Here is a 72,089-nt window from a genome sequence, read left to right on the forward strand (position 1 = left end):
GTTCATACAGCCATGCCACCAGCTCTTGTGCAACCAATTGTTTGTGCAACCAATTGTCAATCATCCTGCACAGATCATCCCTTGAGGTGAAGAGAGGTTAAGAAGCAGAGGCTCGTACAAGCCTGCACTACTAGGGCTCCTAAGCTAAAATCACAACATGATAAATTGAGTCCCATGGCCTAAATTCAATAAAATCTATTAGTGAAACTAATATCTTGTGGAAAACATGCAACATCGCTATTTGAAAATTAAGCATTCCTCATCCCGTTCTCTAATTGCCAGTAGCTTTCCGTTATAATGAAAGGAGCAGTATTTATCTTGTAACTGTCCCTCTCGGATTATAAAATTAATTCAACTTTGAAGAACACTGGCCTCACAAAAACACCTTCAAAACCTACAGAAGATAAAACACCCTCTATAAAACATGACTTAAAAAAAACAAAGAAATAAAGAGACAACCTTGTCAGCTTTGAAATAACAAGACATGATCACAAAAAAAATTCATGATGAGTGAGCAGTGGACATATATACAATAAAACTGCAATGAAATAGCACTTTGAATTTGAAATGAGCAGTGGAATATTTTCTGACAAATGTCAATGTTAAATGATCATGATACCCAAAGGTTGAAACACCTGAAATTGATGTAGCATAGCTGTAAAAAGCTGACTAGGAAATATCACCTGAACATCTCTATGTAAAAAAGGAAGATATTTTAGCTCAAAATGTCCTAAGTATTCACACCCCATTGCAAAGGACTTTAAGCAGTAAATCAGTATGCCTGTCCTGGGATAGGCAAGTTAGTGAGTCTCATGCATTCTCATGTTATTTCCATATTAAGTTTAAGAAAGTTTACTATGAAATCTCATGAGAGTTAAGTGAAATCTCATACTATTACAGTAAAAGAGTTCATGACCTCAGCATTGTTGATGCTGATTGGCTGCTGTTCAATTTTTCCTTTTTTTTTTCCCTCAGCTGGACAGCAGCTGAAGTGTAAATGTTCACACAGCCCTTACTTTGGTGAGCTGAAGAAGTTCAAGTGATTTAGCATATTATGTCCCATTAATCCAATTTTACCTCCCCCTCTGTTATGTGACAGCCATGAGTCAAACACAAAATGCATACACATATAAACTGTACACTTTTGCACATGCTCAATAGGAGCTAGAGCCTCAGAAAGTGTGCACATAAAAATAATTGCACATTATCTTAAATGAAAGTATATTGGAAAGTTGTTTTAATGTTCATGTACTATCTGAAGCATGAAAACTAAATTTTTAACTTAAGTGCTCCATTAATGGTCTTGCACAGACTTAGTTCATGTTGATTACCAAAAATGAAAGAAAAGTTAAAAAGTTCAAATTACATTTTTAAAATTATGAAAACATGTAAATGTAGTTATCTAAATATGCAAATATAAGTTGTATACATAAGGGAAGAAAAAAAACAAATTCACCCATAATTGACAGTTATCATCAATCTCAAAATAAATAGCTGCCATATTTTAATTTTATTTGACTGCCTATGCTTTCCTTTGAAGCTCTCTTAAAATCTTTGTGGTAAATTACTTATGATATTACTCTTTTACGTGTTTAAACATTTTTGCTTAATCAGGATAAAAAAAAAAAAACTTAAAAAAAAACTACAAAAGTATTGTGTTTTTCAAATTAATTTTGTGGTGTCACAGATTGTCTAAAATTTGAAGTTTCTGATTAAATTTGAATTTAAATTTTCAAAGTTGCATAACTTTTATACAAAAAAATAAATAGATTTCATTGTAAAGAAATATATGTTTTGTTAAAAGTGATGTTTTCAGAAAATGTCCATTAACTAATCATTTGGATTTGTGGCTAGTTTTACGGATTAATATTTTTTTTCATATTTAACCCCTCCCCACCATTAGGATGTTTCATGACATCCTAACTGTGCTGGGCTTTAGCACCGTTAGGAAAGCATGGAACGTCTTAGCCGTTTGGTTGTCCTTAAGCTTGGTAAATGGGATCCTGAGCCCTCCCCCCTGACCCGATCTCATCACTGAAATCACTCAACCACATGAACAATTGTGTGATTTAAACTTTGTTCCGATGTAGACAAATAAGTCCCTGCAGGAAAGGGTTAAATAAATGTGATGATAAAATTGATTAAAATAGTTTAACACAAACAAAAAATGAATTTAAATGTACCCCTCCTTTATTTACCCTCATGATTCAGTATTTTGTTTTTAATAAAATACTTTTGTTTGTCTCTTTAAAGGAGTTATTCTTTAATACATTTCGGAGTGAATAAATAAATATTTAAAATTAGCTAATTTTTTAATTTGTTTGAAAACTCATACACATGTCTACTGTGGAATATGGCAGTGCTTTAAAAATGAATGATAATATTTGTAAAATCTTATTATAATTTATTATTTTTTTCCATCTAAAATAAAGCATTTTTAAAGTATTGTTTCAGTTTTAATTATTTTTTTTAAATGAATCCTGTCCTGCATAAACACTTTACAGACTTGAAGAGGCTTGTTCATTTCCACCAGTTAAGTGAAGACAGTTAACCTAATCAACCATCAAGGATTAGTAGAAAGCACAAAAACAATACTTACGTATCAGCTACAATTTATATTTATATTTTATTTACCATTTCAACTCAATTTTAAATAAAACATAACATTTATTGCAGTCAAAGACTGAAAATTGATGATGTTTCTGTATCACTTTTGTCAAATGCCCAGCCTTTTATTAAAAACAAACAAAACATTTACAACACAGAATTATGGAGTATATACTATAACTCTTATATGACTGTACAATAACGCCAACCACATACCCCACGGTGTGTGCGTGTGGGAACATGCCCCCCCATACATTACATCTCTCATAGCAGCTGCCAGGAATAATCTTAAGGAGTCATATACCACTAACAAATATGTTCTCTTCATGGCTACAAGTAACATTCAATAAAATAATAGATAAATTAAACATCAACATCACTAACTATATACCATACATAGTCATAAACACAACATACATTATATGTTTCAGTGCCTCCCGTAATAAGACAGAACTTAATAGGTATCACCACATTGTCAAACATTCCAGGATCACAAAAATCACAGTTGCATAATTATATAAAAATCACAATCATGGTCAATAATGAATCGGTTACAAAGCATGATTTCTGTATACATATGGAGGGGTAGGAAGCCGAGGATTTCTAGCGGCAGTCTGCAAGAACTATTAGACAAGGGGGCCTGTCATTACCAAGTATACTAGCGTACCACGACGCAGCCAGGTTATCTCATATTATGGGATGGAGTACTGCAGACTCCAGTCTCAGATGGCAAGAAGTCGAGAGTGACATGCTGCCTTTGATTATGAAATTGACGGATTTAGTTTGGATTCAAGCGCATTGCCGGGATAAACTGGGAATAACTCAGCCAATTATATGTGACGCCCTTAGATTTTGGGATAAAAACAGACATAGAAACCATATAGCTCCACGCCCGTCGCCTATCCACCCTGTCGTGAGTGTGGCTTGGTGCCTACAGGAATTGCATATTAATATATGGTTAGAACTCAGAGACATGTTAGTAGTAGACATACACGAGGGAATTGACCGCTTCACGTTCAACTCCTTTATGACAAAGCATCATATTCCCAGAAAATTTAGTTTTGAGACATTCAGGCTGCTAGGTTTCTTGAGAAATTGGGGATTACAAAATAGTGAGTGGAGGGAAAAAACCAAATGGGAAACTTGTTGGATATCAGAACATAAACCCAAGGGCATGAAGTCTTTTCTTTACTCCTTGTTAATTGAAGAACAGACATTAACCAAAACCTAAACTCAATTGGCCTGGGAGAAAGACTTACATGAGACCTATGACTTAGGAAACTGGCACAATGCAATGGTGTTTGCTAGAAGGTACCTACATTGTTCAACCCTTTGGGAAGTTCATTATAAAATTGTATGTAGATGGCATTTAGTGCCTACGCGCTTACACCAATTCTATCCTACTTTCTCCCCAGTTTGCTGGAGAAATTGTAGTCAGATACCTGGATGCATGTGTGGTAGGAGTGCCCACAGATTAGGCCATTTTGGCGTACTTGTATGAAATTGTTGGGAGACTTACACTATAATCTTCCTTTTTATCCTTCACTCAGTCTATTGCATTTAAACTTTCCCAGAATGCCCTTGCCGAGAAAGATTTTTTTAATTTACTTTCTTACGGCCGCCAAATTAATAATTGCCAGAAAATGGAGTCAGGTCTCACCTCCCTCCATCCAAAATGTAGTAGAACAACTCACATATATGAAACAAATGGAAAAATACGTTTATAACCTAACGGGGAAGCTTGATTTACACATCAAGATATGGGAGAGTTTGTCAGAATTCCATGGCGAATAAGTACTGGAAGATAGAGAGCGGTGGAGAATAGAGACTACCATGGTGTTCTCACTAGTCAAAGTGGAACACTTTAATGCTCATACCTCCACCCATATCCCCCCTCATCCTCATTTCTACTCTATATACTCTCTCTCCCCTCTCCCTCCCCCCCCCTTTTTTTTTTTTTTGGTCCATGGGTGAGTGAAGTTCATAACTCCCTCTGATTGGTCTTCGTATTATATACTCTCAACGGGAATTACTTGTTTTGACTTCCTTTATTATGTAAAGATTTGGATAACGAATACATTCTTATTATATTTAAAGTATCACTCTATAGGACGTATCAGTTTTAATGGATGTTCAAGTAACAGAAAGTTTACTATGTTTCAACATAGGAAATTAAATGAAAAAGAGGTGACAATGGTTTACAAATCAAACACTTAGCATCTATATAAAATGTCATTAGATCTTCCTCTGTATTGTGTATCGGGGGAGAGTTGAAATTGTGACGTGGTTTATATCTCATATAGATAAATAATGTAAAACAAGTAAATGTTTGTTGTATAGTCACAAAATATCTACTTTGTTTAAGTATTTTATTCTGTTGTAACACCTCAATAAAAAAATCTTGATTTAAAAAAAAAATCATAATCATGGAAATATATAATCTGCATACATCCTCCATTGTTGAACCATATCCAGCATAACAGTTAAAGGGACATTAAAGGGTCATAAAACCCACATTTTTTATTTCATGATTTAGAAAGAGCATTTTATTTTAAAAACCTTTTTAATTTACTTCTATTATCCAATTTGCTTCATTCTCGTGCTATCCTTTGATGAAAAGCATATCTGGATAAGACTCAGTAGCTGTTGACTGGTGGCTGCACACAGATGCCTTGTGTGATTGCTATTACTTCAACAAAGGATAGCTAAAGAATAACGCAAATTAGATAATAGAAGTAAATTGGAATATTGTTTAAAATTGTATTCTCTACCTGAAGCATAATAGAAAAATTTGGGGTTTAGTGCCCCTTTAACATTGCAATGTCCAAAAAAATTATCATTATCCATCATAGTATTAAGTCCTTTAGGCACAACTGTATTCGAAAAATAAATCCCTTTGGTCTCCACTTGAAGGCATTTCTTGCCAAGGAGTGGGGGTAAATAATCAATGATGATCATTTTATGACTGGAAACTGTGTTATGCAGAATTTGCATGCCACAGAGATGCCACTTCCTTTATCTAAAACATGTGGTTTGAACTCCTTTCTCTGAATGACCTCACTGTCTGTCCTCTCATTATAGAACAGAGAAAACGGGCAAATAAGAATATAGATCACACATTCACTAGTGCATGTTAGCCTGTTCCAAATCATATAATGCTATTTCTGATGGGGACACTAAAATGTTGCTCCAGTCAACTGTACTGTACAATCTCTACATTTAAAGCACGTCATCTTCAGTGGTTTTAACCACATGTTTTGTTGGCAGCAATTAATGAGATCCATTTGAACCAATTAAGTCCCTTAGGCCTAGATTTGGAGTTCGGCGGTAAAAGGGCTGTTAACGCTCCGCGGGTTTTTTGCTGGCCGCACCATAAATTTAACTCTGGTATCGAGAGTTCAAACAAATGCTGCGTTAGGCTCCAAAAAAGGAGCGTAGAGCATATTTACCGCAAATGCAACTCTCGATACCAGAGTTGCTTACGGACGCGGCCGGCATCAAAAACGTGCTCGTGCACGATTCTCCCATAGGAAACAATGGGGCAGTTTGAGCTGAAAAAAAACCTAACACCTGCAAAAAAGCAGCGTTCAGCTCTTAACGCAGCCCCATTGTTTCCTATGGGGAAACACTTCCTACGTCTGCACCTAACACTCTAACATGTACCCCGAGTCTAAACACCCCTAGCCTTACACTTATTAACCCCTAATCTGCCGCCCCCGCTATCGCTGACCCCTGCATTACACTTTTAACCCCTAATCTTCCGATCCGTAAACCGCCGCCACCTACGTTATCCCTATGTACCCCTAATCTGCTGCCCTAACATCGCCGACCCCTATGTTATATTTATTAACCCCTAATCTGCCCCCCACAACGTCGCCGACACCTGCCTACACTTATTAACCCCTAATCTGCCGAGCGGACCTGAGCGCTACTATAATAAAGTTATTAACCCCTAATCCGCCTCACTAACCCTATCATAAATAGTATTAACCCCTAATCTGCCCTCCCTAACATCGCCGACACCTACCTTCAATTATTAACCCCTAATCTGCCGACCGGAGCTCACCGCTATTCTAATAAATGTATTAACCCCTAAAGCTAAGTCTAACCCTAACACTAACACCCCCCTAAGTTAAATATAATTTTTATCTAACGAAATAAATTAACTCTTATTAAATAACTTATTCCTATTTAAAGCTAAATACTTACCTGTAAAATAAATCCTAATATAGCTACAATATAAATTATAATTATATTATAGCTATTTTAGGATTAATATTTATTTTACAGGCAACTTTGTAATTATTTTAACCAGGTACAATAGCTATTAAATAGTTAAGAACTATTTAATAGTTACCTAGTTAAAATAATAACAAATTTACCTGTAAAATAAATCCTAACCTAAGATATAATTAAACCTAACACTACCCTATCAATAAAATAATTAAATAAACTACCTACAATTACCTACAATTAACCTAACACTACACTATCAATAAATTAATTAAACACAATTGCTACAAATAAATACAATTAAATAAACTATCTAAAGTACAAAAAATAAAAAAGAACTAAGTTACAGAAAATAATAAAATATTTACAAACATAAGAAAAATATTACAACAATTTTAAACTAATTACACCTACTCTAAGCCCCCTAATAAAATAACAAAGCCCCCCAAAATAAAAAATTCCCTACCCTATTCTAAAATACAAATATTACAAGCTCTTTTACCTTACCAGCCCTGAACAGGGCCCTTTGCGGGGCATGCCCCAAGAATTTCAGCTCTTTTGCCTGTAAAAAAAAACATACAATACCCCCCCCCAACATTACAACCCACCACCCACATACCCCTAATCTAACCCAAACCCCCCTTAAATAAACCTAACACTAATCCCCTGAAGATCTTCCTACCTTGTCTTCACCATACCAGGTTCACCGATCCGTCCTGGCTCCAAGATCTTCATCCAACCCAAGCGGGGGTTGGCGATCCATAATCCGGTGCTCCAAAGTCTTCCTCCTATCCGGCAAGAAGAGGACATCCGGACCGGCAAACATCTTCTCCAAGCGGCATCTTCTATCTTCTTCCATCCGATGACGACCGGCTCCATCTTGAAGACCTCCAGCGCGGATCCATCCTCTTCTTCCGACGACTAGACGACGAATGACGGTTCCTTTAAGGGACGTCATCCAAGATGGCGTCCCTCGAATTCCGATTGGCTGATAGGATTCTATCAGCCAATCGGAATTAAGGTAGGAATTTTCTGATTGGCTGATGGAATCAGCCAATCAGAATATAGTTCAATCCGATTGGCTGATCCAATCAGCCAATCAGATTGAGCTCGCATTCTATTGGCTGATCGGAACAGCCAATAGAATGCGAGCTCAATCTGATTGGCTGATTGGATCAGCCAATCGGATTGAACTATATTCTGATTGGCTGATTCCATCAGCCAATCAGAAAATTCCTACCTTAATTCCGATTGGCTGATAGAATCCTATCAGCCAATCGGAATTCGAGGGACGCCATCTTGGATGACGTCCCTTAAAGGAACCGTCATTCGTCGTCTAGTCGTCGGAAGAAGAGGATGGATCCGCGCTGGAGGTCTTCAAGATGGAGCCGGTCGTCATCGGATGGAAGAAGATAGAAGATGCCGCTTGGAGAAGATGTTTGCCGGTCCGGATGTCCTCTTCTTGCCGGATAGGAGGAAGACTTTGGAGCACCGGATTATGGATCGCCAACCCCCGCTTGGGTTGGATGAAGATCTTGGAGCCAGGACGGATCGGTGAACCTGGTATGGTGAAGACAAGGTAGGAAGATCTTCAGGGGATTAGTGTTAGGTTTATTTAAGGGGGGTTTGGGTTAGATTAGGGGTATGTGGGTGGTGGGTTGTAATGTTGGGGGGGGGGTATTGTATGTTTTTTTTTACAGGCAAAAGAGCTGAAATTCTTGGGGCATGCCCCGCAAAGGGCCCTGTTCAGGGCTGGTAAGGTAAAAGAGCTTGTAATATTTGTATTTTAGAATAGGGTAGGGAATTTTTTATTTTGGGGGGCTTTGTTATTTTATTAGGGGGCTTAGAGTAGGTGTAATTAGTTTAAAATTGTTGTAATATTTTTCTTATGTTTGTAAATATTTTATTATTTTCTGTAACTTAGTTCTTTTTTATTTTTTGTACTTTAGATAGTTTATTTAATTGTATTTATTTGTAGCAATTGTGTTTAATTAATTTATTGATAGTGTAGTGTTAGGTTAATTGTAGGTAATTGTAGGTAGTTTATTTAATTATTTTATTGATAGGGTAGTGTTAGGTTTAATTATATCTTAGGTTAGGATTTATTTTACAGGTAAATTTGTTATTATTTTAACTAGGTAACTATTAAATAGTTCTTAACTATTTAATAGCTATTGTACCTGGTTAAAATAATTACAAAGTTGCCTGTAAAATAAATATTAATCCTAAAATAGCTATAATATAATTATAATTTATATTGTAGCTATATTAGGATTTATTTTACAGGTAAGTATTTAGCTTTAAATAGGAATCATTTATTTAATAAGAGTTAATTTATTTCGTTAGATAAAAATTATATTTAACTTAGGGGGGTGTTAGTGTTAGGGTTAGACTTAGCTTTAGGGGTTAATACATTTATTAGAATAGCGGTGAGCTCCGGTCGGCAGATTAGGGGTTAATAATTGAAGGTAGGTGTCGGCGATGTTAGGGAGGGCAGATTAGGGGTTAATACTATTTATGATAGGGTTAGTGAGGCGGATTAGGGGTTAATAACTTTATTATAGTAGCGCTCAGGTCCGCTCGGCAGATTAGGGGTTAATAAGTGTAGGTAGGTGTCGGCGACGTTGAGGGGGGCAGATTAGGGGTTAATAAATATAACATAGGGGTCGGCGATGTTAGGGGTAGCAGATTAGGGGTACATAGGGATAACGTAGGTGGCGGCGATTTGCGGTCGGAAGATTAGGGGTTAATTATTTTAAGTAGCTTGCGGCGACGTTGTGGGGGGCAAGTTAGGGGTTAATAGATATAATACAGGGGTCGGCGGTGTTAGGGGCAGCAGATTAGGGGTACATAAGTATAACGTAGGTGGCGGTCGGCAGATTAGGGGTTAAAAATTTTAATCGAGTGGCGGCGATGTGGGGGGACCTCGGTTTAGGGGTACATAGGTAGTTTATGGGTGTTAGTGTACTTTAGGGTACAGTAGTTAAGAGCTTTATAAACCGGCGTTAGCCAGAAAGCTCTTAACTCCTGCTATTTTCAGGCGGCTGGAATCTTGTCGTTAGAGCTCTAATGCTCACTGCAGAAACGACTCTAAATACCGGCGTTAGGAAGATCCCATTGAAAAGATAGGCTACGCAAATGGCGTAGGGGGATCTGCGGTATGGAAAAGTCGCGGCTGAAAAGTGAGCGTTAGACCCTTTAATCACTGACTCCAAATACCAGCGGGCGGCCAAAACCAGCGTTAGGAGCCTCTAACGCTGGTTTTGACGGCTACCGCCGAACTCTAAATCTAGGCCTTAGATTGCTGGAAAGGGGATACACTACATGTGGAGGTCTTGTATGACCAAAGGTTTAGGATTTATCCATACTGATGATATCCCAGTTCTTAAGTGTGGAATAGTTCAACATTTCATGCAGAGGAATATAATGAAATGAATCCAGTCATTACTTATTTCAACCTTCTCATGTAATAATGAATTCTGGTCCTATCCACTTGTTCACTCAATCTCTGTATTGTATGGTTAATGTCCTTAGCACTGTAGCCATGCATCAATAACTTGTCCTTCATCTCCAGGAGTTGTATGTTCATGGTAGATACTTCTGTGTTATTACGCCCTACTCAGGTAAGCACACCTATGCACCTATTTTTTTTTCTTCATGATATGCAATTTAGCTCTTTAATTTTCATTTTTTTTTTTAAGAATGTCCCTTTAACTGTGTTTAAGAACTGTAAAAAAGCTTTCTCGTGTGTTCTTTTTAAATTTAGATTGTATTTATGATAATTCTAGTCTAAATAAGTAAAACAATATAGACTTTTCTGAGACACGTGCATACATTTTTGAATTAATAATAATAAAAAAAAACAATTTTGCTGTGTTTTTTGCATTTGTTTCAAAATGAGAAATGAGCAGCCCTTTAATAAAAAATGAAGAAAAACATTGTTTCTTTGTTCATGTTGTTAAAACTGTTATTTCTGTAGACAGGGAATGTTACAGAAATTCACATTTACACTTAATAACTATATCCTTAATTTCATTGTCAGTTTATTTATCCCTGTGTCAAGTATCTAAGATTCACTTTTGCCCTTGGCCATTAAAAAAAAAAATATATTTTTTTTTTTTGCTGATGCTGGATTGTAGCGGTAGCACTAGCTTCAACTTTAACTTTATTAAAGGGTCACAAACCTAAAAACTTTCTTTCATGATTGGGATAGAAAATACTATTTCTTTCATGTAATTGGCAAGAGTCCATGAGCTAGTGACGTATGGGATATACATTCCTACCAGGAGGGGCAAAGTTTCCTCAAAATGACTATAAATACACCCCCCACCACATGCACAATTCAGTTTTACAAACTTTGCCTCCTATGGAGGTGTTGAAGTAAGTTCGTGCTAGATTTCTACATTGATATGCGCTTCTCAGCATGCTGAAGCCTGGTTCCTCTCAGAGTGCAGTGAATGACAGAGGGATGTGAAGGGAGTATTACCTATTGAATACAATGGTCATCCTAACAGAGATCTATTTCATAGGTTCTCTGTTATCGGTCGTAGAGATTCATCTCCTACCTCCCTTTTCAGATTGACGATATACTCTTATATACCATTACCTCTACTGATTCTCGTTTCAGTACTGGTTTGGCTATCTACTTTATGTAGATGAGTGTCTTTTGGTAAGTATGTTTTATTTTATTTAAGACACTCTCAGCTATGGTTTGGCACTTTATATGTAAAGTTCTAAATATATGTTTTGTACTTATATTTGCCATGATTCAGGTTAATCAGTATATTTCCTTTTTGCAGACTGTCAGTTTCATTTTGGGAAATGCATATTAAAAAAAAAAAAAAAATTACCTGAAATGTTCAAATTGACTCTCTTTTTTAAATTGCGGGCTGTTAGGCTCGCGGGAGCGCAAAATGCTATAATTTATTGCGTCATTCTTGGTGCGAGAATTACTATGTTGACATAGTTTCATCATTTCTGGCGTTTTAGTTGGCGCCGAGAATTTTCACATAGTTGCGTCATCTATGACGCTTGTGTTTGTTGCCGACATTCTTGACGCCAAAAAATATTCTGTCAGTTGTGGGCATCATACTTGGCGCCAGATTTCTGACATTATTTAAGTCTTTATTTAATTTTGCTTCTGGTTTCCAGAGGCTTTTATTGTTTGCATTTTTTCCCATTCCTGAAACTGTCATATAAGGAAATTGATATTTTGCTTTATATGTTTTTTCTCTTACATTTGCAAGATATCTCAAAACTGTTCCTGTATCAGAAAACACTGTTGGATTCCTGCTGACTGATATCAGTCCTGCCAAAGCTAAGTTCATTTATTTTAATGTTATGAATTTTTATCTTTAGCTATGGTTTGTAATAAGTTATCATGATAAACTTTTACATGCAGAAAAAATGTCCATAAGTATTAATGCATTGTCTATTGCTATTCTTTTAACATCTAGGGCCCGATCCGATATGCAGCGTTGCCCTCAAAAGCCGGCAATGCCAAATTTTGCGCTGGTTTGGTATCCTATATACGGTGTAACCTAGAAGTTACGCTCGTATATTTCTGCCTTCGCCCGTAGTTTTTTGGGCCATAGACAGGTATACCAAACCCGGGCAGTTTGGTATCCAATATAGAGCGTAAGGACTTACGTGGCGAAAATGGAGAAATCTTACTCCATTTTCACCTCGCCCCAAAATACAGCCGTAGTAAGCCTTACGCTGTGTATTGGAGCCCCGTAACTCCCTAAACTACCTGCCAAATAAAAACCTAACACCTAACACATGCGCAATGTCTATCTACCTGTCAACCGCGATCCCCCGCCGCAATCCCTAATAAAGTATTTAACCCCTAAACCACTGCTCCCGGACCCCGCCGCCACCTACATTAAATGTATAACCCCCTAATATGATCCCCCTACACAGTCGCCACCTACATTACATGCCCCCTAATGTGAGCCCCTTACACCACCGCCATCTACATTACATACCCCCTAATGTGAGCTCCTACCCCGCCGCCAGCTATATTAAATTATTAACCCCTAATCTAATCCCCCTACACTGCCGCCAGCTATATTAAAATTATTAACCCCTTATTTAATCCCCCTATACTGCCGCCAGCTATCTTAAAATTATTAACCCCTAATTTAATCCCCCTAGACCGCCGCCAGCTATATTAAAATTATTAACCCTTAATCTAATCCCCCTACACCACCGCCAGCTAAATTAAAATTATTAACCCCAATCTAATCCCCCTACACCACCGCCAGCTATATTAAAATTATTAACCCCTAATTTAATACCCCTATACCGCCGGCAGCTATATTAAATACATTAACCCCTAATCTAATCCCCCAAAAGTAATCACCTCTATTACCAGCCCTTAAAAGGGCCTTTTGCGTGACATTGCCCCAAAGTAACAGCTCTATTGCCAGCCCTTAAAAGGGCTTTTTGCGGGGCATTTCCCCAAAGTAATCAGCTCTTTTACCAGCCCTTAAAAGCGCTTTTTGCGGGGCATTGTCACAAAGTAATCAGCTCTTTTGCATCTAATCTAAATCCCTCTACACCGCCGCCACCTATAATAAATGTATTACCCCTAATCTAATCCCCCTACACGGCCGCCACCTATATTAAATAGATTAACCCCTAATCTAATCCCCCTACACCGCTGCCACCTATATTAAATAGATTAACCCCTAATCTAATCCCCCTACACCGCCACCACCTATATTAAATAGATTAACCCCTAATCTAATCCCCCTACAACGCCGCCAGCTATATTAACTATATTAACCCTAATTGAAGATGCCGCTTGGAAGAAAACTTCGCCCCGATGGAGGACCTCTTCTTTGCCACTTAGATGAAGACATTGCCGGATGGAAGACTTCTTCTTTGCCGCTTGGATGAAGACATCGCCGTATGGAAGATTTCTTCTTTGCCGCTTGGATGAAGACATCGCCTGGATTGGATGAAGAGTTCGGCCCGGCTGGGTGCAGACGATTCAAGGTAGGGAGACCTTCTGGGGCTTAGTGTTAGGTTTTTTTAAGGGGAGTTTGGGTGGGTTTAGAGTAGGGGTATGTGGGTGGTGGGTTGTAATGTTGGGGGGTGGTATTGTGTTTTTTTTTACAGGCAAAAGAGCTGATTACTTTGGGGCATGCCCCGCAAAAAGCCCTTTTAAGGGCTGGTAATAGAGCTGTTAACTTTTGTAATTTAGTTTAGGGTAGGTAATTTTTTTTATTTTGGGGGGCTTTGTTATTTTATTAGGGGGCTTAGAATAGGTGTAATTAGCTTAAAATTCTTGTAATCTTTTTTTATTTTTTGTAATTTATTGTTTGTTTTTTGTAATTTAGTTTAGTTTATTTAATTGTATTTTAGTTTAGATATTTGTAGTTTATTTAATTTATTGATAGTGTAGGTGTATTTGTAACTTAGGTTAGGATTTATTTTACAGGTAAATTGGTAATTATTTTAACAAGGTAGCTATTAAATAGTTATTAACTATTTAATATCTATTGTACCTAGTTAAAATAAATACCAAGTTACCTGTAAAATAAATATAATCCCTAAAATCGCTACAATGTAATTATTAATTACATTGTAGCTATCTTAGGGTTTATTTTATAGGTAAGTATTTAGATTTAAATAGGAATATTTTAATTAATAATATTAATATTAATTAGATTTATTTTAATAAGAATTTATTTAGGGGTGTTAGAGTTAGATAGGGTTATTATACGTATGACATATATATATATAATATAATAACAATGTTAACTATATTAACCCTAATATAATTAGGGTTAATATAGTTAATATATATAATATAATAACAATATTAACTATATTAACCCTTATATAATTATAATATAGGTGGCAGCGGTGTAGGGGGGTCAGATTAGGGGTTTATCTATTTAATATAGGTGGCGGCGGTGTAGGGGGATTAGATTAGTGGGTAATACATTTATTATAGGTGGCGGCGGTATAGGGGGATTTAGATTATAGGCAAAAGAGCTGATTTCTTTGTGACAATGCCCCGCCAAAAGCTCTTTTAAGGGCTGGCAATAGAGCTGTTTACTTTGGGGTAATGCCACGCAAATAGCCCTTTTCAGGACTATTTGTAGGGTTAGACTTAGGTTTAGTGGTAGGGATAGTTTAGTATTTTAGGGGTTAATTAATTTAATATAGGTGGCGGCGGTGTAGGGGGATTAGATTAGGGGTTAATTAATTTAATATAGGTGGCGGCGGTATAGGGGGATTAGATTAGGGGTTAATTAATTTAATATAGCTGGCAGCGGTGTAGAGGGATTAAATTAGGGGTTAATAATTTTAATATAGCTGGCGGCGGGGTAGGATCTCACATTAGGGGGTAGTTAATGTAGCTGGCGGCGGGGTAGGATCTCACATTAGGGGGTAGTTAATGTAGCTGGCGGCGGGGTAGGAGCTCACATTAGGGGGTAGTTAATGTAGGTGGCGGCGGGGTCCTGGAGCGGCGGTTTAGGGGTTAATAACTTTATTAGGTGCGGCGGGGTCCGGGAGCAGCGGTTTAGGGGTTAATACATTTTTTATTATTAGAGTGAGGGGGGATAGCGGATAGAAGGTTAGACGTGTCGGGCTATGTTTGGGAGGCGTGTTAGACAGTATGGGGGATTTTATAACTTAGTCAGGTTTTGTAGGCGCTGGCAGTTTCTAAAGTGCTGTAAGTCACTGGCGACTCCAGAAATTTGTACTTACGCAGATTTCTGGACATCACTGGTTTATCCGACTTACGGCACTTTAGCATCTGACGGCGCCGTTATTGGATAGCTCGAGTTGCAAGCTGAAACAACGAAGGACGGGGGTTCCCTCGCTTGCGCCGCAAACTACGATCTATATCGGATCGCGCCCCTAATGTACAATATATACCTGGGAATTTATAAGAATATTTTTCTGATTCTATTCTGAAGGCTTTGTCTGCCATCCCGCCTTCTAATAAAATGTAAAGTTCTTTTTTAAACTTCTCATTTAGTTGTTTAATTTTCAAATGACTGACAACATACTTAATTATTCTTCTCTGATGATGATTTATCTCATTCAGAATATCCTTCATAAGATATTGACACTACAAATCTACTTTTTTACTTTTAGATAGAGTACATTTGTTCCTTGTTGAAAAGGTGTTGATTATTATGGATATTGAGGAGATTAGTCCTCTTGATTTTAAGGCTAGCTAACATTTAAATTCTGCTTATTATCCTCCTGTGGTTACTTCAGAGTTTTTTTTTCTAGTTCCTAATACTGGGGAATGGAATAGGCCTGGAACTTCTTTTATTACTTCTTTAAGGTTTTAAAATTGTATCCTTTGCCAGCAGTTAGTTTAGAGTTTTGGGAAAAGATCCCCAAAGTTAATGGGGCTATCTCTACTCTTGCTAATCGTACTACTATTCCTATGGAAAATAGTATTTATTTTAAAGATTCTTTAGATGGGAAACTTGTATATTTTCTAAGGAAAATTTATTTATTTTCAGGTCCTTTTCTTAGGCCTGCAATTTCTTTGGCTGATGTTGCAGCTGTTTCATCTTTTTTGGTTGGAAACTTTAGCGCAACATGTATTGGATTATGATTTGTTTAGCATTGTTAAGATTCAACATGCTAATAATTTCATTTGTGATGCCATTTTTTTTATATTATCAAAATTTTAGTCTTTAGCTTTTTTAGCTAGAAGAACTTTGTGACTTAAATCTTGGAATGCTGATTTGATTTCTAAAATCCAGATTTCTATTTTCTTTCCTTCCAAGGTAATAAATTATTTGGGTTACAGTTGGATTCAATACTTTCAACTTTTACTCTGGGGAAGGGAGTTTTTTTGCTTCAAAATTAAGTTCTAAGCTTATATTATTTTTTGTTCTTAATAAGGAACAGAAACCTAATTCTTCCCCAAATAACATGTTTCTAATTGGAAGCTTTCTTCTAAATAGAATGAATTCAAGCCATTTAAGAGATCAAAGCCAGCCCCCAAATTCGCATGAAGGTGCGGCCCTTATTCCAGCTTAGCTGGTAGGGGCAGGTTAAGATTTTTCTAAAGTTGTTTGGTTCAATTTGGTCCAAACTTCTTAGATTGGGGTACAGAATAAGATTAAGAGTAAGACCGCCTGTGAGAAGTCTTTTTCCCTCTCACATATTCTAGCTATTCCAATAAAGGCTCAGACTTTCCTGAAGTGTGTTTCAGACCTGGAGTTATCTGGGGTATTCATACCAGTTCTGTTTCAGGAACGGGGTCTGGGGTTTTGTTCAGAACTATTCATTGTCGCAAAGAAAGAAAATCTTTTTGATTTGTCATGTTAGAGTACCATCTTTCAGAATGGTGATTATAAGGTATATTCTGTCTTTTGTTCAGCAAGTGCATTATTTGCCTACAATAGACTTACAGGATGCATATCTTCATATTCTGTTTATATTCAGATTATTTTCATTTTCTGAGATTCTCTTTGTTTGACAAGCATTACCAATTTGTTGCTTTTCCTTTCTGGCCTAGTGACAGCTCTAGGAATCTTTCAAAGGTTCTTGATGTTTTCTTATTTGGACAATATTGTGGTGCTTGCTCAGTCTTTTCATTCTGCAGAATCTCATACGATTCAAATTCTGTTGTTTCTTCAAAGACATGGTTGGAGGATCATTTTATCAAAAGTTCATTGATTCCTCAGACAAGGCTCACCTTTTTTAGGTTTCCAGATAGATTGTGTCAATGTCTTTGTCTCTAACAGACAAGAGATAATTTATATTGGGTTCAGTTTGTCGAAACCTTCAGTCTCTATTATTTCCTTCAATTGCTATATGCATTGAAGTTTTAGGTCTCATAACTGCAGCATTGGATTCGATTCCCTTTGCTCATTTTTATATGAAACCTTTCCCGTTTTTAATGCTGAATTAATAGTGCAGGGATTATTCTAGGATATCACATTTAATATCCTTGAATCCCAATATTCAACTATCTCTGACTTGGTGGTTAGAACTCCATCATATAGTTCTACGGGTCTCTTCGGTTCATCCGACCTGGACATTGATCACAACAGATGTGAGTCTTTTAGGTTGGGAAGCTGTCTGGGGATCTCTGACAGCACAAGGGGTTTGGAAATCTCAAGAGGCGAGATTACCATTCAATATTTTGGAACTCCATGCGATTCTCAGAGTTCTTCAGTTTTGGCTTCTATTTGAAGAGAGAGATGTTTATTGGTTTTCAGACAGACAATGTGACAACTATGGCATATGTCAATCATCAGGGTGGTACTCTCAGTCCTCAGGCTATGAAAGAAAAATCTTGGATACTTGCTTGGGCAAAATCCAGCTCCTGTCTAATTTCTGCGGTCCATATCCCAGGTATAGACAATTGGGAAGCGGATTATCTCTGTCATCAAGCTTTACATCCGGGAGAATGGTCTCTTAGCCCAGATGTGTTTTTTCAAATTGTTCAGATGTGGGGCTTCCAGAAATAGATCTGATGGCATCTCATCTAAACAAGAAACTTCCCAGGTACCTATCCAGGTCCAGGGATCCTCAGGCGGAAGCAGTGTATGCATTGACACTTCCTTGGAGTTATCAACCTGCCTATATTTTTCCGCCTCTAGTTCTTCCAAGAGTGATTTTCAAAATCATCATGGAGTAATCATTTGTGCTGCTGGTGGCTCCAGCATGGCCGCTCAGGTTTTGGTATGTGGATCTTGTTTTGTTGTCCAGTTGCCAACCTTGGCCACTTCCATTAAGGCCAGACCTTGTATCTCAAGGTTCGTTTTTCCATCAGGATCTCAAATCATTAAATTTGATGGTATGGAAATTGTACGCTTAGTCATAGAGGTTTCTCTGACTCAGTGATTAATACTATGTTGCTGGCTCGTAAATCTGTTTCTAGAAAGATTTTTTATCGAGTTTGAAAGACTTACATTTCATGGTGCTCTTCTCATAAAATTCTCTTGGCATTCTTTTAGAATTCCTAGAATTTTACAGTTTCTTCAGGATGGTTTAGATAAGGGTTTGTCTGCAAGTTCTTTGAAAGGACAAATCTCTGCTCTTTCTGTTCTGCTCCACAGAAAAATTGCTAAACTTCCTGATATTCATTGTTTTGTACAGGCGTTGGTTCATATCAAGCCTGCCATTAAATCAATTTCTCCTCCTTGGAGTCTTAATTTGGTTTTGAAGGCTTTACAGGCTCCTCCGTTTGAGCCTATGCATTCTCTGGACATTAAATTACTTTCTTGGAAAGTGTTCCTTTTGGCCATCTCTTCTGCTAGAAGAGTTTCTGATTTATCTGCTCTTTCTTTTGTGTCTCCTTTTCTGATTTTTCAACATTAGTAGAGAAATTGGTGTCCCTTCTTTGTGTCCTAATCCTAAGAATTCTCTGGAGAGATCCTTACATTCTTTGGATGTGGTAAGAGCTTCAAATATTATGTTGAAGCTACTAAAGATTTCAGAAAGACTTCTAGTCTATTTTTTATCTTTTCTGGTTCTAGGAAAGGTCAGAAGGCTTCTGCCATTTCTTTGGCATCTTGGTTTAGCTTTTCATTCATCATGCTTATTTGGAGTTGGGTAAATCCCCGCCTCAGAGGATTACGGCTCATTCTACTAGGTCAGTTTCCACTTCCTGGGCTTTTAAGAATGAAGCTTCTGTTGATCAGATTTGCAAAGCAGCAAATTGGTCTTCTTTGCTTATTTTTACTAAATTCTACCATTTTGATGTTTTCTCTTCTTCAGAAGCAGTTTTTTATAGAAAAGTTCTTCAGGCAGCTGTTTCAGTTGATTCTTCTGCTTATATTTTCAGTTTTTGTAATTATAAGATTAAAACTTTTGATTTGGGTTGTGGATTAATTTTTCAGCGGAATTGGCTATGTTTATTTTTATCCCTCCCTCTCTAGTGACTCTTGCATGGAGTTCCACATCTTGGGTATTTGCTATCCCATACGTCACTAGCTCATGGACTCTTGCCAATTACATGAAAGAAAACATAATTTATGTAAGAATTTACCTGATAAATTCATTTCTTTCATATTGGCAAGAGTCCATGAGACCCACCCTTTTTATGTGGTTATGATTTTTTTGTATAAAGCACAATTATTACAATGCCTTGTTGATGCTTTCGCTCCTTTCTTATCACCCCAACTTCTTGGCTATTCGTTAAACTGAATTGTGGGTGTGGTGGGGGGTGTATTTATAGGCATTTTGAGGTTTGGGAAACTTTGCCCCTCCTGGTAGGAATGCATATCCCATACGTCACTAGCTCATGGACTCTTGCCAATATGAAAGAAATTAATTTATCAGGTAAATTCTTACATAAATTATGTTTTTAAAAAACTTTGCAATGTACTTCTGTAATCAAATTGTCTTTGTTTTCCTGTTATCCTTTGGCAAGAACACTAAAGGGCAGCATATTCTGTCATGTAGTGTTTCAGATATGCGCACACTACCTATCTAGATATCTCTTCAACAAAGAATAGCATAAGAACAAAGCAAATTTGATAATAGAAGTACATTTGAAAAAAATTTAAAAATCATGAAAGAAAAATATTGTGTATCATGTCCTTTTAAGCTGCTGTTCAAGTGTTCCTCTGCTGCCTGAATATGTTCCCTATAGTTAAAAAAGACTCTTAATAAAGTTGTAAAAACTTGTTCAGAACCAACAGACCACAGGAACTAATCTTGAACAAAAAAAAACAAAAAATTTTTTTCTCATGACCAACAGTTTGTGCAAAACTATTTTTTTTTTCTGTGAACATGTCTAATTCAAATACCCTAACGTCTTCTACACCAAATATGACAAGCTATGTTAGAAACAGGGCAAGTGCACAGATTAACTGAGGCTTTAATGAGAATATTAGAATAACTGCAACACCTGGTTCTGATTTACACGCACAAATTAACTCATTTGTTACCAGAGAGGGGTAAAGCAAATTGTCTTGTTGCCAACATACAGGTTGAGAATCTTTTGATCAGACAGACTTTAGCCATCATTCTAAACTCTCTATTGACATCACAGTGTGTTAGGAAAATGCATTATTTAATGACCCTTAGAGAACAATAATAGATCTACAAGTTTTTCTAAGGATAAATGCATGAATAAATACTGACAGATCATACCTTCCGTAATCCATATGCACATGCAGCATGTTACATTTATTGGTTGTGTCACATTATCCCCAGGGTTCACAAATTTTCTGCTGCGATTTTCATGTAGCTTAACTCTGTATGAAAAAAAAAGTCACCAATAAGTGATATAGCTGAAGGTTAGTCAGTCAAATTATTAGACCTATTTGATTAGCATGGCAAGAACACAAAAGGGAATAAAACAATCTATCAAATATATTTATAGATTTAAATAGAAATACAATTATGTATACGTTTGATTATATATTTATTTATACCCACAATAATTAGATATTGTTGAAGTTAGTAAATATTTGAGAAAAAAAAATGATTGCAATAAAGGGACAGGAAACATCAAATTTTTCTTTCATGATTCAGATAGAGAATACAATTTTAATAAACATTCCAATTTACTTCTATTATCTAATTTGCTTCTTTCTTTATATATCCTTTGTTGAAGAAATGCCAATGCACATAGGTGAGCCAATCACACGAGGCATCTATGTGCAGCCATCAATCAGCAGCCTATGAGCCTATTTTAGATGTTTCAACCAAGGATATCAAGAGCATGAAGCAAATTAGATAATACAAGTAAATTGGAACTGCTTGTGCAATGTTAGATGCCGACAGCGTATGTCTGACGTATCATGTCTGCCAGACATTGATAAATCGGCCCCCTTGTCAACATCATGTAAAATTACTGAAAAAGTGCAATGTGCTAGTGATTCTAGCAATGTTTTTTTTAATTTATATTTGCGGCTAACATTGAGAAGTAAACAATTTTTCACAATTGTTATCTAAACAAAAGTTTAAATAGATCTTAATAGTTTTTCTCACTTTTGAAGAAAAACAAATAAATTAATTAAAAGGGATATTGCTTGAATTTGGGTTGCTCTGATCTCTATTCCATAGAACTTTATAGTTTGTTTTTTGTCCTCCCCCTCACTCCTGGTATGCCTGACCCTGGTTTTATTTGTGGTATTTGACATGTTATCTTTATGTTTACATTTTCACATTGAACTGAGATGTTTTTCATTTCTCATGCACCTTTATCTGCATCTCACTCTGAACCTGATTTCAAACACTATAAGTTTATTCTTCGCTCATACACTTCTGCCCTTCACTTAGCCAAGCAAACCTACTTCTCTTCTCTCATATCTACTCTTTCCTCAAACCCTAAACGACTCTTTTCCACCTTTAACTCTCTCCTCTACCCACCTGCTCCACCACCCCTGTGCTCAAGCCCTGGCAGACTACTTTTTAAACAAAACACATCCTATCCGAAGCAACATCCCAACACCAACATGCAATATTCCAACAGGCCCAATTACTCTCTCTGCCACCCTCTCTATCTTCCATCCAGCCACTTTGAATGAAGTTTCTTCCTTACTATCTTCCTCACGCCTCACTACCTGCCCACTCGACCCTATCCCTTCCCATCTAATACCCTCCCTATCTTCCACCCTCACTCCTGCTCTTACCCACATCTTCAACCTATCTCTCTCTACCAGCTCATTCCCATCTTCTTTTAAACACGCAAAAGTCACTCCCATACTCAAAAAAACTCTCCCTCAACCCTAATTCTCCCAAAAGCTGCCACCCCATATCACTGCTTCCATTAACATCAAAACTCCTTGAAAAACTAGTTTACAATCTCCTAACCCACTTCCTGTCCACCAACTCCTTGCTTGACCCACTGCAATCCAGTTTCCGCCCAAAACATTCAACTGAGACTGCCCTTACCAAGGTTACAAATTATCTTCTCTCTGCAAAAAATATTGGCCACTACTCTATACTCATCTTACTCGACCTCTCAGCTGCCTTCGACACAGTTGACCACCCCCTCCTCCTACAGACCCTTAGCTCTTTTGGCCTCTGTGACACTGCTCTTTCCTGGATTCACTCCTATCTTTCCCACAGGTCTTTTTCTGTGTCATTTGCCGGTGACTCCTCCTCTCCTATGCCTCTGTCTGTTGGAGTACCTCAAGGATCTGTTCTGGGTCCTCTACTCTTCTCCATCTATACTTCTTCGCTGGGTAAACTTATCAACAGTTATGGTTTCAAATATCACCTCTATGCTGATGACACCCAGATCTACCTCTCCACCCCTGCTCTCTCTCCCTCTGTCCTTTCTCATGTCAGCGACTGCTTATCTGGTATTTCTTCCTGGATGGCCTCTCACCATCTAAAGATTAACATGTCCAAGACTGAGCTCCTTCTTATCCCCCCCTCAAGTTCTACGCCGACTTCTGACTTCTCTATCCCTGCTGACCGCATCACCATTTCCCCATCGCCCCAAGTCCACTGCCTCGGAGTCACACTTGACTCAAATCTATCCTTCGTCCCCCATATCCAATCGCTTTCTACATCCTGCCGCAACCATCTAAGCAATATTTCCAAAATTTGCCCTTTTCTGAGTGCTGACACCCCAAAGCAAATAATCCACTCCCTTGTTATCTCCCGACTTGAGTACTGCAATAACCTACTCGCTGGCCTTCCTCTTTCCCACCTCTCCCCCCTTCAATCCATCCTAAATGCCTCTGCCAGGCTGATCCACCTTTCCCGTCGATCTGCATCTGCTGCACCTCTCTACGAGTCCCTTCATTTGCTCCCCATTCACAGCAGAATTAAATTCAAAATTCTCACCCTTACATACAAAGCTCTCACCAACGCCGCTCCCCTCTACCTATCCTCTCTAATACACAAGTATACTCCAGCCTGTCCACTAAGATCCAACAATGACCTGCTCCTTGCATCCGCAACTATCACCTCTTCTCATGCTAGACTGCAGGACTTCTGTCGTGCAGCACCTACCCTCTGGAACACTCTCCCTCGTGCTGTCAGGCTTTGCCCTAATCTGCCTTCCTTTAAATGTTCCCTGAAGACTTTTCTGTTCAGGGAAGCCTACCACCCAACTCAATAATAAATTGACTTCACTTACCTAACATTTCCCTCATCTAACTCTGTATTAACATCTTTCCAAATCTTGCAGTCCTCACCTCCTGTTTCTCAACCTTCTAGATTGTAAGTTCCCACGGGAATAGGGCCCTCAATCCCTCCTGTATGTGTTTGTAAATTTTGTCCTGTCTTTTACAAGTCTTGTATTGTTTTATTTAAATGAATTGTATCCATGGAAAGCGCTGCAGAATATGTTGGCGCTTCATAAATAAAGTATAATAATAATAATAATAATATAATAATCTCAACATAACCAGCACACAACAGCAGTATGCACATCAAAAGTTTTTTAAACAGTTTCTGTATTTCCAAGGGGTTTGCTATGATAGATCACTAGTTTAGCCTTATCTTGAATATTGTACTCAGTTCTGGAGGCCAAATCTCAAGAAAGATATACATAAACAGGAATTTGTTCAAAAGAGGACTATAAAAAATGTAAAATGTGGTCTAAAAAATAAATTTTGCAAAGAAAAACTTAATGACTGGAATATGTATAGCTTAGAGGAGAGAAGGGGAAGAGGTGATATCATATTAATGTTAATGTAGCAGGTTAGGGTCTTTATAAAGCTGGGGCTGAGCATTAACATCAGAACTTGATCTGAAGTTGAAGGTTAGCTAGTTCTGAAGTTATTAATGGCAGTACTTCTTCACAAAAAAAATGGTTGATTCATGGAATATACTTCCTTTAGAAGTGATAAATATAAACACTGTGAGGGGCTTCAAGAAAGCCTGAGGCAAGCATAAGGCTATCTTACAAACTAATTAATCTTACACTTTATAGAATGTTTGGGCAGACTTTGTGAGCGTACTAGATCTTATCTGCTCCCAAAATCTGTTTCTATGTTAGACTTTTTGCACTGGTGCTGTTCTGTGTCATGATTATATGCTCACTAATTGTGAGCATTACTGCTTCTTACAAAAGAAAATATTTAAATTCAATAAAAATCTAAATTAATTTTAAAAAAAAGTGATGAAAGCAAAGCAAGGAAACTTGTAGGAACAGATCAAAATAAAACAGACTTACAATATAGGCTGCTGCAGGCTACCAACATTTTAAACAATAAAACAATAAAACATATTAAAGAGCAATTGAAAGAAACATAAAATAAACATAAGACATGAAAAATAAAGTAATATAAATAAAATTACAAAATTAATGGAACAACCCTGCTTACTTCAAAAAATAAAATCTACTTATGCCTGGAGGTCTAACTGTGAACACTGAGTCCATATTGAGTGAAAATATGTTTTCGGTCTACTCAAGATGTTCTAAATTGGATTATGTTTCCTTTTTTCCTATATTAACAATTGCAATGGAAGTCATTCCACTCTAACAGCATTATGTGTTTGAGCATAAATATAAATAATGAACCCTTAGATCAAAGAAGAAACATTCAGCACTGAAAATTTCATACATCTGAATAAGTGCAGGATTCTGATATGCCTCTAGCACATTGTATTTGTTGGGCAGCCGAAGTAAATACCGTTTTCAAGAGTTATTCCTGTGATCAGATGATAATGTATATATTGTTATATAAGCCAGTACATTTTATCATTTGAGAAAGGGGTTTTAATTCTACCTTTAGAAAAATGAATGCTTTTAACCTCCTGGCTGAGTTTCCCATAAACATTATAATAGAATAACTTAGCATTTACTTTACCAGCACAAGAGAAATTTCCATTAGAAAAAAATACTTTGCATATTTTGTGTTGAACTCCATATTGTTTTCATCTGCTTTTTCAAAGACCTTTGTTAAAGAAAGATTTAGCCAACCAATGGGAAAAATACTTTGGGGTTCAGGTCCTAAGCAGCACATTTTGCTTTGGAACCCTGCAATGTAAGAAGCAGTGGACATACAGAGGGGGTGGAGATAAATTACTTTGAACACGTTTGTTCTGGGTTATTGACAGGTCATTCTCTAGAATGATTCATCACACAAAACCAGGTGGCTGCACTGCACAATGCTTGTACCAGCAGCTGACTTACACTATCTAACAGCAAAGATGGACAAAGAGGTTACGGATCCTTGTCCAGCAACACTTTAGTACATATGACCCTCTATCATCAATACACTATGGGCCACATTACAAGTGGAGGAGCTAAATATTGCTTTTACAAAAGCAATATTTGAGCCCCACTGTGTAATGCCAGTGGACGCTAATGTGTGCTGGTATTACAAGTTTACAGCAAGCTTGTGTAGGCTGCTATGGGAGCCTCCTTCGGATGCCCTCAGAGACGGCATCAAAACATAGTGCATCAAAGGGGATAAGTAGCGCAGATATGGCAGCAATCTTAAATTTATATGTATGTGATTATATACATATATATTTATTTGTTACTGTGTGTATATAAACATATTAACACATATATGTATATATGCATATACATATATATTTACAATAATATCTAATAGTGCTACTACTTTAAGGGACAGTATACACCATTTTTCATATAACTGCATGTAATAGACACTACTATAAAGAAGAATATGCACTGATACTCATCTAAAAACAGTATAAAACCTTTTAAAAACTTACTTAGAAGATGCAAGTTTAGCACTGTTGATGAAGTTAGCTGGAACACCCAGTGAAAGGTGCTGGAAGCGCCAGACCCCCCCCCCCATCTGTAAATGCATGTATACATATAACACTTTGGGGAGAAAAAATGTCCATAAGTATTAATGCATTGTCTATTGCTATTCTTTTAACATCTAGGGCCCGATCCGATATGCAGCGTTGCCCTCAAAAGCCGGCAATGCCAAATTTTGCGCTGGTTTGATATCCTATATACGGTGTAACCTAGAAGTTACGCTCGTATATTTCTGCCTTCGCCCGTAGTTTTTTGGGCCATAGACAGGTATACCAAACCCGGGCAGTTTGGTATCCAATATAGAGCGTAAGGACTTACGTGGCGAAAATGGAGAAATCTTACTCCATTTTCACCTCGCCCCAAAATACAGCCGTAGTAAGCCTTACGCTGTGTATTGGAGCCCCGTAACTCCCTAAACTACCTGCCAAATAAAAACCTAACACCTAACACATGCGCAATGTCTATCTACCTGTCAACCGCGATCCCCCGCCGCAATCCCTAATAAAGTATTTAACCCCTAAACCACTGCTCCCGGACCCCGCCGCCACCTACATTAAATGTATAACCCCCTAATATGATCCCCCTACACAGTCGCCACCTACATTACATGCCCCCTAATGTGAGCCCCTTACACCACCGCCATCTACATTACATACCCCCTAATGTGAGCTCCTACCCCGCCGCCAGCTATATTAAATTATTAACCCCTAATCTAATCCCCCTACACTGCCGCCAGCTATATTAAAATTATTAACCCCTTATTTAATCCCCCTATACTGCCGCCAGCTATCTTAAAATTATTAACCCCTAATTTAATCCCCCTAGACCGCCGCCAGCTATATTAAAATTATTAACCCTTAATCTAATCCCCCTACACCACCGCCAGCTAAATTAAAATTATTAACCCCAATCTAATCCCCCTACACCACCGCCAGCTATATTAAAATTATTAACCCCTAATTTAATACCCCTATACCGCCGGCAGCTATATTAAATACATTAACCCCTAATCTAATCCCCCAAAAGTAATCACCTCTATTACCAGCCCTTAAAAGGGCCTTTTGCGTGACATTGCCCCAAAGTAACAGCTCTATTGCCAGCCCTTAAAAGGGCTTTTTGCGGGGCATTTCCCCAAAGTAATCAGCTCTTTTACCAGCCCTTAAAAGCGCTTTTTGCGGGGCATTGTCACAAAGTAATCAGCTCTTTTGCATCTAATCTAAATCCCTCTACACCGCCGCCACCTATAATAAATGTATTACCCCTAATCTAATCCCCCTACACGGCCGCCACCTATATTAAATAGATTAACCCCTAATCTAATCCCCCTACACCGCTGCCACCTATATTAAATAGATTAACCCCTAATCTAATCCCCCTACACCGCCACCACCTATATTAAATAGATTAACCCCTAATCTAATCCCCCTACAACGCCGCCAGCTATATTAACTATATTAACCCTAATTGAAGATGCCGCTTGGAAGAAAACTTCGCCCCGATGGAGGACCTCTTCTTTGCCACTTAGATGAAGACATTGCCGGATGGAAGACTTCTTCTTTGCCGCTTGGATGAAGACATCGCCGTATGGAAGATTTCTTCTTTGCCGCTTGGATGAAGACATCGCCTGGATTGGATGAAGAGTTCGGCCCGGCTGGGTGCAGACGATTCAAGGTAGGGAGACCTTCTGGGGCTTAGTGTTAGGTTTTTTTAAGGGGAGTTTGGGTGGGTTTAGAGTAGGGGTATGTGGGTGGTGGGTTGTAATGTTGGGGGGTGGTATTGTGTTTTTTTTTACAGGCAAAAGAGCTGATTACTTTGGGGCATGCCCCGCAAAAAGCCCTTTTAAGGGCTGGTAATAGAGCTGTTAACTTTTGTAATTTAGTTTAGGGTAGGTAATTTTTTTTATTTTGGGGGGCTTTGTTATTTTATTAGGGGGCTTAGAATAGGTGTAATTAGCTTAAAATTCTTGTAATCTTTTTTTATTTTTTGTAATTTATTGTTTGTTTTTTGTAATTTAGTTTAGTTTATTTAATTGTATTTTAGTTTAGATATTTGTAGTTTATTTAATTTATTGATAGTGTAGGTGTATTTGTAACTTAGGTTAGGATTTATTTTACAGGTAAATTGGTAATTATTTTAACAAGGTAGCTATTAAATAGTTATTAACTATTTAATATCTATTGTACCTAGTTAAAATAAATACCAAGTTACCTGTAAAATAAATATAATCCCTAAAATCGCTACAATGTAATTATTAATTACATTGTAGCTATCTTAGGGTTTATTTTATAGGTAAGTATTTAGATTTAAATAGGAATATTTTAATTAATAATATTAATATTAATTAGATTTATTTTAATAAGAATTTATTTAGGGGTGTTAGAGTTAGATAGGGTTATTATACGTATGACATATATATATATAATATAATAACAATGTTAACTATATTAACCCTAATATAATTAGGGTTAATATAGTTAATATATATAATATAATAACAATATTAACTATATTAACCCTTATATAATTATAATATAGGTGGCAGCGGTGTAGGGGGGTCAGATTAGGGGTTTATCTATTTAATATAGGTGGCGGCGGTGTAGGGGGATTAGATTAGTGGGTAATACATTTATTATAGGTGGCGGCGGTATAGGGGGATTTAGATTATAGGCAAAAGAGCTGATTTCTTTGTGACAATGCCCCGCCAAAAGCTCTTTTAAGGGCTGGCAATAGAGCTGTTTACTTTGGGGTAATGCCACGCAAATAGCCCTTTTCAGGACTATTTGTAGGGTTAGACTTAGGTTTAGTGGTAGGGATAGTTTAGTATTTTAGGGGTTAATTAATTTAATATAGGTGGCGGCGGTGTAGGGGGATTAGATTAGGGGTTAATTAATTTAATATAGGTGGCAGCGGTGTAGAGGGATTAAATTAGGGGTTAATAATTTTAATATAGCTGGCGGCGGGGTAGGATCTCACATTAGGGGGTAGTTAATGTAGCTGGCGGCGGGGTAGGATCTCACATTAGGGGGTAGTTAATGTAGCTGGCGGCGGGGTAGGAGCTCACATTAGGGGGTAGTTAATGTAGGTGGCGGCGGGGTCCTGGAGCGGCGGTTTAGGGGTTAATAACTTTATTAGGTGCGGCGGGGTCCGGGAGCAGCGGTTTAGGGGTTAATACATTTTTTATTATTAGAGTGAGGGGGGATAGCGGATAGAAGGTTAGACGTGTCGGGCTATGTTTGGGAGGCGTGTTAGACAGTATGGGGGATTTTATAACTTAGTCAGGTTTTGTAGGCGCTGGCAGTTTCTAAAGTGCTGTAAGTCACTGGCGACTCCAGAAATTTGTACTTACGCAGATTTCTGGACATCACTGGTTTATCCGACTTACGGCACTTTAGCATCTGACGGCGCCGTTATTGGATAGCTCGAGTTGCAAGCTGAAACAACGAAGGACTGGGGTTCCCTCGCTTGCGCCGCAAACTACGATCTATATCGGATCGCGCCCCTAATGTACAATATATACCTGGGAATTTATAAGAATATTTTTCTGATTCTATTCTGAAGGCTTTGTCTGCCATCCCGCCTTCTAATAAAATGTAAAGTTCTTTTTTAAACTTCTCATTTAGTTGTTTAATTTTCAAATGACTGACAACATACTTAATTATTCTTCTCTGATGATGATTTATCTCATTCAGAATATCCTTCATAAGATATTGACACTACAAATCTACTTTTTTACTTTTAGATAGAGTACATTTGTTCTTTGTTGAAAAGGTGTTGATTATTATGGATATTGAGGAGATTAGTCCTCTTGATTTTAAGGCTAGCTAACATTTAAATTCTGCTTATTATCCTCCTGTGGTTACTTCAGAGTTTTTTTTTCTAGTTCCTAATACTGGGGAATGGAATAGGCCTGGAACTTCTTTTATTACTTCTTTAAGGTTTTAAAATTGTATCCTTTGCCAGCAGTTAGTTTAGAGTTTTGGGAAAAGATCCCCAAAGTTAATGGGGCTATCTCTACTCTTGCTAATCGTACTACTATTCCTATGGAAAATAGTATTTATTTTAAAGATTCTTTAGATGGGAAACTTGTATATTTTCTAAGGAAAATTTATTTATTTTCAGGTCCTTTTCTTAGGCCTGCAATTTCTTTGGCTGATGTTGCAGCTGTTTCATCTTTTTTGGTTGGAAACTTTAGCGCAACATGTATTGGATTATGATTTGTTTAGCATTGTTAAGATTCAACATGCTAATAATTTCATTTGTGATGCCATTTTTTTTATATTATCAAAATTTTAGTCTTTAGCTTTTTTAGCTAGAAGAACTTTGTGACTTAAATCTTGGAATGCTGATTTGATTTCTAAAATCCAGATTTCTATTTTCTTTCCTTCCAAGGTAATAAATTATTTGGGTTACAGTTGGATTCAATACTTTCAACTTTTACTCTGGGGAAGGGAGTTTTTTTGCTTCAAAATTAAGTTCTAAGCTTATATTATTTTTTGTTCTTAATAAGGAACAGAAACCTAATTCTTCCCCAAATAACATGTTTCTAATTGGAAGCTTTCTTCTAAATAGAATGAATTCAAGCCATTTAAGAGATCAAAGCCAGCCCCCAAATTCGCATGAAGGTGCGGCCCTTATTCCAGCTTAGCTGGTAGGGGCAGGTTAAGATTTTTCTAAAGTTGTTTGGTTCAATTTGGTCCAAACTTCTTAGATTGGGGTACAGAATAAGATTAAGAGTAAGACCGCCTGTGAGAAGTCTTTTTCCCTCTCACATATTCTAGCTATTCCAATAAAGGCTCAGACTTTCCTGAAGTGTGTTTCAGACCTGGAGTTATCTGGGGTATTCATACCAGTTCTGTTTCAGGAACGGGGTCTGGGGTTTTGTTCAGAACTATTCATTGTCGCAAAGAAAGAAAATCTTTTTGATTTGTCATGTTAGAGTACCATCTTTCAGAATGGTGATTATAAGGTATATTCTGTCTTTTGTTCAGCAAGTGCATTATTTGCCTACAATAGACTTACAGGATGCATATCTTCATATTCTGTTTATATTCAGATTATTTTCATTTTCTGAGATTCTCTTTGTTTGACAAGCATTACCAATTTGTTGCTTTTCCTTTCTGGCCTAGTGACAGCTCTAGGAATCTTTCAAAGGTTCTTGATGTTTTCTTATTTGGACAATATTGTGGTGCTTGCTCAGTCTTTTCATTCTGCAGAATCTCATACGATTCAAATTCTGTTGTTTCTTCAAAGACATGGTTGGAGGATCATTTTATCAAAAGTTCATTGATTCCTCAGACAAGGCTCACCTTTTTTAGGTTTCCAGATAGATTGTGTCAATGTCTTTGTCTCTAACAGACAAGAGATAATTTATATTGGGTTCAGTTTGTCGAAACCTTCAGTCTCTATTATTTCCTTCAATTGCTATATGCATTGAAGTTTTAGGTCTCATAACTGCAGCATTGGATTCGATTCCCTTTGCTCATTTTTATATGAAACCTTTCCCGTTTTTAATGCTGAATTAATAGTGCAGGGATTATTCTAGGATATCACATTTAATATCCTTGAATCCCAATATTCAACTATCTCTGACTTGGTGGTTAGAACTCCATCATATAGTTCTACGGGTCTCTTCGGTTCATCCGACCTGGACATTGATCACAACAGATGTGAGTCTTTTAGGTTGGGAAGCTGTCTGGGGATCTCTGACAGCACAAGGGGTTTGGAAATCTCAAGAGGCGAGATTACCATTCAATATTTTGGAACTCCATGCGATTCTCAGAGTTCTTCAGTTTTGGCTTCTATTTGAAGAGAGAGATGTTTATTGGTTTTCAGACAGACAATGTGACAACTATGGCATATGTCAATCATCAGGGTGGTACTCTCAGTCCTCAGGCTATGAAAGAAAAATCTTGGATACTTGCTTGGGCAAAATCCAGCTCCTGTCTAATTTCTGCGGTCCATATCCCAGGTATAGACAATTGGGAAGCGGATTATCTCTGTCATCAAGCTTTACATCCGGGAGAATGGTCTCTTAGCCCAGATGTGTTTTTTCAAATTGTTCAGATGTGGGGCTTCCAGAAATAGATCTGATGGCATCTCATCTAAACAAGAAACTTCCCAGGTACCTATCCAGGTCCAGGGATCCTCAGGCGGAAGCAGTGTATGCATTGACACTTCCTTGGAGTTATCAACCTGCCTATATTTTTCCGCCTCTAGTTCTTCCAAGAGTGATTTTCAAAATCATCATGGAGTAATCATTTGTGCTGCTGGTGGCTCCAGCATGGCCGCTCAGGTTTTGGTATGTGGATCTTGTTTTGTTGTCCAGTTGCCAACCTTGGCCACTTCCATTAAGGCCAGACCTTGTATCTCAAGGTTCGTTTTTCCATCAGGATCTCAAATCATTAAATTTGATGGTATGGAAATTGTACGCTTAGTCATAGAGGTTTCTCTGACTCAGTGATTAATACTATGTTGCTGGCTCGTAAATCTGTTTCTAGAAAGATTTTTTATCGAGTTTGAAAGACTTACATTTCATGGTGCTCTTCTCATAAAATTCTCTTGGCATTCTTTTAGAATTCCTAGAATTTTACAGTTTCTTCAGGATGGTTTAGATAAGGGTTTGTCTGCAAGTTCTTTGAAAGGACAAATCTCTGCTCTTTCTGTTCTGCTCCACAGAAAAATTGCTAAACTTCCTGATATTCATTGTTTTGTACAGGCGTTGGTTCATATCAAGCCTGCCATTAAATCAATTTCTCCTCCTTGGAGTCTTAATTTGGTTTTGAAGGCTTTACAGGCTCCTCCGTTTGAGCCTATGCATTCTCTGGACATTAAATTACTTTCTTGGAAAGTGTTCCTTTTGGCCATCTCTTCTGCTAGAAGAGTTTCTGATTTATCTGCTCTTTCTTTTGTGTCTCCTTTTCTGATTTTTCAACATTAGTAGAGAAATTGGTGTCCCTTCTTTGTGTCCTAATCCTAAGAATTCTCTGGAGAGATCCTTACATTCTTTGGATGTGGTAAGAGCTTCAAATATTATGTTGAAGCTACTAAAGATTTCAGAAAGACTTCTAGTCTATTTTTTATCTTTTCTGGTTCTAGGAAAGGTCAGAAGGCTTCTGCCATTTCTTTGGCATCTTGGTTTAGCTTTTCATTCATCATGCTTATTTGGAGTTGGGTAAATCCCCGCCTCAGAGGATTACGGCTCATTCTACTAGGTCAGTTTCCACTTCCTGGGCTTTTAAGAATGAAGCTTCTGTTGATCAGATTTGCAAAGCAGCAAATTGGTCTTCTTTGCTTATTTTTACTAAATTCTACCATTTTGATGTTTTCTCTTCTTCAGAAGCAGTTTTTTATAGAAAAGTTCTTCAGGCAGCTGTTTCAGTTGATTCTTCTGCTTATATTTTCAGTTTTTGTAATTATAAGATTAAAACTTTTGATTTGGGTTGTGGATTAATTTTTCAGCGGAATTGGCTATCTTTATTTTTATCCCTCCCTCTCTAGTGACTCTTGCATGGAGTTCCACATCTTGGGTATTTGCTATCCCATACGTCACTAGCTCATGGACTCTTGCCAATTACATGAAAGAAAACATAATTTATGTAAGAATTTACCTGATAAATTCATTTCTTTCATATTGGCAAGAGTCCATGAGACCCACCCTTTTTATGTGGTTATGATTTTTTTGTATAAAGCACAATTATTACAATGCCTTGTTGATGCTTTCGCTCCTTTCTTATCACCCCAACTTCTTGGCTATTCGTTAAACTGAATTGTGGGTGTGGTGGGGGGTGTATTTATAGGCATTTTGAGGTTTGGGAAACTTTGCCCCTCCTGGTAGGAATGCATATCCCATACGTCACTAGCTCATGGACTCTTGCCAATATGAAAGAAATTAATTTATCAGGTAAATTCTTACATAAATTATGTTTTTAAAAAACTTTGCAATGTACTTCTGTAATCAAATTGTCTTTGTTTTCCTGTTATCCTTTGGCAAGAACACTAAAGGGCAGCATATTCTGTCATGTAGTGTTTCAGATATGCGCACACTACCTATCTAGATATCTCTTCAACAAAGAATAGCATAAGAACAAAGCAAATTTGATAATAGAAGTACATTTGAAAAAAATTTAAAAATCATGAAAGAAAAATATTGTGTATCATGTCCTTTTAAGCTGCTGTTCAAGTGTTCCTCTGCTGCCTGAATATGTTCCCTATAGTTAAAAAAGACTCTTAATAAAGTTGTAAAAACTTGTTCAGAACCAACAGACCACAGGAACTAATCTTGAACAAAAAAAAACAAAAAAATTTTTTCTCATGACCAACAGTTTGTGCAAAACTATTTTTTTTTTCTGTGAACATGTCTAATTCAAATACCCTAACGTCTTCTACACCAAATATGACAAGCTATGTTAGAAACAGGGCAAGTGCACAGATTAACTGAGGCTTTAATGAGAATATTAGAATAACTGCAACACCTGGTTCTGATTTACACGCACAAATTAACTCATTTGTTACCAGAGAGGGGTAAAGCAAATTGTCTTGTTGCCAACATACAGGTTGAGAATCTTTTGATCAGACAGACTTTAGCCATCATTCTAAACTCTCTATTGACATCACAGTGTGTTAGGAAAATGCATTATTTAATGACCCTTAGAGAACAATAATAGATCTACAAGTTTTTCTAAGGATAAATGCATGAATAAATACTGACAGATCATACCTTCCGTAATCCATATGCACATGCAGCATGTTACATTTATTGGTTGTGTCACATTATCCCCAGGGTTCACAAATTTTCTGCTGCGATTTTCATGTAGCTTAACTCTGTATGAAAAAAAAAGTCACCAATAAGTGATATAGCTGAAGGTTAGTCAGTCAAATTATTAGACCTATTTGATTAGCATGGCAAGAACACAAAAGGGAATAAAACAATCTATCAAATATATTTATAGATTTAAATAGAAATACAATTATGTATACGTTTGATTATATATTTATTTATACCCACAATAATTAGATATTGTTGAAGTTAGTAAATATTTGAGAAAAAAAAATGATTGCAATAAAGGGACAGGAAACATCAAATTTTTCTTTCATGATTCAGATAGAGAATACAATTTTAATAAACATTCCAATTTACTTCTATTATCTAATTTGCTTCTTTCTTTATATATCCTTTGTTGAAGAAATGCCAATGCACATAGGTGAGCCAATCACACGAGGCATCTATGTGCAGCCATCAATCAGCAGCCTATGAGCCTTTTTTAGATGTTTCAACCAAGGATATCAAGAGCATGAAGCAAATTAGATAATACAAGTAAATTGGAACTGCTTGTGCAATGTTAGATGCCGACAGCGTATGTCTGACGTATCATGTCTGCCAGACATTGATAAATCGGCCCCCTTGTCAACATCATGTAAAATTACTGAAAAAGTGCAATGTGCTAGTGATTCTAGCAATGTTTTTTTTAATTTATATTTGCGGCTAACATTGAGAAGTAAACAATTTTTCACAATTGTTATCTAAACAAAAGTTTAAATAGATCTTAATAGTTTTTCTCACTTTTGAAGAAAAACAAATAAATTAATTAAAAGGGATATTGCTTGAATTTGGGTTGCTCTGATCTCTATTCCATAGAACTTTATAGTTTGTTTTTTGTCCTCCCCCTCACTCCTGGTATGCCTGACCCTGGTTTTATTTGTGGTATTTGACATGTTATCTTTATGTTTACATTTTCACATTGAACTGAGATGTTTTTCATTTCTCATGCACCTTTATCTGCATCTCACTCTGAACCTGATTTCAAACACTATAAGTTTATTCTTCGCTCATACACTTCTGCCCTTCACTTAGCCAAGCAAACCTACTTCTCTTCTCTCATATCTACTCTTTCCTCAAACCCTAAACGACTCTTTTCCACCTTTAACTCTCTCCTCTACCCACCTGCTCCACCACCCCTGTGCTCAAGCCCTGGCAGACTACTTTTTAAACAAAACACATCCTATCCGAAGCAACATCCCAACACCAACATGCAATATTCCAACAGGCCCAATTACTCTCTCTGCCACCCTCTCTATCTTCCATCCAGCCACTTTGAATGAAGTTTCTTCCTTACTATCTTCCTCACGCCTCACTACCTGCCCACTCGACCCTATCCCTTCCCATCTAATACCCTCCCTATCTTCCACCCTCACTCCTGCTCTTACCCACATCTTCAACCTATCTCTCTCTACCAGCTCATTCCCATCTTCTTTTAAACACGCAAAAGTCACTCCCATACTCAAAAAAACTCTCCCTCAACCCTAATTCTCCCAAAAGCTGCCACCCCATATCACTGCTTCCATTAACATCAAAACTCCTTGAAAAACTAGTTTACAATCTCCTAACCCACTTCCTGTCCACCAACTCCTTGCTTGACCCACTGCAATCCAGTTTCCGCCCAAAACATTCAACTGAGACTGCCCTTACCAAGGTTACAAATTATCTTCTCTCTGCAAAAAATATTGGCCACTACTCTATACTCATCTTACTCGACCTCTCAGCTGCCTTCGACACAGTTGACCACCCCCTCCTCCTACAGACCCTTAGCTCTTTTGGCCTCTGTGACACTGCTCTTTCCTGGATTCACTCCTATCTTTCCCACAGGTCTTTTTCTGTGTCATTTGCCGGTGACTCCTCCTCTCCTATGCCTCTGTCTGTTGGAGTACCTCAAGGATCTGTTCTGGGTCCTCTACTCTTCTCCATCTATACTTCTTCGCTGGGTAAACTTATCAACAGTTATGGTTTCAAATATCACCTCTATGCTGATGACACCCAGATCTACCTCTCCACCCCTGCTCTCTCTCCCTCTGTCCTTTCTCATGTCAGCGACTGCTTATCTGGTATTTCTTCCTGGATGGCCTCTCACCATCTAAAGATTAACATGTCCAAGACTGAGCTCCTTCTTATCCCCCCCTCAAGTTCTACGCCGACTTCTGACTTCTCTATCCCTGCTGACCGCATCACCATTTCCCCATCGCCCCAAGTCCACTGCCTCGGAGTCACACTTGACTCAAATCTATCCTTCGTCCCCCATATCCAATCGCTTTCTACATCCTGCCGCAACCATCTAAGCAATATTTCCAAAATTTGCCCTTTTCTGAGTGCTGACACCCCAAAGCAAATAATCCACTCCCTTGTTATCTCCCGACTTGAGTACTGCAATAACCTACTCGCTGGCCTTCCTCTTTCCCACCTCTCCCCCCTTCAATCCATCCTAAATGCCTCTGCCAGGCTGATCCACCTTTCCCGTCGATCTGCATCTGCTGCACCTCTCTACGAGTCCCTTCATTTGCTCCCCATTCACAGCAGAATTAAATTCAAAATTCTCACCCTTACATACAAAGCTCTCACCAACGCCGCTCCCCTCTACCTATCCTCTCTAATACACAAGTATACTCCAGCCTGTCCACTAAGATCCAACAATGACCTGCTCCTTGCATCCGCAACTATCACCTCTTCTCATGCTAGACTGCAGGACTTCTGTCGTGCAGCACCTACCCTCTGGAACACTCTCCCTCGTGCTGTCAGGCTTTGCCCTAATCTGCCTTCCTTTAAATGTTCCCTGAAGACTTTTCTGTTCAGGGAAGCCTACCACCCAACTCAATAATAAATTGACTTCACTTACCTAACATTTCCCTCATCTAACTCTGTATTAACATCTTTCCAAATCTTGCAGTCCTCACCTCCTGTTTCTCAACCTTCTAGATTGTAAGTTCCCACGGGAATAGGGCCCTCAATCCCTCCTGTATGTGTTTGTAAATTTTGTCCTGTCTTTTACAAGTCTTGTATTGTTTTATTTAAATGAATTGTATCCATGGAAAGCGCTGCAGAATATGTTGGCGCTTCATAAATAAAGTATAATAATAATAATAATAATATAATAATCTCAACATAACCAGCACACAACAGCAGTATGCACATCAAAAGTTTTTTAAACAGTTTCTGTATTTCCAAGGGGTTTGCTATGATAGATCACTAGTTTAGCCTTATCTTGAATATTGTACTCAGTTCTGGAGGCCAAATCTCAAGAAAGATATACATAAACAGGAATTTGTTCAAAAGAGGACTATAAAAAATGTAAAATGTGGTCTAAAAAATAAATTTTGCAAAGAAAAACTTAATGACTGGAATATGTATAGCTTAGAGGAGAGAAGGGGAAGAGGTGATATCATATTAATGTTAATGTAGCAGGTTAGGGTCTTTATAAAGCTGGGGCTGAGCATTAACATCAGAACTTGATCTGAAGTTGAAGGTTAGCTAGTTCTGAAGTTATTAATGGCAGTACTTCTTCACAAAAAAAATGGTTGATTCATGGAATATACTTCCTTTAGAAGTGATAAATATAAACACTGTGAGGGGCTTCAAGAAAGCCTGAGGCAAGCATAAGGCTATCTTACAAACTAATTAATCTTACACTTTATAGAATGTTTGGGCAGACTTTGTGAGCGTACTAGATCTTATCTGCTCCCAAAATCTGTTTCTATGTTAGACTTTTTGCACTGGTGCTGTTCTGTGTCATGATTATATGCTCACTAATTGTGAGCATTACTGCTTCTTACAAAAGAAAATATTTAAATTCAATAAAAATCTAAATTAATTTTAAAAAAAAGTGATGAAAGCAAAGCAAGGAAACTTGTAGGAACAGATCAAAATAAAACAGACTTACAATATAGGCTGCTGCAGGCTACCAACATTTTAAACAATAAAACAATAAAACATATTAAAGAGCAATTGAAAGAAACATAAAATAAACATAAGACATGAAAAATAAAGTAATATAAATAAAATTACAAAATTAATGGAACAACCCTGCTTACTTCAAAAAATAAAATCTACTTATGCCTGGAGGTCTAACTGTGAACACTGAGTCCATATTGAGTGAAAATATGTTTTCGGTCTACTCAAGATGTTCTAAATTGGATTATGTTTCCTTTTTTCCTATATTAACAATTGCAATGGAAGTCATTCCACTCTAACAGCATTATGTGTTTGAGCATAAATATAAATAATGAACCCTTAGATCAAAGAAGAAACATTCAGCACTGAAAATTTCATACATCTGAATAAGTGCAGGATTCTGATATGCCTCTAGCACATTGTATTTGTTGGGCAGCCGAAGTAAATACCGTTTTCAAGAGTTATTCCTGTGATCAGATGATAATGTATATATTGTTATATAAGCCAGTACATTTTATCATTTGAGAAAGGGGTTTTAATTCTACCTTTAGAAAAATGAATGCTTTTAACCTCCTGGCTGAGTTTCCCATAAACATTATAATAGAATAACTTAGCATTTACTTTACCAGCACAAGAGAAATTTCCATTAGAAAAAAATACTTTGCATATTTTGTGTTGAACTCCATATTGTTTTCATCTGCTTTTTCAAAGACCTTTGTTAAAGAAAGATTTAGCCAACCAATGGGAAAAATACTTTGGGGTTCAGGTCCTAAGCAGCACATTTTGCTTTGGAACCCTGCAATGTAAGAAGCAGTGGACATACAGAGGGGGTGGAGATAAATTACTTTGAACACGTTTGTTCTGGGTTATTGACAGGTCATTCTCTAGAATGATTCATCACACAAAACCAGGTGGCTGCACTGCACAATGCTTGTACCAGCAGCTGACTTACACTATCTAACAGCAAAGATGGACAAAGAGGTTACGGATCCTTGTCCAGCAACACTTTAGTACATATGACCCTCTATCATCAATACACTATGGGCCACATTACAAGTGGAGGAGCTAAATATTGCTTTTACAAAAGCAATATTTGAGCCCCACTGTGTAATGCCAGTGGACGCTAATGTGTGCTGGTATTACAAGTTTACAGCAAGCTTGTGTAGGCTGCTATGGGAGCCTCCTTCGGATGCCCTCAGAGACGGCATCAAAACATAGTGCATCAAAGGGGATAAGTAGCGCAGATATGGCAGCAATCTTAAATTTATATGTATGTGATTATATACATATATATTTATTTGTTACTGTGTGTATATAAACATATTAACACATATATGTATATATGCATATACATATATATTTACAATAATATCTAATAGTGCTACTACTTTAAGGGACAGTATACACCATTTTTCATATAACTGCATGTAATAGACACTACTATAAAGAAGAATATGCACTGATACTCATCTAAAAACAGTATAAAACCTTTTAAAAACTTACTTAGAAGATGCAAGTTTAGCACTGTTGATGAAGTTAGCTGGAACACCCAGTGAAAGGTGCTGGAAGCGCCAGACCCCCCCCCCCCATCTGTAAATGCATGTATACATATAACACTTTGGGGCTTGGTTTGGAGTCTGAAAATAATCCCAATGTTATTAAAAAATGTACAATAATAAAACACTCCCAGATGGACTATATAGCTGGATCATCTACAAAACATTTATGCAAAGAAAAACCTTGTCTACAATATCCCTTTATATTTAAATCTTTTATTGAGATTATTTATACAGTCATATAAAAACAAACACATACATGTAAATATATTTTATCTATCTATCTATCTATCTATCCATCTTTTTTTTTTTGTTACTACTACAGATAGAAAAATAAGGAATTATGGTGAATAAAAAATAAAAAAACTTCAACAATACTGTTAACTAATCATGTACAATAGTAGTCTAGTTAGAGTCTCATGTTACCATCTGATCTGACAAATTAACCCTTTGAGTGCTAAGCACTTTCCCACCTGGGTGCTAAGCTTTTTTAATGTTTTTTATTTTTTTTTATTTTTGAACAATTTTTTTTAAAACTTTGTTTTTATTTTTTTTCAGGCCCCCAAGACTTACACTATTTGAAAGCTTAGTCGATTACCTTTCCAATGGTGGGTCTCGGATGTCTGTAGCTGCTTAGATGCCTGAGATACAGGCTTCTAAGCAGCATGCCCCCTGCTCCTATACTTAACATTGATAAGTATAAATAAAGTTGAGCGGTGATGTCATCACGTTATTGCGTGTGATGTCACCACGCAAAACGGGAAGCCCCGGTGATGCCTGTCACTCTACAGGCACGATCGCTGGGGTAGGAGTGGGTGGGAGCCCCCAGATCTCCCTCAAGGTGGGAGAATGCTAGTGACGGCTCTGAGCCGTCATTAGCACCAGAGTGGGAAACTCTGTGACGGCTCAGAGCCGTCATTAGCACTCAAAGGGTTAAAGGACCAGTCGCATAGAAATAGGACAATCTGGGGGGTGCTATAGTTATAGGTTCTATCCCTATTATCTGCCTCTCAGGTTGTTGTTAAGAGTCCAGTAAAACCATATTTTGTTGTTGTTCTCTCTATTATCTAGAATGCCTGCTGCCTAATTATACATTGTATAAGTATTTGAAATGTTATTGTTAATTTCAGTCCATGAGGGTACCCCTGTTTTCCAGTATCATGCCACACATATTCTAGTTACTGTACATATATTTTTAATAAATGTGTTTATGTGTTTGTTTTATTTTTTTGTGATATAGAGATATGGATGATAAAATATTGCTTAGTAGGGATTATAAGTATTCCCGAATCAACTGCACCTCTTGGCAATCCCACCACATATGTTGATAGGTTCCTAATTCCCCACAACCTTTATAGCAATTTCTGGTACCATTTTTAGACATATGTGAGGTTCTAAGCGGGGTAAGGAACCATCGATATATAGTTTTAATGTATTCTCCCATAGGTCTACCAATGGGTGTGTAGAGGGTCTATTTACTTTGTACTTAAGATTATATTAGGATTTTTCTGTTTTCCAGGAGGTCAGCCACTCGATATAGTCCCTTGTTTTCCTACTTGCTCACCTGTTTGTGGAAGTCTCGATTGGGGAGGTATCTAATCGTCATTGCCAAAGTGTTGGTAGGTATCAATAGTTTATTAACTGCCAGATAAGTTAAGATATGTATGGTGGATTCTGTGGTGGGTTGTCTGTATTGGTTAGATCTGCTGGTGGAGTGGTGTTTGTCCCAAAGTATTGCATCAGGATACTCCCACCTCCCCAAGTCGGTTTCCAGTGAAGTCCAGAGAATAATAAGTTCTGTTTAGTAAAGTGGTTTGTGCCAGCCTGGAAGCTCAATAGTAGTTTGAGTACTCCCTATGTCTAGTCATGATTAAATTTGATGATCTGTATGATCTATCTGAATCATGAAAAGTTTTGAGTTTAATTTCCTTTTAAATAAAAAAAAAATGATGGTGGTGACTATTTATAAATTGACACATTGGACTTAAAATGAAGCTGGGATGCCTAAGTCCTGCCAGGTCATAGTAACCCCTACTTCTTTTAGCCATCCATAGGGAACCGTCTTTAAAAACCTTCCTGGATAAAGCCTCAAAATGAGGAAGTGATCATGGGTAGAGGAACTATCATTATCTTTTGTTATAGGAATTGCAGAAAGATTTTTATTGGTTTGATCATTTAAATTCCTGTGGAAAGCAAACATTGATACATTTTTATATTAAAAACCCAGTACTTTTTTCTGATGTAATCATCATTTTGTATTTATATTGATGTAGTGGCAGAAATTCTCAGTTATTAAAAAAAATTGTCCTAAAAAACACCATTTATTTACATCCACTGTCCTCAAGGAGAAAAGAGAAGGTAAAACAGATATTTAAGTTTTATCTGCTGTGATTTACCTTAACATAGCTGAACGACTGAGCTGTTATCCACCAACATTTTTTTCAAGATCCATTGACTTTAATCACAGTTATCTTTAGGAATATACAGCAGCTCTTCTCAAGGGAAAAGTCCCCCACAGTCAGTTGCAAGAATTTCCTGCATATTGTATGTTTAGCGGGAGAAAGTGATAAAGCATTAGTTATATGACTAAGAGGATGATATACTTAGACTGTCCTTTACAATATTGTTGTATATGATTACTGCTGTTATTATTGCCCACAAATATTATTAAAGAGATATCAAGCTCAAAACTGAATTACCATAAACTGTATTGCCGTAAAGAGCTAGTTTAAAAGTTGCAACGTTAGCGCAGGTGCGACAATGCTAACTTGTGTGCGTATTAATAGTAACCATACCACCAAACGCAATGTCAATTTTGTGCTAGTCAGATTAGTTTAACTAAAAACCTCCCGTAAAGGGTTAGGGCTTAAAATAAATGTGCACCAAGCACAACATAAATACATTAAAATAAAGTGTTACACTAATATATACCCTATCTGATATAAAGTATGCACATAAATATTAATAACATTTTTATAAGGGTTAAAAGGGTGTATGGTATATGACAAGGTGTTTGAATAAAAGGGCTATAATTTATTAATATGTCTAAATATGCATATGTATGTAAGTGTATACATGTGTATTTATGTAGTTATATATGTATGCATACATATATAAATATATAAGTTAAAGGTACAACGAAGTGGAAGCCCAAAAAGTCACAGAACCCAATATTTTTCACAATACGATATTGTCCTATAGCACCTCCTGTGAGCCACTTAAACCTCTTAAACTGCTCCGGTGACATATATATCACAATACAGACCTTAGGTACACCACAACTTCCACAACTTCTCTCTGGTTGTCATTCACATCTATTGGCCTTAAAGGGACATGAAAGCCAAACATTTTCTTTCATGATTCAGAAACAGCATGTTTAAAACACTTTGCAATTTACTTCTATTATTTAATGTTCTTCCTTCTCGTGTTATCCTTTGCTGAAAGGTTTATCTAGGTAAGCTCAGGAGCAGCAAAGAACCGAGGTTCTAGCTGCTGATTGGTGGCTGCATATATATAACAATTGTGATTGGCTCACCCATGTACTCAGTTAGAAACGAGTAGCGCATTTCTTCTCCTTCAACAAATGATACCAAGAGAATGAAGCAAATTTGATAATAGAAGTAAACTGGAAAGTTGTTTAAAATTGTATGTTCTACCTAAATCATGAAAGAAGAATTTTGGGTTTCATGTATATTTAAGCGGTGAGCTAGGACTCTGTTACCACAAACTGACAAAGCTTGCTTCAGTATCTGCTATTTACCTCTGCATCCGTTATAACTTTATCATCTAAAATATTTTATGGGACACTCTAATAAAAAAAAAAATATAACTGATCTCTAAGAGCAGCATTTAAATATGATTAACAGGAAGTTCTGTCAGCCAATAAGTAGGAATCAGTAGGAAGTACAAAACTGATACTTCCATTATAGCTGCTTCCATTTAAAAAATACCTTTTACTTCACATTTTTCAGACAAAAAGGCAATTTAAACATATTTAAATACTGCTTAATGAAAGAATATTGAGTACAGTGTCCCTTAAAGGGACACAAAACCCATTTGTTTTCTTTCATGGATCAGAGCATGTGATATTAAGCAACTTTCCAATTTGCTTCTATTATCTAACTTGTTTTATTCTCTTGGCATCATTTGTTGAAAATGATACCTAGGTAGGCTCAGGAGTTGCTTATTGGTGGCTGCAAATATATGCCTAATTTTATTAGCTCAACCAATAGGTTCAGCTAATTCCCACAAGTGCATTGCTGCTCCTTTAACAAAATTAGATAAATAAATTGGTAAGTTGTTTAAAAGTCTATTATCTATCTAAATCATGAAAGAAAAATATCTGAGTTTTATGTCCCTTTAAAAACAGATGTATGTTAAAATATGAACATTCCATTCCTAACTAAAGTGATGTGTTCAGACCAAATAGACAGAATCAATTACAAGTGTTTTATAACTAAGATAAATAACCCATCATTTGCAATGTTCATTTGACTATTTAAAATAATGACCTGTCTATGTATGAGACTATAGTTCTCATTCCAGCAAAGTGATATTGTGCTGAAAATAAGTTTTGCAATATTAAAAGTAATTTATATTTGTCATTTATTTTGAAGTGTAGCCATTTATCTACTGTCTGTGATTGTCAGTTCAATAATTATGTGATGCATAACAGAAATGTCAAAGCATCCAATAGTAAACACATCAGTCTTCTGAAACTACTAGTATTAACAAAGTAAAAATTCTATTTGTTCTTTATAATAATCCCAATGATTATTTCATTCTTGCAGCTTGATTATTATGTTTAACAAAAATACAAAGCATTTCACTTCTACTTTCTCTGCACTGTAGGGAAAATAGCACAACATTTGTTCAGTATATGTCAAGTTGTTGGCATAGTTTTTTTTAGAGAAGCGCAGCTACTATTAACATCTGATGTGTGAAATTAGTTTTTATATGATTGCCTTCTTTATGTTTATTGTAATTTGTTCAGTTAGCTAAGCAATAATGGACCATAACAAATATTTGTATAAGACCCTTGTTGGCAAATCTATTTTATTGCCATTAACAATCTGTTTATGTAGTTTGATAATAAATACTTAAAGTCAGAATTATTGCTTTTAGCAACAAATATCAGACAGCTCTCAACATATTTTATTTTAATCCATGAGGATTCCCAGTCTATTGATATTTGCATATCTTGGGAATAAAGAAATAATACTCTCAGAAAACCACAGACTATCTCTAAAACTTGTGTGGGACCCATTGAAAAACGGGTGCAGGGTACTACGGAGGGTACTACATTGGGATGGGTGAATATTTTGCAACATTCAAAATTTAAAAATAATTTGATACATTGTTTTCAAATGTTAAAGGCCATTAGAAAATATGTGTTTGAATAATCAATAATATTTGTTGGAATAGATGTATTTATCCTGGACAAATTTAAAAGCTACAGGCTTATGCTAAAGATTGATGTGGAGCTCTTTCTGAATATCTTTTGTCACATCTGTCCTTTTAAATTATCGCACATGACGTCACTTTACGAGTTTCAAGTTCACAGCAGCAACAAAGATAACAGGTATTGGATAAGCAACACTGTTTTTCTCTAGTAAGGTGTATCCAGTCCACGGATTCATCCTTTACTTGTGGGATATTCTCCTTCCTAACAGGAAGTGGCAAAGAGAGCACACAGCAGAGCTGTCCATATAGTTCCCCCTCTAGCTCCACCCCCCAGTCATTCTCTTTGCCGGCTCTAAGCAATAGGGTCCCTCTCGGAAGGGTAAAGTGAATGTGGTGTTAGATATGTAGTTTTTTGTTCTACAAGCAAATGTTTGTTATTTTAAATGGTACCGGTGTGTACTGTTTACTCTCCAGCAGAAAAGAGATGAAGATTTCTGCAGAGAGGAAGATGATTTTAGCATGTTGTAACTAAAATCCACTGCTGTTCCTACACAGGACTGAGGAGTACAAGAAAACTTCAGTTGGGGGGAACGGTTTGCAGTTTAGGCTGCAATAAGGTATGTTCAGTCATTTATTTCTAGACAAGACTGTGATAATGCTAGAAAAGGACTGATAAGATCCCCATGAGGGAAGGGTAAGCTTTATTCAGAGACTAAGTATGGAATTACAAGCTTACATAACAGGGCTAATTTATGCTAGTTGACACTATTTTATGGCAAGTTGACACTTTTTTATGGCAAACGGTTTTTACTTATAAATATTGTTTTTTGAGACACTTTGAAGGTCCCTTTGGGTTTCTTTCAGGGGTTGTAACCCACATGGCTAATATTATAACTCTTAGGAGTGTTTCCTTAGGCCTCACAGCACCGGAGTAAGGTGGGAGGGGCATAATTTTGTGCCTCAGATGCGCAGTTAGATTGACTAGATCTTCAGGCTGTGTTCACATGGAGGCTCCTGCTACAGTTTGAAAACCCATAAGAACCTTTTTCCCCATAAAACTGATTCCTAAGGGAAGGTAGGGCCATAGCAGAGCTGTGGCAAGGTGCTAAAGTTGTTTTAAACGGTCTGTTAGCTTACTATTGATCTGGTTTGGGCATCAAGGGGTTAATCGTTTTTCTTGCTAGTTGTGCAATCTTACCAATGCTTTAGGTACATACTGTGAAAATGTCAAAAAGTTTGGTGCATTTTTCACTGTTTTGGAAAATTGTGTGCCTTTTTTATTTCTTACCAAGGCACAGTAACGTTTTTTTGCAAAGTGTGTTTTTGCTTGATTAAAGTGATTTCTAAGCCTGTTTGTCTTACTACTAGTCTGTTAAACATGTCTGACACCAAGGAAAATCCTTGTTCAATGTGTTTAGAAGCCATGGTGGAACCCCCTCTCAAAATGTGTCCCACTTGTATTGATATGTCTATACACTTTAAAGACCATATTGTTGTACTTAAAAATGTGGCCCAAGATGATTCTCAGACAGAAGGTAATGGTTAGCCCGTGGACCTCTCCCCAAGTGTCACAACCAGTTACGCCCGCTCAAGCGACGCCTAGCACCTCTAGCGTGTCTAACTCTTTTACCTTACAAGACTTGGCGGCAGTTATGGATAATACCCTCCCAGTATTTTTATCTAAGCTGCCCGTGTTACCTTCAAAGCGTGATAACTCTGTTTTAAGAACAGATTATGAGCATTCTGACACTTTAGTAGCCGTATCCGATATACACTCACAACGCTCTGAAATGGGGGCGAGGGATGTGCTGTCTGAGGGAGAAATTTCCGATTCGGGAAAGGTTGCTCCTCAGACAGACTCAGATACGTTGGCTTTTAAATTTAAACTATAACACCTCCGCTTATTGCTCAGTGAGGTATTTAGTTACTCTGGATGACTGTGACCCTTTGGTGGTTCCAGAGAAATTGTGTAAAATGGACAAGTACCTAGAAGTTCCTGTTTACACTGATGTGTTCCTGGTCCCTAAGAAGATTGTGGATATAGTAACTAGGGAGTGGGATAGACCAGGTATTCCATTTGTCCACCCTCCTGTTTTTAAGAAAATGTTCCCCGTATCTGACACAACGCAGGACTCGTGGCAGATGGTCCCTAAGGTGGAGGGGGCTGTTTCTTCACTTGCTAAATGCACAACCATACCAATTGAGGACAGTTGTGCTTTCAAAGACCCTATGGATAAAAAATTAGAGGTTTTACTCAAGAAAATTTTTGTTCATCAAGGTTTTCTTCTCCAACCTATAGCGTGCATTGTTCCTGTAACTACTGCAGCTGCTTTCTGGTTCGAGGCGCTGGAAGATGCGCTCCAGACGGAGACCTCATATGAGGACATTATGGACAGAATTAAGGCTCTTAAGCTGGCTAATTCTTTTATCACAGATGCCGCTTTCCAACTAGCTAAGTTAGAGGCAAAGAATTCAGGTTTCGCCATTCTGGCACGCAGGGCGCTATGGCTAAAGTCCTGGTCTGCCGATTTGTCATCAAAATCCAAACTGCTGAACATCCCTTTCAAAGGAAAGACCCTTTCCGGGAATGAATTGAAAGAGATTATCTCAGAAATCACTGGGGGAAAAGGCCATGCTCTCCCTCAGGACAAGTCCTTTAAGACAAAGAACAAACAAAATAATTTTCGTTCCTTTCGAAATTTCAGGAGCGGTTTCGCTTCATCCTCCCCTGCTGCAAAGCAAGAGGGTAACACTTCACAACCCAGGGGAGCCTGGAAACCTTATCAGGGCTGGAACGAGGGTAAACAGGCCAAGAAGCCTGCAGCTGCCTCCAAGACAGCATGAAGGGATAGCCCCCGATCTGGGACCGGTTCTAGTGGGGGCAGACGCTCTCTCTTTGCTCAGACCTGGGTAAGAGACGTACACGATCCTTGGGCCTTAGAGATTGTATCCGAGGGACATCTTCTAGAATTCAAGGACTCCCCTCCAAGGGGAAGGTTCCACATTTCTTGTCTGTCTACAGACCAGACAAAGAAAGAGGCGTTCTTACGCTGCGTAGAAGACCTACATACAATGGGAGTGATCCACCCAGTTCCAATTGTGGAACAAGGGCTGGGTTTTTACTCAAACCTGTTTGTGGTTCCCAAAAAAGAAGGAACTTTCAGACCAATCCTGGATCTCAAAATTCTAAACAAATTCCTCAGAGTCCCATCATTCAAGATGGAGACCATTCGACAATCTTACCAATGATCCAGGAGGGTCAATTTATGACTTCCGTGGATCTAAAGGATGCATATCTGCACATTCCTATCCACAAAGATCATCACCAGTTTCTCAGGTTCGCCTTTCTGGACAAGCATTATCAGCGGAGGATCACTCTTGCCACCTCTCAGCAATTCACATCCCAGGAGTAGACAACTGGGAAGCGGATTTTCTAAGTCGTCAGATTTTTCATCCGGGGGAGTGGGAACTCCACCCGGAGGTATTTGCCCAGCTGACTCAGCTATGGGGCACTCCAGAATTGGATCTGATGGCGTCCCGTCAGAATGCCAAACTTCCTCTTTATGGGTCCAGGTCCCGGGATCCCCAGGCAGTGTTGATAGATGCTCTAGCAGCGCCTTGGTCCTTCAATCTCGCCTATGTGTTTCGACCGTTTCCTCTCCTTCCTCGTCTGGTTGCAAGAATCAAGCAGGAGAGGGCATCTGTGATTCTAATAGAACCTGCGTGGCCATGCAGGACTTGGTATGCAGACCTAGTGGACATGTCATCCATTCCACCATGGACTCTGCCAATGAGGCAGGACCTTCTACTTCAAGGTCCTTTCAAACATCCAAATCTAATTTCTCTGTGTCTGACTGCTTGGAGATTGAACGCCTAATTATATCTAAGCATGGTTTCTCTGAGTCAATTATCAATACCCTGATTCAGGCTAGAAAGCCTGTCGCCAGGAAAATCTACCATAAGATTTGGCGAATATATCTTTGTTGGTGCGAATCCAAAGGTTACTCATGGAGTAAGATTAGGATTCCCAAGATATTGTCCTTTCTCCAAGAAGGATTGGAGAAAGGATTATCAGCTAGTTCCTTAAAAGGACAGATATCTGCTCTGTCTATTCTTTTACACAAACGTCTGGCAGAGGTACTAGACGTTCAAGCGTTTAGTCAGGCTTTAGTCAGAATCAAGCCTGTTTATAGACCTGTGGCTCCGCCATGGAGTCTGAATTTAGTTCTTTCAGTTCTGCAAGGGGTTCCGTTTGAACCTTTACATTCCATAAATATTAAAATTTTATCTTGGAAAGTTTTGTTTTTGGTAGCTATCTCTTCTGCTCGAAGAGTTTCAGAGTTATCTGCTTTACAGTGTGACTCACCTTACTTGGTGTTCCACGCAGATAAGGTAGTTTTGCGTACCAAACCAGGTTTTCTTCCTAAGGTTATGTCTAATAAGAATATTATATGAAAATGGTGAAAGACAGCACCTCTCTTTTCCTTTCTGGGGCACAGGAAAGGGTTAGCCAAACCCCAATATGTATTCAAAATTAAGTAGTTTTCCAGCCTCCAGTCAAGTTAAAAAGACCTTTATTAATTTCTTACAGGGTCCATCACATCAACCAACAACGTTTCAAACCTATTCCAGGTTCTTAATCATGTTTATTGAATAGTGTGCAGGTGTGTCTTTTATACCTGTCCAATCTTTTATCAATTTGCACACTAGTGCCATCTTGTGGTTAAAATTTAAAATTACATGTGATAAATAAGTTTTTAGATTTATACATTTTTATTCTTTTCTAAAGGATTTTAAATGTGTTTTTTAACTCCTTTTATTTATCACATGAAATATTAAAACCAAATTATAGTATATACAATTAAAACCCATACACATAATAATATCATAATCAAAATGCTACTACAGATATATGCTATATTTTTTAGAAAAATAATGACCATTCAAAATCTTTATTCAGACCTTCAGGTATCATTGTATTTAATTTGTTTATCCAGTACATCTCCCTTCTTTTAAGCATTTGGTCCCTGTCACCTCCCCTCCTGGGTCTGTCAACTTGTTCAATTACTTGAAATCTAAGTTGACTGATGTTATGACCCATGGAGAGGAAGTGACAGGAAACAGGAGCCTCCAAATTTTTATTCCTGATGTTAGACTTATGTTCAGTGATTCTAGTTCTTACTTCCCTACTTGTTTCACCTATATAAATTCTAGCACACGGACACTTGATGAGATATATAGCGTATGTGCTTCTACATGTAAGATGTTTCTTTATTGGATATTTGGTTCCCTTAAAGGGATGAAAAAATTATTTCCCTTTTATTATTGAACTGCAGTGGCTACAGTGTAAGCAAGGGTAACAACCCCTATTGTCTGACCCTATTGTTGTTTGTAGATTTTTCTTATTGCTACCTATATCTGCCCTTACCAATAAGTCTCTCAGATTTTTCGTTTTTTTGTAAGCTACCATGGGTATGTTTTTAAATTCATCAATTTGAGGATTACAGTCTTTCAATATGTGCCAGTGTTTATTTATAATGTGTGATATCTTTGTTCCTAAAGAATTATATTGTGTGACCAATATCATTCTGTTATTTTGTGTCTCCTTTTTTTGTATTTTCTTTTTGATTTTTACAGTATTCTAATTGTTTTGTGATTAATTCTTCTGGATACCCTCTTTTTTTTTAATTTTTCTGCCATTTCTGTTAGTCTGATGTTGCATTTCCTTTCGTCAGTTACTATTCTTTTTACTCTTTTAAATTGGCCTTGGGGTATTGCTTCTATCGTTTTCTTTGAATGAAAGCTGTCATATTGTAGTACTTTATTTTTGTCTGTTGGTTTTACATATAGATCGGTTTTCAAAAAGCCTTTTTCTTTATACACAAAAGTGTCTAGAAAGGCTACTCCTGTTTCCTCCATGTTGAGTGTAAATGTAAGACCAGCAAAAGATGTTGTACAAATTGCAATAGGCTCCCAGTGTCACCCCACCATATGCCAAATATGTCATCCACAAATCTCCACCATGCTGCTCCATTTTGTAAAAATAATGGATGTGAATATACAAATTTCTCTTCTATGTGGGACATAAAAATGTTGGCATATGTTGGGGCAACACTGGAGCCCATTGCAGTACCTTGCTTCTGTAAATAAAAAGTGTCTTGAAATAAAAAATAATTTTGATATAATATGATAGATAACAGATTTGTTAAAAATTGTATTTCTTGCTCATTATATTTATTGTTAGTTTTCAATGTATTAGTTACTGCCTCAATTCCACTTGTATGCTTGATTGATGTATATAAGCTAGTAACATCTAATGTGTATAGGATACATTTATCTCCAATTTGTCCAATATCTTTTAATTTGGCCAGAAAATCATTTGTGTCTTTTAAATATGATGATGTGTCTAATAGGTAGGGTTGTAATACTTTATCTAAGAATACTGCAATTCCTGGTGGATGAAATTTGTCTTTATGTATTTTGGGTGAGATATATATTACTGGTCTTACTGGGTTTTTTTCAATTAAACATTCTTTAAATTCATTTGTAATAATGCCATTCTTAATTGCTATATTTGTGATGTGTTCTATTTCTTTCCCTATTTGGATTGTAGGATCTCTAGTGAGGGCTTCATATACTGTGGTGTCATTTAGTTGTCTTTGTATCTCTTTCACATAATCTATTTTATTTAGTAAAACTACTGCACCGCCCTTATCTGCTTCCTTTATTGTGATTTCATTGTTATTTTTGAGCTTATTAATGGCTTCTTGTTGTTTCTTATCTATTTGTACTAGTTCTCTTTTTTTGTTTCTTTTGAATAAGTTTTTTACTTCTTTTTGAACTAATTTTGCAAATGTGGCTACACTGTGTTGTAGGGGTGGATTAAATTTACTTTTTCCTTTAATGCCAAATGTTTTGGGGTCATTGAATTTTATGTTCTTTTTTTTTCATCAGTCTTACTTGTGATAGATGTTTCTATCATGTTTTTAAATGTGGAGAAATGTACTTTGAGTTTCAATTTCCTGAAAAATCTCTCTAAATCTTGTTCTATGATAAATTCATCATGTGTGTTTGGTAAACAGTATGATAAACCTTTATTTAGAATTGCATGTTCTGTCTCTGATAAGGTGTAGTTCGAAATGTTATGAACCAAGTCATCCTCCATGTTTCCTATATTGCAGTGTGACTCAGTATTGCTATTGATCATGGTGTTGACTTTAGTGTTAGTTTGTATCTCATTCAATTTAATAGTATTGTAGTTATGAGTAGTATTATCCCTTATTAAGTTCACATTAGTGGTGTTTTCTTTATCTAAAGTGCTAATATCTTTACCAGTGTGACTATTTAGAGTGCCATCAATTTTTAAAGTGCTTGTGTTTTCTGCAGCATTATTTATTAAAGTGTCGTGATTAATTGAAGTGATATCTAGTTTTAAAGTGCATATATTTTCTGCATCTCTACTCTCTAAAGTGCTCTCATTTTCAACATTGTTAGTTACAATATTCGCCAAAGTGTTATTTAATACTATAGTGCATACATTTTTTTCAACATTACTTTTTAAAGTGCTTTGATTTGCAATACTTTTTTCATTGTCAACATTCAACAAGGGATTTGTCATGTTAATATTTGTATTTATGCAATATTGTGAGTCTTTAAATACATTGTTCTTTACTTTATTTTGTCCATCATTTCCTTCGTGATTTGTATCTTTTAAGTGTCTATACACAGTGTCTTTAGGTGCATTTACTTTACCCACATATGTTGCACTCCTGCTGTGTCTTGTTCGTGCTTTGTTGGTGGTTAAGCTCGAGTACCTTGAATTTTCAGGATCCGTTATCTCCCCATTCTCTTTGTGTGTTTCTTCTGGTATATTTTTTAATCTGAGAGACTTATTGGTAAGGGCAGATATAGGTAGCAATAAGAAAAATCTACAAACAACAATAGGGTCAGACAATAGGGGTTGTTACCCTTGCTTACACTGTAGCCACTGCAGTTCAATAATAAAAGGGAAATAATTTTTTCATCCCATTAAGGGAACCAAATATCCAATAAAGAAACATCTTACATGTAGAAGCACATACGCTATATATCTCATCAAGTGTCCGTGTGCTAGAATTTATATAGGTGAAACAAGTAGGGAAGTAAGAACTAGAATCACTGAACATAAGTCTAACATCAGGAATAAAAAATTGGAGGCTCCTGTTTCCTGTCACTTCCTCTCCATGGGTCATAACATCAGTCAACTTAGATTTCAAGTAATTGAACAAGTTGACAGACCCAGGAGGGGAGGTGACAGGGACCAAATGCTTAAAAGAAGGGAGATGTACTGGATAAACAAATTAAATACAATGATACCTGAAGGTCTGAATAAAGATTTTGAATGGTCATTATTTTTCTAAAAAATATAGCATATATCTGTAGTAGCATTTTGATTCTGATATTATTATGTGTATGGGTTTTAATTGTATATACTATAATTTGGTTTTAATATTTCATGTGATAAATAAAAGGAGTTAAAAAACACATTTAAAATCCTTTAGAAAAGAATAAAAATTTATAAATCTAAAAACTTATTTATCACATGTAATTTTAAATTTTAACCACAAGATGGCACTAGTGTGCAAATTGATAAAAGATTGGACAGGTATAAAAGACACACCTGCACACTATTCAATAGACATGATTAAGAACCTGGAATAGGTTTGAAACGTTGTTGGTTGATGTGATGGACCCTGTAAGAAATTAATAAAGGTCTTTTTAACTTGACTGGAGGCTGGAAAACTACTTAATTTTTAATAAGAATATTAACCAGGAAATTGTTGTTCCCTCTCTGTTTCCTAATCCTTCTTCCAAGAAGGAATGTCTGTTACACAATCTTGATGTGGTTCATGCTTTAAAGTTCTATTTACAAGCAACTAAGGATTTCAGAAAAACAACTTCATTGTTTTTTATCTATTCTGGTAAGAGGAGAGGTCAGAAGGCGACTGCTACCTCTCTTTCCTTTTGGCTGAATAGCATCATCCGTCTGGCCTATGAGACTGCTGGCCAGCAGCCTCCTGAAACATTTACTGCTCATTCTACCAGAGCAGTGGCTTCCACATGGGCTTTTAAAAATGAGGCTTCTGTTGAACAGATTTGTAAGGCAGCAACTTGGTCTTCGCTGTATACTTTTTCCAAATTTTACAAATTCGATACTTTTGCTTCTTCGGAGGCTATTTTTGGGAGAAAGGTTTTACAAGCAGTGGTGCCTTCCATTTAAGGTACCTGTCTTGTTCCCTCCCTTCATCCGTGTCCTAAAGCTTTGGTATTGGTATCCCACAAGTAAAGGATGAATCCGTGGACTGGATACACCTTACAAGAGAAAACAGAATTTATGCTTACCTGATAAATTACTTTCTCTTGTGGTGTATCCAGTCCACGGCCCACCCTGGCTATTAGTCAGGTAGATTTTTAGTCTAAACTACAGTCACCACTGCACCCTATGGTTTCTCCTTTTTCTTCCTAACCTCCGGTCGAATGAGTGGGATAGACCAGGTATTCCATTTGTCCACCCTCCTGTTTTTAAGAAAATGTCCCCCATATCTGACACAACACGGGACTCGTGGCAGATGGTCCCTAAGGTGTAGGGGGCTGTTTCTTCACTACCTAAACGCACAACCATACCAATTGAGGACAGTTGTGCTTTTAAAGACCCTATGGATAAAAAATTAGAGGGTTTACTTAAGAAAAATTTTGTTCATCAAGGTTTTCTTCTCCAACCTATAGCGTGCATTGTTCCTGTAACTACTGCAGCTGCTTTCTGGTTCGAGGCGCTGGAAGATGCGCTCCAGATGGAGACCTCATATGAGGACATTATGGACAGAATTAAGGCTCTTAAGCTGGACAATTCTTTTATCACAGATGCCGCTTTCCAACTAGCTAAGTTAGAGGCAAAGAATTCAGGTTTCGCCATTCTGGCACGCAGGGCGCTATGGCTAAAGTCCTGGTCGGCCGATGTGTCGTCAAAATCCAAACTACTGAACATCCCTTTCAAAGGAAAGACCCTTTCTGGGCCTGAATTGAAAGAGATTATCTCAGAAATCACTGGGGGAAAAGGCCATGCTCTCCCTCAGGACAAGTCCTTTAAGACAAAGAACAAACAAAATAATTTTCGTTCCTTTCGAAATTTCAGGAGCGGTTTCGCTTCATCCTCCCCTGCTGCAAAGCAAGAGGGTAACATTTCACAACCCAGGGCAGCCTGGAAACCTTACCAGGGCTGGAACAAGAGTAAACAGGCCAAGAAGCCTGCAGCTGCATCCAAGACAGCATGAAGGGATAGCCCCCGATCTGGGACCGGTTCTAGTGGGGGGCAGACTCTCTCTCTTCGCTCAGGCCTGGGCAAGAGACGTACACGATCCTTGGGCCTTAGAGATTGTATCCGAGGGACATCTTCTAGAATTCAAGGACTCCCCTCCAAGGGGAAGGTTCCACATTTCTTGTCTGTCTACAGACCAAAGAAAGAGGCGTTCTTACGCTGCGTAGAAGACCTACATACAATGGGAGTGATCCACCCAGTTTCAATTGTGGAACAAGGGCTGGGTTTTTACTCAAACCTGTTTGTGGTTCCCAAAAAAGAAGGGACTTTCAGACCAATCCTGGATCTCAAAATTCTAAACAAATTCCTCAGAGTCCCATCATTCAAGATGGAGACCATTCGGACAATCTTACCAATGATCCAGGAGGGTCAATTTATGACTATCGTGGATCTAAAGGATGCGTATCTGCACATTCCTATCCACAAAGATCATCACCAGTTTCTCAGGTTCGCCTTTCTGGACAAGCATTATCAGCGGAGGATCACTCTTGCCACCTCTCAGCAATTCACATCCCAGGAATAGACAACTGGGAAGCGGATTTTCTAAGTCGTCAGACTTTTCATCCGGGGGAGTGGGAACTCCACCCGGAGGTATTTGCCCAGCTGACTCAGCTATGGGGCACTCCAGAATTGGATCTGATGGCGTCCCGTCAGAATGCCAAACTTCCTCTTTATGGGTCCAGGTCCCGGGATCCCCAGGCAGTGTTGATAGATGCTCTAGCAGCGCCTTGGTCCTTCAATCTCGCCTATGTGTTTCGACCGTTTCCTCTCCTTCCTCGTCTGGTTGCAAGAATCAAGCAGGAGAGGGCATCTGTGATTCTAATAGAACCTGCGTGGCCATGCAGGACTTGGTATGCAGACCTAGTGGACATGTCATCCATTCCACCATGGACTCTGCCAATGAGGCAGGACCTTCTACTTCAAGGTCCTTTCAAACATCCAAATCTAATTTCTCTGTGTCTGACTGCTTGGAGATTGAACGCCTAATTATATCTAAGCATGGTTTCTCTGAGTCAATTATCAATACCCTGATTCAGGCTAGAAAGCCTGTCGCCAGGAAAATCTACCATAAGATTTGGCGAATATATCTTTGTTGGTGCGAATCCAAAGGTTACTCATGGAGTAAGATTAGGATTCCCAAGATATTGTCCTTTCTCCAAGAAGGATTGGAGAAAGGATTATCAGCTAGTTCCTTAAAAGGACAGATATCTGCTCTGTCTATTCTTTTACACAAACGTCTGGCAGAGGTACTAGACGTTCAAGCGTTTAGTCAGGCTTTAGTCAGAATCAAGCCTGTTTATAGACCTGTGGCTCCGCCATGGAGTCTGAATTTAGTTCTTTCAGTTCTGCAAGGGGTTCCGTTTGAACCTTTACATTCCATAAATATTAAAATTTTATCTTGGAAAGTTTTGTTTTTGGTAGCTATCTCTTCTGCTCGAAGAGTTTCAGAGTTATCTGCTTTACAGTGTGACTCACCTTACTTGGTGTTCCACGCAGATAAGGTAGTTTTGCGTACCAAACCAGGTTTTCTTCCTAAGGTTATGTCTAATAAGAATATTATATGAAAATGGTGAAAGACAGCACCTCTCTTTTCCTTTCTGGGGCACAGGAAAGGGTTAGCCAAACCCCAATATGTATTCAAAATTAAGTAGTTTTCCAGCCTCCAGTCAAGTTAAAAAGACCTTTATTAATTTCTTACAGGGTCCATCACATCAACCAACAACGTTTCAAACCTATTCCAGGTTCTTAATCATGTTTATTGAATAGTGTGCAGGTGTGTCTTTTATACCTGTCCAATCTTTTATCAATTTGCACACTAGTGCCATCTTGTGGTTAAAATTTAAAATTACATGTGATAAATAAGTTTTTAGATTTATACATTTTTATTCTTTTCTAAAGGATTTTAAATGTGTTTTTTAACTCCTTTTATTTATCACATGAAATATTAAAACCAAATTATAGTATATACAATTAAAACCCATACACATAATAATATCATAATCAAAATGCTACTACAGATATATGCTATATTTTTTAGAAAAATAATGACCATTCAAAATCTTTATTCAGACCTTCAGGTATCATTGTATTTAATTTGTTTATCCAGTACATCTCCCTTCTTTTAAGCATTTGGTCCCTGTCACCTCCCCTCCTGGGTCTGTCAACTTGTTCAATTACTTGAAATCTAAGTTGACTGATGTTATGACCCATGGAGAGGAAGTGACAGGAAACAGGAGCCTCCAAATTTTTATTCCTGATGTTAGACTTATGTTCAGTGATTCTAGTTCTTACTTCCCTACTTGTTTCACCTATATAAATTCTAGCACACGGACACTTGATGAGATATATAGCGTATGTGCTTCTACATGTAAGATGTTTCTTTATTGGATATTTGGTTCCCTTAAAGGGATGAAAAAATTATTTCCCTTTTATTATTGAACTGCAGTGGCTACAGTGTAAGCAAGGGTAACAACCCCTATTGTCTGACCCTATTGTTGTTTGTAGATTTTTCTTATTGCTACCTATATCTGCCCTTACCAATAAGTCTCTCAGATTTTTCGTTTTTTTGTAAGCTACCATGGGTATGTTTTTAAATTCATCAATTTGAGGATTACAGTCTTTCAATATGTGCCAGTGTTTATTTATAATGTGTGATATCTTTGTTCCTAAAGAATTATATTGTGTGACCAATATCATTCTGTTATTTTGTGTCTCCTTTTTTTGTATTTTCTTTTTGATTTTTACAGTATTCTAATTGTTTTGTGATTAATTCTTCTGGATACCCTCTTTTTTTTTAATTTTTCTGCCATTTCTGTTAGTCTGATGTTGCATTTCCTTTCGTCAGTTACTATTCTTTTTACTCTTTTAAATTGGCCTTGGGGTATTGCTTCTATCGTTTTCTTTGAATGAAAGCTGTCATATTGTAGTACTTTATTTTTGTCTGTTGGTTTTACATATAGATCGGTTTTCAAAAAGCCTTTTTCTTTATACACAAAAGTGTCTAGAAAGGCTACTCCTGTTTCCTCCATGTTGAGTGTAAATGTAAGACCAGCAAAAGATGTTGTACAAATTGCAATAGGCTCCCAGTGTCACCCCACCATATGCCAAATATGTCATCCACAAATCTCCACCATGCTGCTCCATTTTGTAAAAATAATGGATGTGAATATACAAATTTCTCTTCTATGTGGGACATAAAAATGTTGGCATATGTTGGGGCAACACTGGAGCCCATTGCAGTACCTTGCTTCTGTAAATAAAAAGTGTCTTGAAATAAAAAATAATTTTGATATAATATGATAGATAACAGATTTGTTAAAAATTGTATTTCTTGCTCATTATATTTATTGTTAGTTTTCAATGTATTAGTTACTGCCTCAATTCCACTTGTATGCTTGATTGATGTATATAAGCTAGTAACATCTAATGTGTATAGGATACATTTATCTCCAATTTGTCCAATATCTTTTAATTTGGCCAGAAAATCATTTGTGTCTTTTAAATATGATGATGTGTCTAATAGGTAGGGTTGTAATACTTTATCTAAGAATACTGCAATTCCTGGTGGATGAAATTTGTCTTTATGTATTTTGGGTGAGATATATATTACTGGTCTTACTGGGTTTTTTTCAATTAAACATTCTTTAAATTCATTTGTAATAATGCCATTCTTAATTGCTATATTTGTGATGTGTTCTATTTCTTTCCCTATTTGGATTGTAGGATCTCTAGTGAGGGCTTCATATACTGTGGTGTCATTTAGTTGTCTTTGTATCTCTTTCACATAATCTATTTTATTTAGTAAAACTACTGCACCGCCCTTATCTGCTTCCTTTATTGTGATTTCATTGTTATTTTTGAGCTTATTAATGGCTTCTTGTTGTTTCTTATCTATTTGTACTAGTTCTCTTTTTTTGTTTCTTTTGAATAAGTTTTTTACTTCTTTTTGAACTAATTTTGCAAATGTGGCTACACTGTGTTGTAGGGGTGGATTAAATTTACTTTTTCCTTTAATGCCAAATGTTTTGGGGTCATTGAATTTTATGTTCTTTTTTTTTCATCAGTCTTACTTGTGATAGATGTTTCTATCATGTTTTTAAATGTGGAGAAATGTACTTTGAGTTTCAATTTCCTGAAAAATCTCTCTAAATCTTGTTCTATGATAAATTCATCATGTGTGTTTGGTAAACAGTATGATAAACCTTTATTTAGAATTGCATGTTCTGTCTCTGATAAGGTGTAGTTCGAAATGTTATGAACCAAGTCATCCTCCATGTTTCCTATATTGCAGTGTGACTCAGTATTGCTATTGATCATGGTGTTGACTTTAGTGTTAGTTTGTATCTCATTCAATTTAATAGTATTGTAGTTATGAGTAGTATTATCCCTTATTAAGTTCACATTAGTGGTGTTTTCTTTATCTAAAGTGCTAATATCTTTACCAGTGTGACTATTTAGAGTGCCATCAATTTTTAAAGTGCTTGTGTTTTCTGCAGCATTATTTATTAAAGTGTCGTGATTAATTGAAGTGATATCTAGTTTTAAAGTGCATATATTTTCTGCATCTCTACTCTCTAAAGTGCTCTCATTTTCAACATTGTTAGTTACAATATTCGCCAAAGTGTTATTTAATACTATAGTGCATACATTTTTTTCAACATTACTTTTTAAAGTGCTTTGATTTGCAATACTTTTTTCATTGTCAACATTCAACAAGGGATTTGTCATGTTAATATTTGTATTTATGCAATATTGTGAGTCTTTAAATACATTGTTCTTTACTTTATTTTGTCCATCATTTCCTTCGTGATTTGTATCTTTTAAGTGTCTATACACAGTGTCTTTAGGTGCATTTACTTTACCCACATATGTTGCACTCCTGCTGTGTCTTGTTCGTGCTTTGTTGGTGGTTAAGCTCGAGTACCTTGAATTTTCAGGATCCGTTATCTCCCCATTCTCTTTGTGTGTTTCTTCTGGTATATTTTTTAATCTGAGAGACTTATTGGTAAGGGCAGATATAGGTAGCAATAAGAAAAATCTACAAACAACAATAGGGTCAGACAATAGGGGTTGTTACCCTTGCTTACACTGTAGCCACTGCAGTTCAATAATAAAAGGGAAATAATTTTTTCATCCCATTAAGGGAACCAAATATCCAATAAAGAAACATCTTACATGTAGAAGCACATACGCTATATATCTCATCAAGTGTCCGTGTGCTAGAATTTATATAGGTGAAACAAGTAGGGAAGTAAGAACTAGAATCACTGAACATAAGTCTAACATCAGGAATAAAAAATTGGAGGCTCCTGTTTCCTGTCACTTCCTCTCCATGGGTCATAACATCAGTCAACTTAGATTTCAAGTAATTGAACAAGTTGACAGACCCAGGAGGGGAGGTGACAGGGACCAAATGCTTAAAAGAAGGGAGATGTACTGGATAAACAAATTAAATACAATGATACCTGAAGGTCTGAATAAAGATTTTGAATGGTCATTATTTTTCTAAAAAATATAGCATATATCTGTAGTAGCATTTTGATTCTGATATTATTATGTGTATGGGTTTTAATTGTATATACTATAATTTGGTTTTAATATTTCATGTGATAAATAAAAGGAGTTAAAAAACACATTTAAAATCCTTTAGAAAAGAATAAAAATTTATAAATCTAAAAACTTATTTATCACATGTAATTTTAAATTTTAACCACAAGATGGCACTAGTGTGCAAATTGATAAAAGATTGGACAGGTATAAAAGACACACCTGCACACTATTCAATAGACATGATTAAGAACCTGGAATAGGTTTGAAACGTTGTTGGTTGATGTGATGGACCCTGTAAGAAATTAATAAAGGTCTTTTTAACTTGACTGGAGGCTGGAAAACTACTTAATTTTTAATAAGAATATTAACCAGGAAATTGTTGTTCCCTCTCTGTTTCCTAATCCTTCTTCCAAGAAGGAATGTCTGTTACACAATCTTGATGTGGTTCATGCTTTAAAGTTCTATTTACAAGCAACTAAGGATTTCAGAAAAACAACTTCATTGTTTTTTATCTATTCTGGTAAGAGGAGAGGTCAGAAGGCGACTGCTACCTCTCTTTCCTTTTGGCTGAATAGCATCATCCGTCTGGCCTATGAGACTGCTGGCCAGCAGCCTCCTGAAACATTTACTGCTCATTCTACCAGAGCAGTGGCTTCCACATGGGCTTTTAAAAATGAGGCTTCTGTTGAACAGATTTGTAAGGCAGCAACTTGGTCTTCGCTGTATACTTTTTCCAAATTTTACAAATTCGATACTTTTGCTTCTTCGGAGGCTATTTTTGGGAGAAAGGTTTTACAAGCAGTGGTGCCTTCCATTTAAGGTACCTGTCTTGTTCCCTCCCTTCATCCGTGTCCTAAAGCTTTGGTATTGGTATCCCACAAGTAAAGGATGAATCCGTGGACTGGATACACCTTACAAGAGAAAACAGAATTTATGCTTACCTGATAAATTACTTTCTCTTGTGGTGTATCCAGTCCACGGCCCGCCCTGGCTATTAGTCAGGTAGATTTTTAGTCTAAACTACAGTCACCACTGCACCCTATGGTTTCTCCTTTTTCTTCCTAACCTCCGGTCGAATGAGTGGGATAGACCAGGTATTCCATTTGTCCACCCTCCTGTTTTTAAGAAAATGTCCCCCATATCTGACACAACACGGGACTCGTGGCAGATGGTCCCTAAGGTGTAGGGGGCTGTTTCTTCACTACCTAAACGCACAACCATACCAATTGAGGACAGTTGTGCTTTTAAAGACCCTATGGATAAAAAATTAGAGGGTTTACTTAAGAAAAATTTTGTTCATCAAGGTTTTCTTCTCCAACCTATAGCGTGCATTGTTCCTGTAACTACTGCAGCTGCTTTCTGGTTCGAGGCGCTGGAAGATGCGCTCCAGATGGAGACCTCATATGAGGACATTATGGACAGAATTAAGGCTCTTAAGCTGGACAATTCTTTTATCACAGATGCCGCTTTCCAACTAGCTAAGTTAGAGGCAAAGAATTCAGGTTTCGCCATTCTGGCACGCAGGGCGCTATGGCTAAAGTCCTGGTCGGCCGATGTGTCGTCAAAATCCAAACTACTGAACATCCCTTTCAAAGGAAAGACCCTTTCTGGGCCTGAATTGAAAGAGATTATCTCAGAAATCACTGGGGGAAAAGGCCATGCTCTCCCTCAGGACAAGTCCTTTAAGACAAAGAACAAACAAAATAATTTTCGTTCCTTTCGAAATTTCAGGAGCGGTTTCGCTTCATCCTCCCCTGCTGCAAAGCAAGAGGGTAACATTTCACAACCCAGGGCAGCCTGGAAACCTTACCAGGGCTGGAACAAGAGTAAACAGGCCAAGAAGCCTGCAGCTGCATCCAAGACAGCATGAAGGGATAGCCCCCGATCTGGGACCGGTTCTAGTGGGGGGCAGACTCTCTCTCTTCGCTCAGGCCTGGGCAAGAGACGTACACGATCCTTGGGCCTTAGAGATTGTATCCGAGGGACATCTTCTAGAATTCAAGGACTCCCCTCCAAGGGGAAGGTTCCACATTTCTTGTCTGTCTACAGACCAAAGAAAGAGGCGTTCTTACGCTGCGTAGAAGACCTACATACAATGGGAGTGATCCACCCAGTTTCAATTGTGGAACAAGGGCTGGGTTTTTACTCAAACCTGTTTGTGGTTCCCAAAAAAGAAGGAACTTTCAGACCAATCCTGGATCTCAAAATTCTAAACAAATTCCTCAGAGTCCCATCATTCAAGATGGAGACCATTCGGACAATCTTACCAATGATCCAGGAGGGTCAATTTATGACTATCGTGGATCTAAAGGATGCGTATCTGCACATTCCTATCCACAAAGATCATCACCAGTTTCTCAGGTTCGCCTTTCTGGACAAGCATTATCAGCGGAGGATCACTCTTGCCACCTCTCAGCAATTCACATCCCAGGAATAGACAACTGGGAAGCGGATTTTCTAAGTCGTCAGACTTTTCATCCGGGGGAGTGGGAACTCCACCCGGAGGTATTTGCCCAGCTGACTCAGCTATGGGGCACTCCAGAATTGGATCTGATGGCGTCCCGTCAGAATGTCAAACTTCCTCTTTATGAGTCCAGGTCCCGGGATCCCCAGGTGGTGTTGGTAGATGCTCTAGCAGCGCCTTGGTCCTTCAATCTCGCCTATGTGTTTCCACCGTTTCCTCTCCTTCCTCGTCTGGTTGCCAGAATCAAGCAGGAGAGGGCGTCGGTGATTCTAATAGAACCTGCATGGCCATGCAGGACTTGGTATGCAGACCTAATGGACATGTCATCCGTTCCACCATGGACTCTGCCAATGAGGCAGGACCTTCTACTTCAAGGTTCTTTCAAACATCCAAATCTAATTTCTCTGCGTCTGACTGCTTGGAGATTGAACGCCTAATTCTATCTAAGCGTGGTTTCTCTGAGTCGGTTATCAATACCCTGATTCAGGCTAGAAAGCCTGTCACCAGGAAAATCTACTATAAGATTTGGCGAAAATATCTTTGTTGGTGCGAATCCAAAGGTTACTCATGGAGTAAGATTAGGATTCCCAGGATATTGTCCTTTCTCCAAGAAGGATTGGAGAAAGGATTATCAGCTAGTTCCTTAAAAGGACAGATATCTGCTCTGTCTATTCTTTTACACAAACGTCAGGCAGAGGTACCAGACGTTCAAGCGTTTAGTCAGGCTTTAGTCAGAATCAAGCCTATTTATAGACCTGTGGCTCCGCCATGGAGTCTGAATTTAGTTCTTTCAGTTCTGCAAGGGGTTCCGTTTGAACCTTTACATTCCATAAATATTAAACTTTTATCTTGGAAAGTTTTGTTTTTGGTAGATATTTCTTCTGCTCGAAGAGTTTCAGAGTTATCTGCTTTACAGTGTGACTCACCTTACTTGGTGTTCCACGCAGATAAGGTAGTTTTGCGTACCAAACCAGGTTTTCTTCCTAAGGTTATGTCTAATAAGAATATTAACCAGGAAATTGTTGTTCCCTCTCTGTTTCCTAATCCTTCTTCCAAGAAGGAACGTCTGTTACACAATCTTGATGTGGTTCATGCTTTAAAGTTCTATTTACAAGCAACTAAGGATTTCAGAAAAACAACTTCATTGTTTTTTATCTATTCTGGTAAGAGGAGAGGTCAGGAGGTGACTGCTACCTCTCTTTCCTTTTGGCTGAATAGCATCATCCGTCTGGCCTATGAGACTGCTGGCCAGCAGCCTCCTGAAGCAATTACTGCTCATTCTACCAGAGCAGTGGCTTCCACATGGGCTTTTAAAAATGAGGCTTCTGTTGAACAGATTTGTAAGGCAGCAACTTGGTCTTCGCTGCATACTTTTTCCAAATTTTACAAATTCGATACTTTTGCTTCTTCGGAGGCTATTTTTCTGAGAAAGGTTTTACAAGCAGTGGTGCCTTCCATTTAAGGTACCTGTCTTGTTCCCTCCCTTCATCCGTGTCCTAAAGCTTTGGTATTGGTATCCCACAAGTAAAGGATGAATCCGTGGATTGGATACACCTTACAAGAGAAAACAGAATTTATGCTTGCCCGATAAATTACTTTCTCTTGTGGTGTATCCAGTCCACGGCCCGCCCTGGCTATTAGTCAGGTAGATTTTTAGTCTAAACTACAGTCACCACTGCACCCTATGGTTTCCTAACCTCCAGTCGAATGAAGCTCGGAGCTAGAGGGGGAGCTATATGGACAGCTCTGCTGTGTGCTCTCTTTGCCACTTCCTGTTAGGAAGGAGAATATCCCACAAGTAAAGGATGAATCCGTGGACTGGATACACCACAAAAGAAAGTAATTTATCAGGTAAGCATTAATTCTGGGGTTTTTTTCCACGCTACACCTTTTTGGCTGCAATATGATATGTCTTTCAAGAACATTATAACTTTGCCCACGCTGGAATAATTGATATGTTTGGTAAGAACTTTGAATCTTTGCCCACGCTGGACTTATTAGTCGTGACCCAGGCAATTTACCGCTACACATGAAGGCAAAATGCTAGATTCTACTTAGATGTTTTACAAGGGCTTGTGTGAGTCCCACTTGCAATTTAGCATTTAATAGCTTTTTCTATATTCCATGGTGACTAATATACTTAATAGCTCTATATGGAACATGTGTTCTGTTTTACTTTAATAATAACCTTAGGGTTTTATGATTACAAGATCTTGCGAAAACATAACAGAGTTTGCTTAGTGGCAATACATATGCTCTAGTCCAAATTATGTTTGTTTAACATTCTTAGCTGTGACATAAAGTTCTATGGATCTATTCACAGTTAACAAGGTTAAATTTAGTTCTCTACTTATGTCTATGCTTTTTAGTGCTGCAGGTACCATATAATTGTTCCACTATACACTACTGTGTGTTACTTGTACCTTCTATTTTGCCATTGTCAGTATGTTAGCACATGCTTTTATAACTCTATACATATTACTTGTTGCCTCTTTACCTGGTGATTTCATATGTCATGTTATATATACTTTTTTATTATGTGTTATCCTTAGTCTATCAAACCTCCTCACAGTAATAGTGTTTAGACTATAAATTAGCTCCTCTAGACTACCTCTTCCCATTAAAGTTCCCATAGCATCAACATACATTACTATTTCTGATTGTTTATATTATACTGGTCTTCTCAGTAAGTTAGGTTTAATAGTCTCACAAGGCTGATTGCATATTGTATAAATAACAAGAGAGAAGCGCTTAACCTGGGAATGAACAATAGCATAATAGCTTGTTCTATGGCTAGTTACCACCCAAGAAGCAGCCTCTTTTTGCTCAACATGTGCCTTCTTACTGATAAAGTGGGCCACTCTTCGGCCTTGATTTAATTCAAAAGAAATAAAACTACTGAAGGCACATAGAAATCCCAATTCAATAAAAACTATTTTGTAAAAAAATATTATCCAACACAATATGTAATCATAAATTAAAAGAGAAGTGCTCAACCTGAGAACGAACAATAGCATAATAGCTTGTTCTATGGCTAGTTACCACTCAAAGAGGCAGCCTCTTTTTGCTCAACATGTGCCTTTCACAGAGAAGAACTTTCCTGAAGCATATCAGTCTGATCCTGACTTCACAGTACAGTCCAGCCCCGAAATACCAGGCAATCCCTCTCTGAATGAGAGAAACAGCAAAACCCCAGACATACGTTTCAGCCTATTGTGGGCCTCGTCAGTGAGGTGCAGCCATTTCCCTCTAGGCTCACTGAACAATGGGTCAACGTCTGGATTCACGCATCACACTTAGGGAGACTTCCCTAAGTGTTATAATTTGCATAAATAAAAAGAGAGAAGCGCTCAACCTGGGAATTAACAATAGCATAATAGCTTGTTCTATGCTTAGTTACCACCCAAGAAGCAGCCTCTTTTCGCTCAACATGTGCATTTCATAGAGAAGAACCTTCCTGAAGCATATCAGTCTGATCCTGACTTCACAGTACAGTCCAGCCCCGAAATACCAGACAATCCCTTTCTGAATGAGAGAAACAGCAGAACCTCAGTTGTACGTTTCGGCCTATTGTGGGCCTCATCAGTGAAGTGCAGCCATATCCCTCTAGGCACACTGAGCAAGGGGTCCACGTCTGGATTCCCGCATCACATTTAGGGAGACTTCTCTAAGTGTCATAATTTGCATAAATAAAAAGAGAGAAACGCTCATCCTGGGAACGAACAATAGCATAATAGCTTGTTCTATGGCTAGTTACCACCCAAGAAGCTGCCTCTTTTTGCGCAACACTAGCCATAGAACAAGCTATTATGCTATTGTTTGTTCTCAGGTTGATCGCTTCTCTCTTTTAATTTATGCAAATTATGACTCTTAGGGAATTCTCCCTAAGTGTGATGCAGGAACCCAGACGTGGACCCATTGCTCAGTGTGCCTAGAGGGATATGGCTGCACCTCACTGACGAGGAAATAGGCCAAAATGATCGTCTGAGGTCGCTTCTCAGGCCTTTGGTTGGGATCAAGTGCAGTTTTCTGTGCTTGGTCTTAGTTGCAACATTTGCTACCTGGAGACCTGCTCCTTCCGCCTGGGGTCCTTTCCCTTCAGGGTTTTGGCTCCTGCTGCTATTGGGGGGGGGGTGGCTACTCCATAGGCATAGAGCAACTGGGTAGTAGAGCCATCGTCCCTGGACTTCAGCCACATGCTGCTTTTGGGGGGCTCTGATATCCAGCCTAAAGAGGCAATAGGACAATTATGGCTATCAACGTGCCAAACGTTCCCCATACACTTGGGTGTTGATTTCTGAGAACTTACAAGAGAAGATTGGTTTGGCTCATGTCGAGCAGGCTGTTTTGGAGGGTGTTTTGAAGATGCCAAAAGCAAGTTTGCATTGTGTTCAGTCTTTCCCTTCAAGAGGGATTTTTGATGTGGCTTTCACCAATGAGCATCATTTACAGACCTGCTGTCAACGGACTATTGATATGGCTGCTGCTCCAGAGTTGGTGGGCATGAGATTTGTTGCCTGTGTGAAGAGGGAGAGAAGAATCCTGGTGACAGTACATATGTACAACCCTTGGGTCACTGATGTGGAAATTCATCTGTTTCTTTGTCGCTACTTTGATGATGTTCAAGGAGGTAGCAAGCTTATGAATTAATTTGGGACTTTCAATGGAAAGCGCAGGTTCTGGGTGTGGTTTGTGCCAGATGAATTAGGTATTGGTGGAAAGAAACACCCTCCACAGACTTTCGCCATTGGTGGAAATAGAGGTTTCCTATACTATGATGACATGCCTCTGTATTGCCGTAGTAGCAACCTGTTTGGTCACATTACTGAAAATTGCCCAGGTGCCAGATATCGAAATTGCAGTGAGGAGGATCATCTTGTTGCCGACTGTAGTAAACGCCAGACCTGTGACTTGTGTGGTTCTTCAAGTCATCTGTGCAGGATGTGTCCTTTGATGATGTTGCAGGGGCTTGTTAGAGTGATGCCTTCCTACGCTGATGTTTCAAAAAAACATCTTCCGTTGCAGTTGAGCCATCTGTGAATGAGGAGGAGGTCTCTGATGAGGCATTGAACTCTATATTGCCTCTTTTGTGTAAGAAAACTGCAGTTGGGGTTCCTGTCGTAGAGATGTCTGATACTCCTGTGGTGGTTCGTGTGGCTTAGAAGGTGGAGGAAGCCCAATCTAATCTTCAGGAGGTGGATCTTGCTACATCTAATGTGATAGCTGCTTCCGATGATCTTGAAGCCCTGTTGCCCAATTCTGTGGATGATACTGTTGCTGTTCCTGAGACAAATAATTTTTCCTTCACTGAGTCATCTTGTGATCCTGTTCCTGATGCTGTTCTTGGTGAAGGGGAGAACATTGATTGGTCTGCTGTTGTGTCCTCTGGTTCTGAGGAGGATATGGCACTGCATGGAAAAAATCTGCCTCCAAGCAGAAAAAAGTTGCGGATTCTGATGGATGGGAGAGTCCTGATTTGGATCTTCCAGTAGTTAAGAGTGCAGATCCAGATACTGCAAGTGATGCTGACTGCTTAATTTCAGAGTTTCCTTCTGTCTCTACTAAAGACGTTCCCTCTGACTCAAGCCAGTGTATAGGTGACTTTTCTGATGCCTCTTCTGTTGGTTATCTAGATAAAAGAGATGTGAACCAACTTGATGAAGTTACTGGTTATGAGGCTGGCAAGGGGGAGCCTAGGAGGTCAGAACATCACAGAGGCAGATTTAAAGGATATCCTTTGAATCCTAAGAAAAAGAAAGGAAAGAAGAAGTCCTGATGTTAAATCTTTTTTTTTTTCTTTAATTTATTTTTCTGATGTTTCTGACCATTTCTTCCCTTAATGTCAGGTGTATGAAAACTATAGCAAGGATAGCTGCAATTTTTAAGTTATTATCTGTATGTTCTGCTAATATTTTTTGTTTGCAGGAATGTGGTCTCTCTGAACATCATAAATGTGCTGATTGGGAATATGGTCCTAAAGTATGGTCTTGTTCTTGTGATAGGAATGGGGGGGGGGGGGGCGTGGGAGTTTTGTTAAAGTGGTTTTGTTTTTCTATTAATGTAGTTCATATTGTCCCAGGTCAGGTTCTTTTGGTTAGTTTTAGTTTTTGTGGGACTGTTTTTCATTTGTTTAATGTATATGCTTCTCCAAATAGGGTACAACATTTGCTTAATTTTGAAACATTAAAGTTTTTTCTGCCAGGTCGAGAGCCAACTTTTTTGGTTGGGGATTTTAATTGTAGTATTAAGAATGGAGACATAGAGGGTGGGAGTGATTGTAGGGTGGATAGCTCAGGGAAGTTTTAAGTTGATCTGCTTAAATCTTTCGGTTTGAAGGATGCCTTTGGGTCTGTTTCATTTTCAGGGGAAGGTTTTACTTTCTTTAGTGATAGTGATGGGATAAAATTTCGAATTGATTTTTGTTTTTTATCTAAATTTCTATGTGTTGATGATTTATCTTTAAAGCAGATGCCCTTTACGGATCATGTCCTTTTGATGTGTAAGGTGAATTGTGATTTGAAGATCAAGTATGGTAAGGGTGTCAATTTGTTTGGATGTATGAAATGTGGCATGAAAGAAAGTGTGACTTTAGTAATGTGCTTATGTGGTGGGAATGGTTGAAGGTGGAAATAAAGAGGTTTTTATTAAGAAAGGCTGTGAGAAAGCTAGAATGGAAAGGGAGTTGTATTATAAATGGTATCTGAGGTTGTTGTATTTGTATGAATTGAGAAATTGTGGTATTGATGTGCATGAGGAAATTGTTGAAGCAAGAAAGATAATTAAAAAGTGTATGCATGAAAAAGGAAAGAAAATAGTTTTTATGGCAATATTGGAGAAAATGGAAAAGGATGAGTCTTGTAGTAAATATTTTTTTAAGAAAGCTTTTGAAGGAAAGACTGGTTTTGTTAGTGTTTTTGATAAGGTTGAGTGAGCTGTATAAAGAAAAGACAAGAGATGTTTTATTGGAAAAGCAGTTTTGGAAGACATTGAGGTTAAGTTGGAAAAATATAATTATTTGTTAGAAAGCAATCTAAGTTTGGATGAGATTGCTGAGGTTGTTAGGAGTTTTAAATTTGATTGGGGTGGATATGTTAAATGTTGGTAAGTTTGTTTTGAGAATGAATGTTTTGCCTGTTTCAATGAGGAAAGGATTGATTATTTTGTTATTTAAAAAGGGTGATAAGAGAGATTTGAGGAATTGAAGGCCGATTACGTTGTTGAGTGTTGACTATAAGGTTATTGCAAAAGTGCTGGCAAATAGAATATGTGGAGTGATTGGTAAGGTTGTGGGTGAAGAGCAAGTGTGTGTTCTTCCTGGGCGTCAAATTTCTGAAAGTTTGTTGTTAATACGTGATGTACTGTGGTATGTGAGGGAGAGGATGAGGTCTGTTGCTATTCTGGATTTTGAAAAAGCGTATGATAGGGTAGTGCATGATTTTATGTTTCATGTTTTAGAACGTTTAGGTTTTTCTGGTAAGATTATTGGATGGTTTCAATGTTTGTATTGTGATATTGTAAGTCAAGTTCAGGTTAATGTTTTTTTGACTGAGGAATTT

Source organism: Bombina bombina, chromosome 1 (assembly GCF_027579735.1).
Source record: "Bombina bombina isolate aBomBom1 chromosome 1, aBomBom1.pri, whole genome shotgun sequence".
NCBI classification, from domain to species: Eukaryota; Metazoa; Chordata; class Amphibia; order Anura; family Bombinatoridae; genus Bombina; species Bombina bombina.